General features: G+C 43.8%; 1 protein-coding gene and 1 non-coding gene across 3 annotated transcripts; one reads left to right on the top strand and one right to left on the bottom strand.

The window, feature by feature from the left end:
- Nucleotides 1-14738: 14738 nt before the first annotated feature.
- LOC136386867 (sex comb on midleg-like protein 1) lies at nt 14739-53115 on the bottom strand. 2 transcript variants are annotated; one of them, XM_066357986.1, is made up of 13 exons: nt 52915-53115; nt 52573-52695; nt 49971-50115; nt 46613-46678; nt 45826-46076; nt 34750-34791; nt 34431-34530; nt 32278-32418; nt 21945-22016; nt 19223-19327; nt 18283-18871; nt 16136-16287; nt 14739-14911 (listed from the first exon to the last, which is right to left on the bottom strand). In XM_066357986.1, the coding sequence occupies exons 8-13, from the start codon at nt 32305-32307 to the stop codon at nt 14777-14779; spliced, it is 1083 nt and encodes a 360-aa protein (XP_066214083.1). In that variant the 5' UTR covers nt 32308-32418; nt 34431-34530; nt 34750-34791; nt 45826-46076; nt 46613-46678; nt 49971-50115; nt 52573-52695; nt 52915-53115; the 3' UTR covers nt 14739-14776. The 2 variants fall into 2 exon arrangements, with proteins under 2 accessions (XP_066214083.1, XP_066214084.1); XM_066357987.1 differs by lacking the exons at nt 21945-22016; nt 32278-32418; nt 34431-34530; ... (2 more) ...; nt 46613-46678; nt 52915-53115 and having other exon boundaries at nt 52573-52781.
- On the top strand, nt 39682-39847 carry LOC136386891 (U1 spliceosomal RNA). Its single transcript, XR_010748046.1, has one exon. It is a non-coding gene; the product is annotated as a U1 spliceosomal RNA (small nuclear RNA).
- Nucleotides 53116-72089: the final 18974 nt, after the last annotated feature.

Here is a 72089-nt window from a genome sequence, read left to right as displayed (position 1 = left end):
GGATCGGTTTGTACTGTCGTAACCTGACACTGTCTGTTTTGAGTTATTGGGAGAAGGACCATCATTCTCCTGTGGGCTCAGTGAGGGATGGCCTGTGGCCAGGGTGCTGGCAGAGGCAGGGTCCAGCCACGTGCATTCAGGCTATGAGATGGGATGCTGTTCAGAGGGTGGTGTCCATGCATGCAGCTGAAAATCTCTCCATCAGAGGAGGCAGGTGCACCTGACAGAACTGTCCTGGGACAGCAGTGCCCCCCATTCTTGTCCAGCCACCCGTGGTCTATGTGCACTCCTCACGTCTCAGCTAGAGAAGGCCATGAGCTGCTGTGTTGCGTGTTGGGTATTGTATTTGGCTTTCATTAGCGGGCACTGGCTCATTAAGGGCAAAGTTCTATGTGGTCAGCAATCACATCTCTGAAGGCATCTGGTACCCTGGGTATGGTGATAATCTCCTGCCTCTAGAAACTGTTAGGTTCGTGACGTCTTTGTGAAGGTGCAGATGCACACCCTCCTGTCTTCACCCACATAGGGATGAACACGTCATGAGGGCCGACCCGTGGTCAGGACAGGTCAGGGGCGACTGGGACTTAGGGTTACAGCTTCTCTGGGCGATCATCATGTAAAGATTGGTTATCAGGGTCTCCTGGATGTGTGACCTCTTGATACAGCTGAACCTCTCAGCAGTTGGGAGGTCAGAGTGGAGGGCTGGGAGGCCTTGGACCCACGGACCTGATCCTCTGCATGGTGGCGACCACCGATGAAGGCATACCATCCATATTTCTGGCTTCCCTGACCAGCGTGTTGTTGGGGATGAGTTTGCTGTGGCCGCAAGGGGGACCAGTGTGAGCATGCATTTACACTGCTCAGATCAGTGTCCACCCTGGGGACATGACAGCCTCCATCACTCATGCCAAGATCATGTCCCTGGAAAGGCAGGAGGCCACCACTGTGGCCCACGTGGCCCAAGGTACTGACATCCACCCTGTCTGAACCTCTCAAACCTTGTGAGCAATGCTTACGTGTTAGTGACCAAATGCAACCGTGATTGTGAGTGCAGCCTCCCCGGGGTCTTCGGTGTGGTTAGAAGTGACCCAGGGCACCGGATGCCAGGAATGGGGCACTGACCTCACACGACCCCTAGGACTTGACTTTCCTCTGTTCTCTGAAGTGTCGGTCATGGAGCCCACTAGAGTGCACTTTGTCAAATGTAAGGTTCTGCTTTCTTCTGGTTACTTTTCTCTTTTTAAAACTTTTTTACATTTTTTAAAAAAATATGTGTTCCTTGTCAGATGCCGAAATGTTCCTTCCGCCAGTCCCCAGGAATTTGAATTCTGGCTTCCGTAGTTTTTGTTGTCTGTGTCAGACGTCCATGCCAGGGGCTCTTGTTAGCACCTCCCAGCTGGACCTGGCCCACTGCATCCACGTGGTCCCACCCTGCTGACTCCCATGCTCTCCGAATGAAAGAACTGCCATGTGTGTGTCATAGCTCATGTTCTGAAAGAGAATCAACAGATCATATTCCATGTTTTGAGTAAATTGCTCGATTTTGATACTAGAGAATGTGGCAGGAGTGGTTTCTTTGTGCCCCTCAGGCACCATGGGGCCTGGTGAGACCCCGAGGCGTGAGACAAGGGCATCTTCTCAAGGGAAAGGAGAGTTGTGTGTGTCTTCCCGGGACTGCTGTCCAAACAGGGTGCTGGAACTCACAGGCACGGTTGTGGGAGCAGTGGCCCCGGGTGTTATAAAAACTTGTTTACTAAGGGAGCTGTTTTCCTGTGTTTCTCTTTGTGGCATTGTTTTGGGCCAGCTGTGGGAAAGGGTCAACAGGAGTGAGTTTTCTCTTACCCACAGGCCGCTGTTATGGAGTGTTTTCAGGATGAACTGAGAGTAAGATGCAGACCTGAAGTCCCAGGCCACAGGGGACCGTGCCCGCTGATGGCGGCACCACCATGCAGACCCCCACTCAGCAAGCATTCCCTGCCACCCGCTCTGCCCCCCGACTGACTTCTCATTGATGCCACCTGAATCATTACTTCATTTTGTTAAAGGGCCCCCATGTTCCCATGACTCAGAGGGGGCAGCTGTACTGGGGAGATGGGTTGTGCTTTGCTTCACGAGTGAGTCACAAAGTGGGTCACGGTGTCATTTCCCAGGAGACCCAGCTTGATTCTGCACAGGAGCAGACAGGGCTGGACAGTCCCTGTCCCTGTGGTTCCAGAGTTGCGTGCCACCTGCTTACCTTTTCTCTTTATTTAACCCCTGCCCCATTGACCAAGCCCGTCCCCCCCAGGTGGACTGGGGGTGAAGTTCTGAGTGACATGGCCCTGCTACAAAAGCCACAGGAATGTCCTGGGGGAGTTGTTGGAAGACCCTGGGCAGGAGCAGCACACAGACTCTCCCGGATAGAGGCATGTGTGGCAGTGGTTCCTGTGGCTTCAGTGACAATACTGATAACACGTGGACAGATTTATGTGGGGTTTTTGCACAGGAGGGTATGGAGGCCCAGGACACATAGATGATCCCATGTCTCCCTCACTCTAATCCTAGCACAGCACAGAGTTATTCTAATATGTTTTCCATCATCTGCAGAGCTTGGCTCTATTTATCTGTGGATTCTGAGTGTTCATGCACTGTCCAAACTTCTGTTGTTCATTGCCTACATCTGGATGCTGTTTCTAATTGACATGTAGGATGTTCCTGTGTCCATGGGAAGTTCACATCTGCAGGGCTGGCTGTTGGTTACTGGTTATGGGACCCTGGTTGTCAGTGAGCTGCATGAGGTGGGTGAGGGCAGGAGGGCATGGGGAACAGATGGGTGCCTCCACAGAAGACCCAAAATGGGGCCAAATGGATTTCTCCATGTGGCTCCTTCCTGGAACTCTACCATCCATGTGCAAGGTAAGCAAGGTGAGAGGTCGGGGTTGAACCTGCAGGAGGACTGGGGGCTATGAGCCAGGGGCAGGCCAGGGTTGTGCTCTGAATCCTGATCTCACACTGGGACATGCAGGCTCTGAGAAGGAGCTGCTGTCCTCGCACATGAGGTACTCTGGGAGGAAACGGCCCCACCATAGCTGCACAGAATTGACCAGGAGGATATCTGTGGAGAAGGGGACACAAGAAGACTTATTCAAAAGACTTTGGTGGTGTTAGACAACTGGTCAACTGACAGGAAGGGACGTGAGCTGATAGGAGCATCCTTCTGTCCACACTGTACCTGGCTAGTCCTCTGTCCACACAGCCAGAACAGACTCCTGTGTGGGTCCCGGTGCCCAGAGCACTGAGAACTGCCCTCCATTGGGACTCCCATGTGCCACCATCGTCATCAGTTTTCCTGCCCTCGGCATCTCAGCCTGTTCCATTTTCCGCCATCTGAACAGTGACAGAACGCCCCCTGCAGAGACAGCCTTACGGGGAAATTGCTTAAAACCAGGCGTGCTGGTCTGTGCATCTGTCTGCTCAGTCCCTGTCCTTCTTGCTACCCAGATGGACTTGACACACCTCACCCGTCATGCTGTCTGTGTCCCCAGGGCACAGGACATAGCTCGGGGCCCAGTAAGTAGCCGTGATGAGGTAGTCACACCCTCTCACCCCAGTCACAACCACTGAGCCAGCTGGGAGCTGACACCTGATGTAGCAGGAGATCCTTTAGCTGATAAATAAGATGGGTGAGTGTTCTTACTTACAAGCTTTCACCCCTGACTCTAGCTGGTGTCAGCATGAACATGGGGACCAGGCAGCTATGTGGAATTTCCAAAGAACTGGGTGGGGAGGCCACGCAGACAGGAACGGCCAGAGTCAGGCTACAGGGTCGGTGCCCTGCAGATTACACAGGGCACAGTCTGCACTGGGCACTTCCCACACCTTGATAGGAGACACTGGACTGGCCCCTAAAGCACACCCATCTGCCTTCCATCAGGAGTGTCTGTGGCCAAGCTCTCTCCACAGGTGCTGTCTCTGCAGCCCATTCCCTTGGGCACCAGCTTCTAACCTAAAGGTTTGGGACAGTCCTGATTGGCTCTGAGTGTTCCTCTGCCATCCTCAGGCTGCAAAGGAGGCTGAGAAGGTGAGCATTTAGTGTCTGCCTTCACAATGGGGGTGGGGGCTAGTCCTCTTCCAGCAGGGAAAGCCTCACAAAGAAGGGGCTTTTAGTGGTGGGTTCATACAGACTGTCCACACAGACAGTCACAACACAGATGCCACCAGCAAAACTGACACTTCACACACTCCTATCACTTTGGGACCAGCTCCCTGCTTAGGAATGTGTAGGTCTGGGCACTGCAATTACAGTGCCCTGGATCTGTATGCAGCCATGCAATCCTGAAGTGCTAACAGAAAAGCCTTTTGCAGAGCTTGGCTAAAGTGTAAGTAAGTCCCAGACTTAGTTGGGATAGCTGAGCTGTTCACAGTGTCTGCAGAAAATAGTATCCCACTTTTCTGAAGACTCCTGGCTGGCCCGTGATTTCAATGCATATTTCGGAATTTCTGTGTGCGAATGTGTGTGTGTGTGTGTGTGTGTGTGTGTGTGTGTGTGTGTGTACGTATATATATTTCCAACTGATGGAAAAGAGACCTCTGAGACTGCCTCTGCCTAATACAAGCTGGGACTCCATTCCTCATAAAAGCTGTCCTTTGGCGCCCTCCTGTGATGCAATAGGAACAATGCAATGCTCCTTGAAGACCAAAGGCAGAATTTTATTAAAGTTGCAATTTTGAGCCATCTCGTGGTTCTATTTGAATATTGCAACTCCACCTGGACACCAAAGGCAAAATTCTCATTAAAGCTGTCCTTTGTCGTCCTCTTGTGGTTCAATAGGAACATTTCAAGGCCGCGTGGAGATTAAAGGCAGAATTATTGTAGTTGTCCTTTGGCACCATCTGGTGGTAGAATAGAAACATTGCAGCGCAGCGTGGAGACCAAAGGCTGAATTCCTGATCAAAGTGGCCCTTTGCACCATCTTCTGGCGGTGCACAAAGATGATTAACGTGTAGCCGCAGCATGTGCCCTGCTCACCGGCTGCTTCTTCAACTTTGCTGCCTTCTGGCATCATCAGTCACTTTACTGGGGAGCATTTCCTGTCAAAGCTGTCATACCTCACAACTGTCTGCAGTGTCCTCACAAGATAGTATTCTGCTTTGATGCAGGCACCTGGCTGGCCTGCAACTCCAGTGAACATTACTGTAGTAATTCTGCCTACACACTCGTGTGCATACACACACGCACACATGCACACATAATTTTTATTTTACCAACTGCAGGTAAGGTGGAGACCTAGACAGTGATGTGAACATAAATCAGTTGCAGGGATTCCTGAGATTGTCACAGCTCAAAACAGCGTGGGGACAAAGGCTGATTTTCAGTTAAAGCTGCCCTTGTGCGCCCTCCTCTGCTGCAATAGGAACATTGACACTCTTTGGCGCTCTCTTGTGGTGCAACAGGAACACTGCAGCACTGCCACACCATGTGCTCTGCTCACCTGCTGCTGCTCCATACTAATGCCTTCTGAAATCATTGAAAACTTGACAAAAGAACATTTGCTGTAAAAACTGTCACATGGTACAGCAGTCTGCAGTGTCTTCAGAAATTAACATCCTGCTGGCCTGGCTGGCTGGCTCAATTGGCTCCAAGGCACAGACGTTGCTGGTTCTATCCCTGCTCAGGGCCCGTACAGGAACAAATTGGTCTTCCAGTATCACTTTCTCTCTCCCTTCCTGTCTTTCTAAAATGAATATTTTTAAATCATTTAAAATAAAATACTATCCTGCTTTTCCACAGACACTGGACTGACCTACATCATCAGGAATTATTACAGTATTTCTGCCTACAAATAAACACATGTATAATTTTTATCTTGCCAACTGAGGGGAAGGTGGAGAGACCTAGGCAGTGATGTGAGCATGACTCAATTGCAACTTTCCTGAGACTGTGGCTGCTCAACACAGCGTGGGGACTAGAGGCTAAATTCCTAACAAAGCTCCTCTTTCACACACTCTTTTCACTATAGTCTGGTGGCTAAAAGCTGATATGTTGTTAGGATCAAAGCTGCTCTTCTACGCCCTCTTGTGTTGTAGTAAGAACATTGCAGTGCTGCATCAGGACCAAAGGCTGATTTCCTCCTAATGGGAGCTGCTTTTATCGCCACCTGGTGGTGATTGAACAACATTGCAAAACAGCAGCTACACGTGCCCTGCTAGCCTGCTGATTCTCCATTATGCAGCCTTCTGGCATCATTAGTATCTTAACTGGGGAGCATTTGCTGTAAAATCTGTCACATGGCAGAGCAGTCTGCAGTGTCCACAGTTAATAGTATCCTGATTGGCTACAAGACACCTGGCTAGCCTGCAACTCCAGTGCATATTACAGTATTTTCCCAAATGATGGGAGGGTGGAAAGCAAGGCAGCGATGTGAGCTTGAATCAATTCCACGAATTCCTGAGACTGTACTTGCTCAACACAGGATGGTGGCTAAACGCTGAATTACTATCAAAGCTGCTCTTTGGCGTCATCTTGTGGTGTAATGGGGACATTGCAGCGCTCCAGCAGGACCAAAGACTCAATTCCTACTAATGGTAGCTGCTAGCTGCGCCATCTCGTGGTGAATGAGCATCATTGCACCACAACTGCTCTCTGTGTCCTGCTCACCTGCTGCTTCTCCGCTTGGCTGCCTTCTGGAATCAATAAGTTTACCGGAGAGCAAAAATTTGTGAAAAGTGCTGTTCAGACAGAATCCAAGCATGACTGAAAGATCAGCTACAACCACGTTACTACCTTTAAAAAGGATTTGGATCTGACATTACATTGCAGCATCTAAAGAGTTGCTAACATTTGGTCTAGAACAGTGACTTTCAACCTTTTGACATTTATGGCACACAATCTATTAATATTCTGAAGGGCACTGATCTGACAAAAAAAACGTATAGGTATAATTTTGACTTGTTCTCACCAGATGGCTATTGTTGTGTTGGCTATTGTCATTCTTTTTTATTTGACTAAGGCAAATAGTTCAGTGCCCCTTACTAAATACATTGATATTGCATATTTCAAAAATTCCTGTGGCAAACTATTTGAAAATCACTAATATAGAAGGAATACTTACTTGCATTCCCAAGAGCATGCTCATGTGCCATTTCTCTAAGCACCGAAAGGACCCTCAAGGAGATGCTGTACCATGATGATGACAGTGAGCCTGTGGGATGTTCTCTCCTGACACTGAGGAAATGAGAAGGCAAGAATGCGATTCTAAAGCATGAGAAATGTAGTCAGAGAATATGGGTTCAGGGCCATGCCACACCCCTCTCACAGCTCTCCCTGTATTTTTGAAATAGATTCAATCTCATTCAAACTGCATGCCCCAGTTTCAATATGGATTTCGATTGTGCCAGCAACAGAACCGGGAGAGGAAGAGAGAGAGGGTTGTTATGGTATCAATTCCTGGCAGGTGTCTAAAATGATACAGAAAGGTTGCATTTAGGAATGATGTCACCATGAATTTTTGTGGTTTCATGGCCACCTGCCTTCAATTCCAGGAGTTCCCCAAAGACAGGAAACCACCCCTGTTTCAAAGAAAGACACCTCCAAGTTGTGTTTTCACAGAATATGACACATGGTTCCCAGAGGGTGGAGAGAGTGAGTTATCACTAGAATAAATGCAAACATTCTTCCTGCTAAGAGACATCCTGATGGGCTGCATAATCATTTCAAAAACACACTTTCCAAGAACCAGTGAGAGTCCTATGGAAAAGGTGTCAGAATAATTTTTTCATTTGCAAACACCCTGGTGGCTGACAGGTTCTAGGCTGCATGTGATGAATGCAGAGTTGGAAGTCACAAAGCACGGTGCTCTTTAAATACGCTTGTGGGCAAGTAAATACCCTCTGTGGAAATAGCCAGCACCCCTACAACCTCCACAAAGGGGCCTGGCTCATAAGTGCAGCCTCTGCCCAATCCCTCAGCTAGCCCAGCTTCTTTCTCTCTTACACCTCAAGTTCACCCCAACACAAGCCGTTGTACCTCTCTTTTCATCCTGATTATTCTCATGGTTTGGTGCTATACTTCCTCCAGGTCTGGATACAAGTGTTATCTCATCCCCAAAAGAGGCATCTGGGACACCTACCTAAACATCCTGCGCCCTCCTGACTGTTTTCCTTCATAGGCTTCATAGTACGTGGAATAGAATATAATCACTTGTGGATTTCTCAGTCTCTCAGCAGAATGGAGAGACTCACTGTGTGTAGTGCCTCACAGGACACCAGACACAGGGAAGCAACTGAAGAACAGGTGCTGAGTGGGTAAGTACAGCCCAGTGCGTGGCTTCACATCACTGGACACAGCCTGACCCATAACCGAGGGCCACAGAGACTGAGGAGTAGGAAGAAAGGCAGGAACGGCCCTGGCTGGTTAGCCCTGTTAGAGCATCATCAGGAAACACCAAGGTGGTGGGTTCAGTCCCAGGCCGGGACACAAAGGGTATAGGAAAAGGTAATTGTGGGGAAAACAAAGCATTGTGGGAAAGATAAAGATTACAGCTGCTCCGGGAAGTGGTGGATAGATAGTGTATTGTGGGAATGAGAGAAGTGTGGTGGAGACAGGTGGTCATGGGCGTGAATGGAGAACTCTGGCCAGTACAAGCATATGGGTTGTGGGAAATAGGAAACTGTGAGTCAGAACAGAGAATGGTGCAGTAACATGGAATTGGGAAAGAAGGGATACACTGGGGAGAGACAGAGGCAGGCTGCTCACTTCTGTCCACTATGATCTGAATATTATAGGATGCTTGGGAATTTTCCCATGACAGCTTCACTTTCCACACATGCCCACGCCCCCACCTACAACCCTTATGAGCTGTAACCCAGATTATTTATAGCCGAGCAACCAAATTCATTGTCAGCCCTTCTCTTGACAACTACAAGGAAGGGCTGCAATCCTCAATGGCTCTCCAACATTATTATCTCTGCCAGCCACTCAACCTGAACCTCCGCTGCCAGGCAGGCTGCACTGCACTAGACCGGGTCAGCCAAGGCTCTTCACATGAGCTCTACTCTGACTATGTTCATCCTGCTAGACGCCTGCCCCTGAATTCTACACTGGACATCCCCAAACAGACAAAACCTCGCCCTTAATTTTATTCTGGCCACACCCATCCTACCAGGGCCACGCCCACTGGTTCCTATCTGTTCCTCCCCTGAGTTCCAGTCTGGCAACACCCATTCTCAGGGAGACATCCAGGACACCTTACCTGAAACCTCCTGTACCTTTTTGACTGTTCTTATTCATAGATTCCTCATTATGTGGAATAGAACATAATCACTTGTGGTTTTTCTCTGTCTCCCGTGGAATAGAGAGGCTCAGTGTGTGTAGTTTCTCATGCGACACCTCGCACACGAAAGGTGCTCAAGAACACATGCTGAACGGCTATGTGCCACGCAGTGTGTGGCTTCAAATCAGTGTACACAGCCTGAAATATTAACCATGGGCCACTGAGACTGATGAGTAGAAAAAGGCCAGAAACAGCCCTGGTAGGTTAGCTCATTTGGAGGGTCATGTGAAAACACCAAGGTGTGGGTTCAAACCCCTTAATGACACATAGGTTATAGGAAAGAGAATTGTGGAAAAAACAAAGCAGTGTAGGGGAAGATTATTACAGCTGCTATGGGAAATTCTGGGTACATAATGTAATGTGGAAATGCGAGAAGTGTAGTGAAGACAGGTCGTCATGGGCGAGAATGGAGAACAGTGGAACACTAGGGGCATATGAGTCATGGGAAAGAGGATGTTTTAGAACAGAGGATAGTGAGTTCAACATCGAATTGGATTAGACAGGAGACATTGTGGGAAAGACAGAGGCAGGCCACTTACTTCTGCCCACTATGTTCTGAATAGGACATGACGTTCGGATTCTTCCCAAGGCAGCTTCAGTCCCTCACATGCCCGTACCTCCCCCCTACACCCCGTTATGTGCCATAACTCAGATTGTGTACAGCCGAGATTCCATCTCCATGGTCAGCCCCTCTTCTAGGCAACCATAGGGAAGGGCTGCTGTTTTCAATGCTTCTCCCACACTTTGTGGTTCTGCCCACCACTCCGGCTGTACCCGCCCTTCTTCCTCAAAGCACAGTGTTAAAGCTGCCCTTCACCGCTCTTCTATGGTGCAGTGGGAACAATGCCGTGCTGCTACTACCAAAGGCTGAACTCTTGATCACAGCTGCCCTTTGGCGCCCTCACGTGGTGCATGAGAAACATTGCAGCGCAGCCTCTCCCTGTGCCCAGCTCGCCTGCTGCTTCTCCACTCTGCTACTTTCTGATATTATCAGTAACTTACACCAAGAGCATTTGCTATAAAAGCTGTCACATGGTACAGCTGTCTTCACTGTGTGCAAATATATATATCCTGCTTTCTCTTCTTGGCTGGCTTACCATTCAAGTGCATATTACAGTATTTCTGCCTACAAATGTATATGTATATTTTACAAATACTGAAAAGGTTGAGATCTATTCACTGATGTGAACAGGAATCAATTCCAAGGATTTCTGAAACTGAGCAGGGGGCTAAAGGCTGAAATTCCTATAAAGCAGCTCTACTTCACCCTCTTGTGGTGCAATGGGAACCTTACAATGCTGCATCAGTACCAAAGGCTGAATGCTTCCTATGGGTAGCTGCATACGTTTGAAAAGTTTGCTTTACTTTAGACATCTCTAAAAAAAAATAAGGAGATTTGTCTTCAAATTCTGAATAGTACTTTTCTTACACATTTTGTTATGGGAATTTTCAAACATATGAAAGAATGCAAAGATCTGTACAAGGATCTCCGATGTATTCATCATCTGCTCATTACAGATAAAAACACAGAGCTCGTTTCAGTCCATCTCTACACCCTGTTCCCTATAAACAGTCCCAAATATCATCTCATCTGTAAAAATTCAGTATGCATTTCTAAGATATAAGGCCCCTCCTTCAAATCAAAATTATAATACCGTAAACACCACTGTCATAAAGGAGTAACTCTTTAATATTACCTAGTAACCACCGGGTAAATGATCTTTCCTGGATCTCTCATCCATGCCTTCCTACTGTTGGCTTCTTCTAATCAGCATCTAAACAAGTTCCAAGCATGGCACTTGGATAACATGTCTTTAAGACTGTTCATCTACCAATATAATCACTCCAGCTTGCTCTCTTTCCATTGCTGCACACAGGAAAATAATGTCTTGATGATTGTGATGCCTTCATCCTAGCTAGCATTAGCTGATAACAGAAGGTAAAATGTACATTCGTGGCAAGGCTGTTTGTTTACGGTGGGACATAGACTCACATTTGAAAATCTTGCTAATTTTGACTTTGAAGGCAGACCAATTAGATTGCTTTTGTTTTCATTGTACCATGGTTCTTACAAACCTCAGACCAGTTTGGTCTCTCTTGCTGTACACTTGGGCTTACCTCTTTAGCCTTTAGTTCTCATTTCCTTTGTGTTCACCTTTATACATAAGTGACCAGAGTTCAGTTTTTCAGAGTTAACCTTTTATGCATCTTAAGCCACCCAGTTTTCACATCATAACATCTATGAAGTTGGTAAAATGAGGGGAATTCTTCTTTCCCATTTGGTTCATACAGAAATGGCACATCACACAAATTATTGCATTTGGTTCAATGTAATATTTTATTGAAATGAGGAAAATTAAAGGCTCCTCCCACTTCTCTCAGAAAAGTGGGCAGGACAACATTGTGAGGGAGGACTCCAGTCAGGGTTTGAGGAGGGACACAAGGTCATTCTAGTCTTCAGAACAAACGTGGTGTAATACAGAACCAGAAGCTTACCTAGCTGCTGGAAGGCGGGGGAACAAGGCAGGAGAAGAATTTTCCAGAGATCCAGGTGGGGAAGGGTCGAAGGACAGCCCCCTCCCTGGATTTAGCTCTCTGCATGACTCAAGTGGGTGACTCTCAAGAAGGCAGCCAGCCAGGCAAACCCACATCTGTCTCTGATGCCCAGAAGTCTGTCCTGAGAAGCCCGTGGTGAAAAATTGATGCTCCTTCCCGCTTTGGGTAAATCAAGCCCAGCCCACTTGGAAGGGAGTGTGGAAAACATTGCTTCCAAGAATTGTGCCTCTAACCACAGGGGAGAACTTAGAAGGCCTGGCATGTTCACGTGTCCACCACCACCCAGAACTTCGAAACACTTGAGTCAGTCCATACACTAAGTGTCAGAGTTTAACTTCTCTCATCTTACAGAAATCTAACGTGCGGCATGTGCAGCCTGCTCCCATTGGATTGACTGCTCTGCCTCGTGGACTAGGAGCCCCCTCCCCAGACATCAGGGCACTTGAGCAGCCCAGGCATGTGGAGTGGGGAGGTCAACGGTGGAGCGGGGTCTGCCGAGGCCATAAGTCTTCCCTGCCCCCCCCCCCCCCCGCCTCTGAGCAGTTACTGCCCCAAACGAATCAGCTTCACTAAGTGCTCTCATTCTCCAGCTGAAGACAAGGCACAGAATACTGACAAGCATGCCTCACCACAAGCCCCACGGGCTCTCCTTTCTGTGAGTGTTGTTGAGTCCCCTCTGTGATTTCTAGACAGCTTGAGGGGTGGAGCACGGCCCTTCTGTAGCGGGGTGGGCAAGCTCGAGTGAGTCAGTGCGTGCTGGCCAGAGGTGAGTTCAAGGCTCAACTCCATCAAGCTGCCGGACAAGAGGGGGACGTCTGGAGGGAGCATTCCGACAGAGGGCCATGGTTGGCCTGCTTCTCACCCCCAGATCCCACTCATTCCTGGTCAGCCCCAGAGGACCTACAGACAAAGGCAAGCCTCACACTGTAGAAACCACCCCTGAAATGTCAAGGAAAGGCACAATTCCTCGGCTACCTGGGAGTACACTCTCTTCTGCAGCTTGAGAAAGCAGCACTTTCCCCCTATTCCATTGTTTCTGGTAGTGATGCTTTATTTTTTATTTCTATTAACACTACATAAGTGCACAGTACTTTCATGCTCACAGAGGGGGTTGATTTTAAACATTTGGGAAATTCTCTGAAACACATTCTCTAAGAAGACACTCCAACCATCAGATATCACACCAACAAAAGCAAAAGCCTGATGTGCCCATGGGACTTCAGTGCTCCAGTTGCAGATCTACTGGAGACAGTGATCGAGGTTGGACTGAGGCAAAACTAGGGGAAATATTGTCTTTAAATTCTGGCAAGTTCACAGGAGGATAAAATAACGAATAATTCAGAAACCAGACAGTGAAGAGCAAGTGGTTCTGAATCACCCACGTCTCAGATGGCAAATAGACACCCCATTACAGTCACCTGAGCATGACCCCTGACCTGTTACGGCCCTGTCCCCTTCAGTCACCTAAAACACAGGCTGCTCAGAAGCAAGAGCAGGACATTTTCCGGTTCCCAGGTACAGAGCACGTCCTCTAAGACACTCCAACAGCAGCAGCACCGAGCAGCAGTGCTTGGGGTGGGTGGGCCGAGGGTCAGACCCTTAAGCAACTCAACCACAACCCTGAGCCTCGAAGGCCTTCCCACCATGCAGGCTGGGACAGGTGGAGGCAGACAGGCAGTATGGCTTCCGAGCCCTGCTGGTAAAGCAGCAGCCAGAATTGCCAGCAGGTGCCTGGACTCAGGTGGGACGGCCTCTGGGGGCACTGGCATTGTCTAGCGCACTCATGTCATCGGTGACATTTCAGGTAACTGAGGATTCGAGCACAGATAGAGCTCCCTGATTTAACTCCCGACAGTTCCCTGGGTTCCTGTTCAGGCCCCTACAAGAGGCCAGCCTTTCTTCCCAAGAATCCATTGACCTGTAGAATAAAGTCAAGGTTATAACTCAAGTGTTGGGACATATAAAACTACAACCTTACTAGAGTGTCTTTTAACTTTATTATATTTTAAAATCTGAGAACTGTAGAATATAGCATTTGCTTAAACACCTCAGGGCTGTTCAACTAGATACAGAATGTTCTATCAAACAATCTGAGCTTGAGAGAGTAAAGTAGAAGCTTTTTTATTACACAAAAAAAGTGCAAACTCCTCTTCAGATCACATATGCCCAGTAAACTGTCACATTTGTTTATAAATATAAAGGTCACTTGGTTTTCTAAACAGAGAATGTTCATTCTGGCCCCTGGTGAACATTTACTGGCATTCACAACAAATAGCTAATACAATTACCACCAATTCTCATAGCTTATACACATTACAATAAATGTTACATGATACAACAAGGCAATAAATAATGAAATAATAACAATGAACATGTATGATTTGAAAGTTCTAATTCTTAAAATAAAGTCCAAAGTGACAAATCGAACTAATGTACCTTCCAATGATTAGTAGACTAAATGCCTTAGAATGCAAATTAGCTAGGAACATTGCTCAGGACAGAGAAATTCTCTGCACAAACACACTGAGGATTGAGCTGAGAGGTACCAGTGATGGCAAATGATGTGCACATTTACAGAATAGAAACATTTTGCTATATCTAGGTTAATCTTTATCTCTGAAGAAGTGCACAGTACCATTTTAAATTCTGAAGATTTACATGTGTGCATACATCAGATATAGAATAAAATGTAAATATAATGAAACAGTATCCATAAGAATGTGCTTCTTTAAAAAACTGGAACATAAGCATTTCCAGAGATGTAAACTGTAAATGGCTAGTCAAATACCCAAGCTTAGGCAAAATATTTAAAAAGCTTTAAAATAACAGGTATTTTCACAACACAAAAATTTCTCAGGGCAGTATTGGTCTCCCCAAAATTAAGTACAATCTAAATCTATAGAAACATTTTACAAATCAATGCATTTTTCTTCTTTAAGCTTTTCAATGCTGTCGCACAACTTCAAAGCTGGTCCCAGCTTGAGCCCCATATCCTCTATCATATTATCAAGCTGGTACATTATCGTAGCTTTCTCATCACTGTCCTTCAGAGAGAAAGAAATGACAATCAATAATGCTTTCATATTGTGTCAGAATGGTTAGTCCTTATATATAACAACAGGTACCATCAATTAGAAGGCAGGTCATTCCAGATATGTATTTTCTGAGCATGCATCTGCTTTATGAAAACTGTCAGACATAATTTGTACAGATGAAGCATCAATTGATCATTTGTAAATTTACTAATTTTAAGGAAAGGGATATTTAACCTAACATCCTAAAAAAGCCCACATGTCTAACTTCTGTATTTTAAATATTGTATGTTGAATAAAATACTGCATAGCTATGACAAAAAGAGTAAAAACTATGAATGGTAGGAATGAATTTCAGGTCATTAACTTTCATAGAAAGGCTGGGAACATGAATAGGTCAGCATCGATGCAAACTGTAATGAGCTATACAGTATTGTCTTTATGTTGAAAGCTAATCAGTTAACCACCTGAAGCTAAAATGATGCTAAAACCAATTAGTCATTTCCTTACCATATTAAAAAGGGTATATCGGATATGTGCCCACTAATTTTACCCATAAGAAAAAACTTTAAAAATATTACATGACACAGCATCCTCCTTAAATTTTTTATTGTATTAACCAACTAATCCTGCTGAAGCATATATTAGTTTTCATGAGATCTAGTTTAAAAAGAAAACTTGACTGAATCATATTATCAGTCTGAAAAGATCTGAAATCCTATACAGTACTGCATTTCTTAGGCACCTTTTATATTGTTACTATAAGTAAAACTAGACATTACAACTTATAAAAACTTAGTCCATGATGTTTCTTTATAAATGGCATGAGGCTATCAGCATCCCAAACTGTCAGGAACCACACAGGGTTAACAGATCTGATCCAATGGAATCAGTTGCTGGATTCTTCAGGCGTCATAACAGGACGACACCCTTGAGGGGAGTCGTGGCTGTCACTACAGAGGAGGAGAAAACACCTGCCAGTGAGTGACCATGCCGACTCATCTGCTCTTGACATCCTGAGGACTTGTAGTGTTTCAGGTACCCGGGTACCCACACAGAGCACAGATCCCGCCTTTACCACTTAAGGATCCAACTTTGAGCAAAGTAACCTTTCCACATAGGAAAAAATCAGGTCGTAGGGCTCCCCACCATCCACAATGACCAGTATCCAACTGAAGAGCCTGCACAGAGGTCAAAAACATCATGACAGGAAAATTAGATCAAAAGATGCATTACACATTGCCTGAAGACATCCTCGACAGGTGTGAGTGTCTGAGGATCTCTTTGTTTCAGAAACAGGATCACTTCCTCTATGGACCAAGTTGAAGGGTCAGCAGAGAGCACTTTTCCTGGCATATCTGAGTGCGTTTCAGATGCTGAACTTGCACCTTCAATGGGGGAAAAGACAAATCAAACTTGACCTGATCATCATCCCGAAGGAAGAGGTGTTAGGGAGTAATGGTCTCATTCCTGGAACCATCTGCTCAGTACCCCTGCAAGGACCCAGGACTCCAAGTGTAATATCCAGTGACAGCTTCAATAAAGATGACGTGATGATGGCTACCCATGAGTGTCCCATCTGACCTCCCCAGACAACAAAAGCAGCTTCAGAAGTTACCATAAAGCTTCGAAGATCATAACACAGACCGAGCAAACGGAGGTCTCTTTGGCCACAGGTATATACTGCAAAAGAGCTGTTACCTGGATTAATTACCTTAATCTGTACTAAGCTATTACTCTAAGTGGTTCAATGAATTTTTCTCAATCTCCCTCCACATGGGCTAGAGGTTTATTTTATTAGCTATATACAATGGGAATTCCCCAAATGTACTTTTATAATTGCTTAAATTTATTCACTTTAATCAATATATTTAAAAAACCCCATTATCTTTGAGAACCAAAGTAGTTCTTTACTGAATCTGTCCCATGTATTCACTATGGATATTTTTTTTTAATTTCTCTGAAGTTGGAAACCGGGAGGCGGTCAGACAGACCCCCACATGTGCCCGACCAGGATGCGCCCGACCGGGATCCACCGGCATGCCCACCAGGGGGCAATGCTCTGCCCAGCTTGGGGTGTTGCCTTGCTGCAATCAGAGCCATTGTAGCGCCTGAGGCAGAGGCCACAGAGTCATCCTCAGCACCCGGGAAAACTTTGCTCCAATGGAGCCTTCGTTGCGGGAGGGGAAGAGAGAGACAGAGAGGAAGGAGAGGGGGAGGGGTGGAGAAGCAGATGGGCGCTTCTCCTGTGTGCCCTGGCCGGGAATCGAACCCAGGACTCCTGCACGCCAGGCCGACGCTCCACCACTGAGCCAACCGGCCAGGGCCTCACTATGGATATTTTAAGCATCACTTTACTCTTTAAATTTTTGTGTCTTGAGACTTAAATGCTTATCTGAATTTTGAAAAAAACAAGAGTATGTTCTACTTACTAGGTCAGAAGTAACTATAACTTTATATTCAAGACTTCTTTCGAGTTCAGTTACACAGTAATAGTAATAGCTATTTTTGACTCAAGGTTTAATGTTGAAAAAATAAATAACTGAGACAGGAAACAACTCAAGTGCTCATAACTCCAAGTTTTGGCTGTGATGTTCACTAAGTGCTGAAATTTCTGTGTCTAGACAAGTATTCATTTCTCCACCAGAACATTCAACTTGATAGTGTGTGGTAACAAAAGTGGCTTTTAAAATATTCCTTAAAATTTTTATTTAGAATATTAAATTTACTGGGGTGACATTCATCAATAAGAGTGCACAGGTTTCAGGTAAATATGATTTATTTTTAATAGACTTTAGAGCAAGCGTCCCCAAACTGCAGCCCCCTGAGGCCATTTATCCGGCCCCCACTGCACTTCCGGAAGGGGCACCTCTTTCACTGGTGGTCAGGTGAGAGGAGCACTGTATGTGGTGGCCCTCCAATGGTCTGAGGGACAGTGAACTGGTCCCCTGTGTAAAAAGTCTGGGGACCCCTGCTTTAGAGCATTTTAAAAATTCTTTTTCTTTACTTTTTAATACTTAGAAGTGGCTTTTTTAATTTCCTAGGAAGATCAGTTTCTCTTACCAAAGACCATCAACATAATTTTGATCATTCTTGTGTGTGAATTAGACAAAGGTGATCCTTTCCGTTCCTAACATCTGGGCTCTGGTCATTTCACGGACATTTTGAGTATTAACCAAGGAAAAGGGTAAAGAAAAACAAAAGATGAAAAAACCTCATGTTTGGCACACAACACACACTTAATGAATGTAAGTCCTCACTAGGAGTACCCCTCAAAACAGCCCTCAAAGCAGGAAACAAACAGCTTCCACTAGCTTGCACCGAGGATACTGAGACATGTAGTGAAATAGCACTACTTGTCACACATATTGTCTGATACTCACCGCAGTCAGCTGTGTTGTCGAGAGTTGAGGCAGCATGGTCGAGACGCTCACTCTGCAGCAAAGGCGGGTAAGCTATCTCCTCAGGGTTGTGTGCTGGACGGAATGTTCCCTGGTCGAGCACAGCTGCAGGGGCTGATGTGGAAGCCTGGACAGCTGACAAGCCACTGGCGGTGCTGTGGTCCACTAGGCTGGCCCAGCAGTGCATGGAAGGGGTGCCCTGCACTGGACCTGCATCTGGACCACTGCATGTGTAACGTGGCAGGCATGAAGGATATGGTACTGTGCAGAATGGACGAAGTATCGGATTCTGGCTAAGGCGTGTGTCCTGCTCCTCGAGTGACTCGTGATCCCAGATCTGGGAATCCTGTGACTGATAGTATGTTCCTGCAGGGCTTTCCTGGGGGTCAGGGGTTGGCCTTCTTACTGGTGAAGTTGGGCTATAACTTTCACTGCCAGAGAGTGAAGTGGGAAGAGGTGGATCCTCCTTCTTCCTTTTCTGCCATTTGGTCTTTCTGGACAGCTGGTAACAATAATGTTTGTATGCATAGCCTAGTGGCCTCTGAAATGACACAAAGCCAGCATAATAAAACTGTGAATGAGCAAAAAAGGAAATAAAGTAGTAAATACATTAATACTTATTATCCATGCATTATTGCTTTCTATTATTAAAGACTAATATTCTATTTGATTATATGACTTTTATTCCTTTTAAAGCTACCTTTTAATTGCATTTTATATGTTATGGTTACAAACATAAAAATGCCCATTGTCAATACATTTCTCAATCCTAACTTCAGCATTTTTCTTAGCCTGTTGCTACTTCAAGTATGGATCAGCCCAGCAATCTCACAGACTTATTAGCTCTTGCTCACTTCTAATAAACAGGCTTCTTCCAGAAGCCAGAGTTTTATTAACTGTGAAAAACTTTTAGGACACTTACGCGCTTTTGCCATATTAATTTAGTACGAAAACGGTAAAGTTTTGAAACCTTTCTATTAATGCCAGTAAATTTGTTATCCAGGTTTTGGACAATATCCTGGATGACCTGTAAAAAGACAATCTATTAGCAAGTTGTAGATCAAAATAAAAGTAACATATAAGAACATACCATTAAGCCAAATTTTGACTGCTAGTAACAAAGAAAGTTCTCCAGCTGTCAGAAATGTCATTTTCTACTTGATGCCTTCTTGCTGGTGACATGGAGCCCAGTGGGCTGCCATAAGGAGCCCCAAACTTCCACGTCACTACTGCATGTCCTATAGGAGCTTTAAGAAGTATTAATTCTGAAACATAAACGTACCACAATTCCTTTAACACATCACATTTACAAATGTGACGCGAGTCGTTTTAAATCAGGGAAGGTACTATTTCAAGAATTAAATGTTCAAATCGGTTGAAAAGCCAAAGAAACTCTTTTCATGTGATGATGACATGAACTAACAGGCATTCCACTCCAGAAAGAACAGTGAGAGCTAGGTCAGATGTGACTCTTGGCTTCAAAGCATTTTAAATTCATGCAATCAACAATAACCCAGTACACATCCCCTTCGTGCCAATCAGGGAAGTGAATAGAGTCTGAGGATTCTTGAAAGTCAGAAATTTCAGTCAGGCAAAATTACACTTAAATCACAGGTCAGATCCATTTCCTCACAATCTCATTCCAAAACACATTTACTGAGGGCCTACCACCTATCAGAACTACTTTGCTAGAAGCGGGAAGCAGGGACTGAAGGAAAAACCAACCAACCAGCTCCTGTCCTAAGGAACTCCCACTTTAGCTGGAGACAGACAAGTAGAGAGATGATTTCAACGGAGAAAGTATTCAATAATTAACAGCCTGGAGCAGTGGTTTAATCTCCTTGCGGAGAGAGTCGGGATCAAGATCTCTGAGTTCTCTTGAGGGCAAAGCAAGGTGCTACAGCATGATGCTCATACTAACCTAATAACATTACCACACGATAAATGGTCCAATAGTGCTCAAACCGCCTACTAACATTACTACAATGCCTGCTGTGATACAGGGAAGAACAGGAGGCTAGCGTGCACAGAAGACAAGGTCTAACCCAGGCTGGCAGGTCTCTTCAGAAAAGCAAATGTCTATATTGAGAATTAAAACATGAAGTGGTGCCACTAGGAAAAGATGCATGGAAGGGCATAGGGCAGAAAGAACAGTGTATTCTAAACTACCCAGAGAGAAAACAGGAAGTCAGATGCTTCCATAGTGAGCATAACTGGTAGCCAAGAGCTGGGTTATCAAGGGAAGGAGGAGGGATGACAGCAAAAGGGGATGGGAGGCTAAAAATCGTATCTTGAAACTGGGACAGTATGCTGAGAGTGACAGCACGGAGGCTGAAGGGACAGGAGAGATGGCCCATGACAGGAGGTGTCCGAGCACAGGGAAAGAGGGTCCAATGCAGACACCAGCAGGTGTCAGCCTCACAGAGGAAGGGATCCCAGGCACGTCTGTTGGCTATGGGGAGAGGAATCAGGACTTGGGGGGATTCTGCTCCACACCCCCCATTCCATTAAACAAGAGGTAAGGATGGGGGTGCCTGGAGCACATGGGGGCTGGCAAAGGGAGCTGACCAGAGAGCTGCTGAAGGATTACCAGGCAGTGGACAGGTCCAGCGATGTCCTCCCCTCGGCTTCCCATTCTGGGCAGAGCGGGGGTTTTACCAAACAGCATGCTGGGCAAGGGTCAGAAAGAAAAGATGGAAGTGCTGCACCTTGTGGTCTAGACCAGAAAGGGAAGGAGTTGAAGAAAGGAGAGCGCTAACGCACTGGGAGAAACAGAGGGGTCCCTTATGGCCCATGCCAGGGCTGTGACTTTGGGACCTGAGCACTTCTGAGCCTAGAAGCTACATCCCACCACGTCCTGCACAATTGCTCAGAGGCCCTGGCAGAGCAGTGACCACCGAGGTCCTCATCGTGGATGCTTCTGTAAAACAGGCCAGCACAGCCCTGCTCAACCTCAGAGCCCACTCCCGCCCCCTGTGGCCCACCCACCCTCTATGCATCTTCCCCAGGAGACTTGATCAGCATTCCAGTTCTGTTCTCAGGAAGAACAATGATAGGCAGTCTTTACTTTTCAAAGTATGTCAGCTCATTTTATTCATGACACTTGATAGCTAAGAAACATTTATAAATGTTCGTTTACCTCTAGGAATGCACCTCACAAAATCCTTGAAAATTACATACTTCTATTAATCTCTACCAACAGGCTACTTTTGACAAAATCCACTCAAACTTCTGTCAGATATACTCTTTTAAACACTGGTGGGCTGTCACCTTGTTTCAATTGAGGTATCTTAAAACACATTTAGTCAAACACTAAATTTCACCCAAATCAGCCAATTTCCTTTGAAACTTTTGTAGGGAATATTAACTCGCTACTGAATGATCTACATGAAAGACACATAACATCTGATCAATTATGGGCTTTAAAAAAGGTATAAAATCTACATATTACTAGTTTGAAAATTTCATCTGGAGATGCTATATATTTAAACTAGAAACTGTTAAAAATGATCACAATAAGATGATAATCGTAAGTAACTGAAAACAACAAAATTTCAATTAATTGTATACTTTATATGATAGAGCATTTCAGCTTAATATAAATATTTTAGAACACTTTATTTGACAGATAAGAACTTTTGTACCTGGCAACGTCTCACAACATCCCGAACTGCTTTTTGTAGCTCTTCATACAATGTGTCAGAATGAATACTTTGCTGTTAAGATTTTAAATGTTAAGTATTAATGGTTTACTTCTGTAATAGCCAAAATGAACACAAGAATAAAACACTTTATATTTAAATATTTTTTCACCAAATTTCAGTTTTAGAAGTCTTAATCTAAAGTAGAGATGAAATGAAAAAACAAAAACAAAACCCTTTACGCCTGACCAGGTGGTGGCACAGTGGATGGAGAGTCAGACTGGGACACGGAGGACCAGGTTTGAAACCCTGAGGTCCCCGGCTTGAGTGTGGGCTCGTCTGGTTTGAGCAAGGCTCACCAGCTTGAGCCCAGGTTTGCTGGCTTGAGCAAGAGGTAACTCGGTCTGCTGTAGCCCCCCCACCCCCACCCCCAACCCCACCCCCACCCCCACCCCCTGGTCGGCACATGTGGGAAAGGAATCAATTAGCAGCTGGGGTGCCACAACGAAGAGTTGATGCTTCTCCTCTCTCTCCCTTCCTGTCTATGTGTCCTGTCTGTCCCTCTCTCTGTCCGTGTAAAAAAACACACACACACAAAAAACTTTTACATTAATATGGTAATAGCCACAATTAATGCTACTTAAGAGGAGTAAGAAAATAACTTATATCAGAAAGATCTACAGTTAAAGAGCTTTGCACTGAAAATGAGTATTGCTCTCCATTTCCTACCATATAAGGAAAAGAGGAAGTAAAATTGTTAAATGGCTCACTGTTTACTGAAAGGAGGTGAACAAATTCAGGAGAGCAATCTTTTCTTGAGTATGGTTTAGGGACACTCTACAGTATATAAAGAACTTAAAACTTTCTCTTTAAAATGGTTAAATGTTACTATATTTGGCAAATGTCAATTTACATTACTTACAAGGGTAAATGCTGTTTTTGCTTCATGTGCATAAAGAACGCCATTATCATCATCACAAATATATATTCGAGTTTTTATCTAAGGAAGATCGTATTAATAAATGAAAAGGAAATGTAAATGATGGAACCAAAAGAAAAACTGAGGACTTCAATTTCACTTTCAAGAAACTCCAAAAGCCTATCTGTGGTATTAAAGGATTTGTCCATTGTAGATAACTACTATAGTTACAAGAAAAGACCTACTTGCAAAACAGTTTTCTCATTAACCCAACTACAGTTAAGAAGTCATTTCCATCAAGCTTAACCTTTTGTGTGCCTCAGGGTAGAAAGACAAGTCTGGTAATCTGGCACCAGAACTGCTGTAACAGCAAATATTTCTCATCACAAAGAACCATGTTACAAGGCTTTTGATTTTTAAATCACCCAACAGTGCCACTCTGTGGACAAAATATGATACACTTAAGAACCTATTTCTTTTTTATTTTTATTAAACTTCTATTTTCCTGATTAACAAAGCTTTGTTTTAATTATTAGCACATAAGTAAATTATTGCTAGCAAAACAATAATCACAAAACTTCTTCAATTCTAGGTATTTCTACACAATTTTTTTTGAAGGAGACTCAGGCAGGCAGGGAGAGAGATAAAAAGTATCAGCTTGCAGTTATGGCAGTTTTTTAGTTGTTCAATAATTGCTTCTCATTTGTGCCTTGACCGCAGGCCTCCAGCTGAGCCAGTGACCTTGGGATTCAAGCCAGCGATCTTGGGGCTCAAATCAGCGACCATGGGGTCATGCCTATGATCTCACACTCAAGCGAAGAAGCCAAATGAGCCCACACTTAAGCCAGTGACCTCGGGGTTTCGAACCTGGGCTCCCAGGTCTACCCCACTGTGTTACTCCCTGGTCAGACAACATAATTTCTTTTTTTAGCCAAGGCTTTTCTTTTTCCACCCAGGAGCACTTTTTTTTAATTTAATTTTTTAATTCCAGTTTACATTCAATAATGTTTGATATTAGTTTCAGGTGCACACCACAGTGGTTAGACAAGGATATACTTTTACAAAGTGGCCCCTTGATACTTCCAGAACCCACCTGGCAGCAAACATACTTATTACAATACTCTTGACTAGATTCCCTATGCTGTATTTTGCATTCCCATGACAACTTTGTAACTACCAATCTGTATTTCTCAATCCCTTAATATTTTTCTTGATAAGTTAATCTCTAAATCACCTTAAGATGTTTTTGAAATGTTTTATATAAGTAGATAGTAAATAACTATTAATTTTATTTAATAATTCTTTATCTAAGAATAAATTATAAACTATAAGAGAAATTTTAAAATAAACATACCTTGAAGCTATGCATGTCTGTATCAAAAGATATATCAAAATAATATGTAACTGCTACTGATGATTATTTATAAAAATGTATGAAGTTACCCTTGTTTATACTACCTTATGCCTTTCCAAGTACTTTCAAAAATGTTAGAAAAATATCTCTTTGTAGGTGGTTAACATTAGCTCCAAGGATGAAAAACATTAAGACGGAAGAAGTTAAAGAAAATCGCCGGGATGACGTCAGAGTAATGGCGGGGTAGGAAGCGATACCGATAAATCTCCCCCAAACCTCAACAAGATCTTCAACCAGAAACAGAAAAACCTATCCTTGGAGCTTCCAGATGTTTCGCAATACACCCAAAGGTATGATCAAGCGAAAAATTGGCTAAATATATAACCAAACCCCGAAGGAAATAGGGAGTAAGAAATGCTCCGCCTTCCTCACTAACCTAAACAGGGCGATTTTCACTGGAAACTGAGAATATAGGAACTAAGGCAGGCAAGGGGGGTGAACAGATCCAGGCCGCAGCACAAACGGCCGAACCAGGCTGTGGCACGGAGATCCAAGCTAAGGAAAAACTGTTCCTGTGACAACCTGGGCAATAGAGCTAACACTCGCGCCAAACCCAGACAAAGAAAGACAAGCGGGGCAGCCATTTTACCTGATCCCCTGGTAGGCGCATAGTGGGCGAGAGATTCCTTCCAAAGCCTCCGGAGGGTGCGCCCATGTTACTCCACAGAGAGGCAGAGTCAGAGGCCTTTGTGTGGGCCAAAAGCCTCCGGGCTGCCCCAGCACCTGGGGAGAGCCGCACACGGGGAGGGAGCGAGAGCTAATTCCAACACTGGAACTTTTCAGTGCGGGCGGGAGGTTTCACTCAGAGGGCGAGACTCCGGCCGCACATCCTGGTCTGCGTGCACGGAGAGTGGAAGGAGACTCCTCCCAGCACCTCCAAAGTGGGAGCCCGTGTTGGCCCATGGAGGGACAGAGTCGGGGGCCTTTGTGTGGGCTGAGAGTGGAGTCATGGGCTGCCCCAGCGCCTTGAAAAAGTGGCACACGGGGATGGAGCGAAAACCAATTCCAACACTGGAACTTTTCAGTGTAGGCGGGGGGTTTCACTCAGAGGGTGAGACTTCCGGTCTAACATCCTGGTCTGCGCACAGACCCGCCCGTGTTACCGGACAGAGTGACAGAGCCAGAGGTCTTTGAGTAGGCGGAAGCCCCGGCTGATTATGCTAGTGGCTCTGACTGACTGAGCCTTACCCAGAGCCCTGTGCTGAGTGGGAATAGAGTGGGGAGTTGCCAGCTCTTTGAGCCTCTTACTATCCAGGCAGAGGCAGCAGCAACTCCATAGCTGGATTCTCAGGCTGCTGGTTGAGGAAGGAAAGACTAAGAGACAGGCTCCAGGAACACGGATTCTCTCACTGTCGGAGCCTATAAATGCTAATGAGCCTCGACTGCCAACGAGACTAAAGCACAATACATGACATTGCCATAGAGACTTATCAACTGCAAACCTCTACCTGAGCGTGCCAAAGGGACAGAACCGGGGTATAGAGTCACCGACCAGGAAGAGGGAGAGAAAAGAAAAAGCAAGAAGATAAGCTCTCAAAATCAGAATAATCCGCAGACTTTATAACCTATCCCATTTTATTATATTTGTTCATTTGTTTCTCTTAACTTCATCCTTGATTTTTTTTATTTTATTTTTTTTCCTCCTCCAATTTGGTTGTTTAACTACCTACCAGTCATACTCTCTCCTCTCCTTGAACTACACTACCCATAAGTGTTACATCTCCAATTATCTTTTCTTTCCTCTTCCTTTCTCTCTATGAGGGTTGCACTCCAAAACCCTTAACTCTCTCTCTCTCTCTCTCTCTCTCTCTCCTCTTTTTTCTTTTTTCTTCTTTTAGTGGTTCCCTCTTTTTTTTCTCTCTCTCTCTCTTTCTTTTCTCCCTCTATATTAGTTTCTTCCTTTTTCCTTTACGTTTCCTCTCATTCAAACCTCAATAACAAACAAATTATTTTATATGGGACTCAAACTTATGTTTGTGGCATTTTGGGGGTTTTTTACTTCACCTTTTTAACTCACTAGCAGTGCTCCCATCCCTGGCTCTCCATTTTATCAAGCTCTTGTTCCACTAAATACAATAGTAATTTTTTAATTTGTCCCCCCATTTTCCTGTTTCCCTCTTACTCCACTCATCATAACTCTTAGTCAACCAACACCTAAATGCAAATCATTTTATTCTTGATCCAAATTTTTTCATTATTTGCTTTTTGTGGGTCCATACCCCCCCTTTTTTATTATTAATTTTTTCTTGCCCCTTTTTTACTTTTCCCCAATTCAGGCCCTCCATTACAGGCATTGTTTGTTCTATTAAATACAATATAATTCACAGTTCACCACAAGATTTACTCAAGAAAGAGGGGAGAGGAGAGGAGAGAAAAAAAGGATGGGGGAATAATTTCCTTTTTTTAAATTTTTATTTTATTTTATTTTTCTTTATTTCATTATTAATTTTTTTTAAAAAAAACAACTTTTATCAATTTTTTATTTTTTTAACTTTTTATTTTTTATTAAATCTTATAAATATTATAAAAAAAACCACCCTCAGATACCATTAAGGAAGAGAAAATCGAATATCATGGATACAAAAGAAAGAGAGGTAACACAGATAGAAGAGGAAAAATCTATGGAGAAAAAATTTAATATATCGGAAACCTTGGAGTTAAATGACAGAGAATTCAAGATAGAAATCCTAAAAATACTCAGAGATATACAAGAAAACACAGAAAGGCAATTTAGGGAGCTCAGAAAACAACTCAATGAACACAGAGAATATATGTCCAAGGAAATTGAAACTATAAAAACAAATCAAACAGAGATAAAAAACTCAATTCAGGAGCTAAAAAACGAGGTAACAAGCTTGGCTAATAGAGCAGGCCAGATAGAAGAGAGGATTAGTGAAATAGAAGACAAGCAACATGAGGTACAACAGAGAGAAGAAGGAGACTCAAAAATTAAAAAAAAATGAGATAGCCCTACAAGAATTATCTGACTCCATCAGAAAGAATAACATAAGAATAATAACTATATCAGAGGGAGAAGAGAGAGAAAATGGAATGGAGAACATACTCAAACAAATAATAGATGAGAACTTCCCAAGCCTGTGGAAAGAACTAAAGCCTCAAATTCATGAAGCAAACAGAACTCCGAGTTTTCTTAACCCCAACAAACCTACTACAAGGCACATCATAATGAAATTGGCACAAACCAATGGCAAAGAAAAAATTCTCAAGGCAACCAGGGAAAAGAAGAATACAACATATAAAGGAAGGCCCATTAGATTATCATCAGATTTCTCAGCAGAAACTCTACAAGCTAGAAGAGAGTGGACCACAATATTTAAAGTCCTGAAAGAGAGGAACTTTCAGCCATGAATACTATACCCATCAAAGCTATCCTTCAAATATGAAGGAGAAATAAAAACATTCACAGATACAGAAAAGATGAGGGAATTTATCATCAGAAAACCCCCACTCCAGAAATTACTAAAGGGGGTTCTCCAATCAGATACAAAGAACAAAAAAAAATAAAGCCACAAGTAAAAGCTCCAAGAAGAACACAATAAAACAAAATTTAAACTGTGACAACAACAAAAATAAAGGGGGGAGAGTAGCATTACTCGTCATTAACAGTAGCAAATGACGATGGAGTGCAAAATTACTCATGAAATAGTGCGCTACAATGAACAGGGTAGGAACTCTTTTCATTACCTAAAGGTAACCACCATTGAAAAAACCACCAAAGAAGCACATGAGATAAAAAAGATAGCAACAGTGGAAAGATGTATGAAATAAAACCAAATAAAAACAAAAGATAAAAAAACGAAAGAGAGGGATCAAACAAGACACAAAACTAACAGAAAGCAATCTATAAAATGGCAATAGGGAACTCACAAGTGTCAATAATTACACTAAATGTAAATGGATTAAACTCACCAATAAAAAGGCACAGAGTAGCAGAATGGATTAAAAAAGAAAATCCAACTGTATGCTGCCTACAGGAAACTCAACTAAGTAACAAGGATAAAAACAAAATCAAAGTGAAAGGCTGGAAAACAATTATCCAAGCAAATAACATCCAAAAAAAAGCAGGCGTAGCAATACTCATATCTGATAATGCTGACTACAAGAAAACAAAAGTGCTCAGAGACAAAAATGGCCATTTCATAATGGCTAAGGGGACACTGAATCAAGAAGACATAACAATTCTTAATATATATGCACCAAACGAAGGAGCACCAAAATATATAAGACAGCTATTTTTTAACTTTAAAACAAAAACTGACAAAAATACAATCATACTTGGAGACCTCAATACACCGCTGACGGCTCTAGATCGGTCATCCAAACAGAGAATCAACAAAGATATAGTGGCCTTAAACAAAACACTAGAGCACCTGGATATGATAGACATCTACAGGACATTTCATCCCAAAGTGACTGAGTATACATTGTTCTTCAGTGTACATGGATCATACTCAAGAATTGACCATATGTTGGGCCACAAAAACAACATCAGCAAATTCAGAAAAATCAAAGTTGTACCAAGCATATTTTCTGATCATAAAGCCTTGAAACTAGAATTCAACTGCAAAAAGGAGGAAAAAAATCCCACAAAAATGTGGAAACTAAACAACATACTTTTAAAAAATAAATGGGTCAAAGAAGAAATAAGTTCAGAGATCAAAAGATATATACAGAGTTATGAAAATGACAATACGACATATCAGAATCTATGCGATGCAGCAAAAGCAGTGATAAGAGGAAAGTTCATATCACTTCAGGCATATATGAACAAACAAGAGACAGCCCAAGTGAACCACTTAACTTCACGCCTTAAGGAACTAGAAAAAGAAGAACAAAGAAAACCCAAAACCAGCCGAAGAAAGGATATAATAAAAATCAGAGCAGAAATAAATGAAATAGAGAACAGTAAAACTATAGAAAAAATTAATAGAACAAAGAGCTGGTTCTTTGAAAAGATCAACAAAATTGACAAACCCTTGGCAAGACTTACCAAGGAAAAAAGAGAAAGAACTCATATAAACAAAATCCAAAATGAAAGAGGAGAAGTCACCACGGACACCGTAGATATACAAAAAATTATTGTAGAATACTATGAAAAACTTTATGCCACTAAATTCAACAATCTAGAAGAAATGGATAAATTCCTAGAACAATACAACCTTCCTAGACTGAGTCAAGAAGAAGCAGAAAGCCTAAACAGACCTATTAGTAGAGAAGAAATAGAAAAAAACATTAAAAACCTCCCCCAAAATAAAAGTCCAGGTCCTGATGGCTATACCAGCGAATTTTATCAAACATTCAGAGAAGACTTGGTTCCTATTCTACTGAAAGTCTTCCAAAAAATTGAAGAAGAAGCAATACTTCCAAACACATTTTATGAGGCCAACATAACCCTCATACCAAAACCAGGCAAGGATGACACAAAAGAAGAAAACTACAGACCAATATTTCTAATGAATACAGATGCTAAAATACTAAACAAAATACTAGCAAATCGAATAAACAACATATTAAAAAAATAATACATCATGATCAAGTGGGATTCATCCCAGAATCTCAAGGATGGTTCAACATACGTAAAACGGTTAACGTAATACACCATATCAACAAAACAAAGAACAAAAACAACATGATCTTATCAATAGACGCAGAAAAGGCTTTAGATAAAATACAACACAATTTTATGTTTAAGACTCTCAAGAAAATGGGTAGAGAAGGAAAATATCTCAAACATAACAAAGAATGTAAAGGACTTATATAATAAAAACTATAAACCATTGTTAAGAGAAATTAAGAAAGATATAATGAGATGGAAGAATATTCCTTGTTCTTGGTTAGGAAGAATAAATATAATCAAGATGGCTATATTACCCAAAGCAATATACAAATTTAATGCAATTCCCATCAAAATTCCAATGACATTTTTTAAAGAAATAGAGCAAAAAATCATCAGGTTTATATGGAACTATAAAAAACCCCGAATAGCCAAAGCAATCCTAAAGAAAAAGAATGAAGCTGGGGGCATTACAATACCTGACTTCAAACTATATTATAGGGCCACGGCAATCAAAACAGCATGGTATTGGCAGAAAAATAGACACTCAGACCAATGGAACAGAATAGAAAGTCCAGAAATAAAACCACATATATATAGTCAAATAATTTTTGATAAAGGGGCCAAGAACATACAATGGAGAAAAGAAAGCCTCTTCAATAAGTGGTGCTGGGAAAACTGGAAAGCCACATGCAAAAGAATGAAACTGGACTACAGTTTGTCCCCCTGTACTAAAATTAACTCAAAATGGATCAAAGATCTAAACATAAGACCTGACACAATTAAGTACATAGAAGAAGACATAGGTACTAAACTCATGGACCTTGGTTTTAAAGAGCATTTTATGAATTTGACTCCAATGGTAAGAGAAGTGAAGGCAAAAATTAATGAATGGGACTACATCAGACTAAGAAGTTTTTGCTCAGCAAGAGAAACTGATAACAAAATAAACAGAAAGCCAACTAAATGGGAAATGATATTTTCAAACAACAGCTCAGATAAGGGCCTAATATCCAAAATATACAAAGAACTCATAAAACTCAACAACAAACAAACAAACAATCCAATAAAAAAATGGGAAGAGGACATGAACAGACACTTCTCCCAGGAGGAAGTACAAATGGCCAACAGATATATGAAAAGATGCTCATCTTCTTTAGTTATTAGAGAAATGCAAATCAAAACTGCAATGAGATACCACCTCACACCTGTTCGATCAGCTATTATTAACAAGACAGGTAATAGCAAATGTTGGAGAGGCTGTGGAGAAAAAGGAACCCTCATACACTGTTGGTGGGAATGTAAAGTAGTACAACCATTATGGAAGAAAGTATGGTGGTTCCTCAAAAAACTGAAAATAGAACTACCTTATGATCCAGCAATCCCTCTACTGGGTATATACCCGAAAAACTCAGAAACATTGATACGTAAAAACACATGCAGCCCCATGTTCATTGCAGCATTGTTCACAGTGGCCAGGACATGGAAACAACCAAAAAGCCCGTCAATAGATGACTGGATAAAGAAGATGTGGCACATATACACTATGGAATACTACTCAGCCATAAGAAATGATGACATTGGATCATTTACAGCAAAATGGTGGGATCTTGATAACATTATACGAAGTGAAATAAGTAAATCAGAAAAAAACAGGAACTGCATTATTCCATAGGTAGGTGGGACATAAAAGTGAAACTAAGAGACATTGATAAGAGTGTGGTGATTCCGGGGGAATGGGGGAAAGGGAGAGGGAAAGGGGGAGGGGAAGGGGCACAAAGAAATCTAGATAGAAGGTGACAGAGGACAATCTGACTTTGGGTGATGGGTATGCAACATAATTGAAAGACAAGATAACCTGGACTTTTTGATCTTTGAATATATGTAACCCGATTTATTGATGTCGCCCCATTAAAAAATAAAATTATAATTAAAAAATAAATAAATAAATAAAAATGAACAAAATCTAAAAATAACCTAAAATAAAAAATAAAAAATAAGAAAATCGCCTATACCACTTAGGTGGCAGGAATATCCACATCTTTACATAAGTAATGTGTTTTCTGTTAAGTCAAATTATATATAGCTTAAAAATGTGTGTTTTTATGCCACTTCAGAGGTCAAGAAAAACAGAATGGGACAGAATATATAAGACCACAACCGCTCTGAAAAACTGGAAGATTCTCATAAAGTTATAATCACATCAACCCTGTAACCTAGCAATTCAAGTCCTGAGCATTTATCGAAAAGGAGGGTCACAAAAGAACCTGTACGTGAATTTTCACACAGCTTTAGATATCACTGTCAAACTCATGAACTGTACGCTTACAATCTTTGCATTTCACTGTGAAGTGAAATTCAATTTAGAAAAGAAATATGACTCAAGAAAAGACAAGAACAGATTTTTATTTTAATCTGAAATACAAACCACGTTGTCTTCACTGGAGGAGCTAGACATCTTGGTGCAACAGGAGCAACTCCACTTCTCTGAGGTGGGCCTAAGTGTTTGAAACTCACTGGAGGGCTTACTTGTGACAGTGCCTGGTCACCTAGGACTGGTAACCTACGCCTGAAAAGAACGCATACAAGTTACTCTAACAGCTGCATTAATAAACTTAGGATGCATGTTCTCACAATGCCAACTCAAAGTGAACTGTAGTACAGGGTGAATTTTAGAAATTTTCCATTCATGATTTAGAATAAACCTTTAAAATCTGAAGGGCTGTATTCCCCACACAGAAGAATAAAAATCAGGATCAAACACACTCCCAAGAGTGAAGTGAACGCTTCACAATTTAAAGGCTACAGAGTAAATGCTGAAAAGGAGAGAACAGGATCCTCACTGCTTTTGTACAGGAACCCCTGCAGGGGATCAATTCACAGTGGAAGAAGGCTTCCAAAACCAGTATTTTTACATACACCGCTGTCATTTTAACTACTGCTTCGTTTCCTACCATGTAGTTACCTGTGATTTCTTTAACCAGTCCCTACTCATGGATGTTCAAGTCACTTCTAAAGTTCAGCTCTTACAAAATCAGCTGTACTTGAATCATGCACCTCTACTTGAACTCTCCCAGAATGAGAATAGCAAGTACAAGTTTCCCAACTCTAATAGTATTTCATATTCTTACTGTATTTTGAACACTTTTGCTTTATAGATTTATATATGTAATTTTCATTAAATATGGATTCACTATAGAAAATCTGGAATACACCACAAGGTACAGATAATAATACCTAAGAGATACTTTACTGCTTACTCTGCCAGGCAATGTTCTAAGCCCTACTACATATGTTATTCCTGACAACCCTACAGGGAAGGCTGTATTATTTTTCCTGTTTTCCTTAAGAGAAATCTGAGGCAAAAAAAGTTTAGCTAATTTTCCAAGTCTCATTGCTAGTAAGTGTGGTATAATCTGGCTCCGTGTGCCTTACATATTTTGTATTATTCAAATCACAAAGAATTTCTTTACAATGGTGATAATATAAAATCCAAACTCGTATTAAGATCCTTATAAAGCGTACTCAGAAGCCTCCACAACTCTCAGAGATCACATCTTAGCACTTCTCCCCCAAATCTAAGCATAAAATACTATCTGGCCTTTTATAGACAAAGTTTGCCAACCACTGTTATATACTTATATTCAGACAATTCTTACTGGATAATTATAATGCTGCAAATTGTGGCTGTAGCTAGATACAAAAGCAGCAAACATTTAGTCTACCAACTCAATTTCTACCTCTGTGGCCCATTCACACAAATCAACCGATCTTGCATTCTGAACCTCTCCCGCCTTTCAAAACCTCTGTCCCAAGATAGGCTGTCATTACTCCACGTCTGGGAGAACCTATTCAATTCCCCGACTTCATTCCTCTTCACAAAGCAAAGGTGCGGTGTCACCCTGCCTGGAAGTGCCACTGCTTTCCCGAGAACCAGAAGACTCACACCTGAATGGTTTGACGGTAACTTTCACACACTGGCTAGTTACACAAGGGACAATTTCAGAAACGTTTAAGACCTTATGCTTGGGGTCAGAATACCTGGGTTTGGGTCCAAGCTCCTCCACTTACTAGCTGTGTAATTTCAGACAACTTAGTTTATTTCTCTGTGTTTTTTTTTAAAAAAATCTATAAATCAGATATAACACTACCAACTTGATGTAGTTATAAGGATTAAATTAGTATATGTAAAGTGCTTAGAGCAATGACTGGCAGAGCAAGGGCACCCATTGTTAGCTAGTATTACTTTATTATTTGGATTTCACAATGTTCTCCCAACAGAACGATTCATCATGGAGCACAGGCACAAAATGTCCTCAAGATCATAGCATGTAAATCACACTCACTATGTACAGGGACCCGCAGATACAACAACCATCTCTTGTAAACAAATCTGAAGTACCAAGCCATTGTATAAATACTGGGCTTTAAGAAATACTGAAATCGAAGTCCAAATTGCAAATTTTGCTTTTTTACTTTAGGCAGGGATTTAATCTCTCTGTCCCTCAATCTGTGAACCTGTCAAGTTCAGATATCTACTTCACAGGGATGTGAAGACCAAATGACATAGTATGCACTCACCATCATGTCTGGTCCATAACAGGTACAGCAGAAAATTTATTTCCCTTTTGCTTCTTCCCAAAGATGAAGTTTGTGCAACATTTTCTTAGCCCAACCATGACTAGATTTTGAAAATTTGTTAATATAATTTCGTATATTCAAAATCCTGCAAAATGAATTTACTGAAAATGAACCCTACTTATATTTTATGACAGAAAATTCTTGATAACTTAAGAACAAAGAGCCACCTGGTGTTTATAGGACAATTTTTAGACATTTCCCAAGAGTCACTTACAGATTCTGCTCCCAAGGTAAATGTGTTCACTTGCCTTCCACTTACCACAATGGTGAAGGATGAACACGCCTCTCACCCAAAAACCAACTGCAAGAAATACACAGCAAAAGAGGGGAGGTTAAAATGAGGCAATTCCAAATTTTTTTTAAAACAAAACTGTGTGTCAGTACACTGAACAATCAGTTTGTAAAACCCCTATGGGGTCCTGGCCGGTGGCTCAGTGGTACAGCTTCTGCCTGATATGTTGAAGTCCTGGGTTCGATCCCCGGTCAGGGCACACAGGAGAAGCTTCCTTCTGCTTCTCCACTTCTCCCTCTCGCTTCTCTCTCTCTCTCTCTCCCTCCTGCAACCATGGCGCTACTGGATCCTGCTGGCCCTGGGCACTGAGGATGGCTCCCTGGCCTCTGCCTCAGGTGCTAAAATAGCTTGGTTGCTGAGCAGCAGAGCAACACCCCAACCTCCTTTTCCCCTCTACCCCCTCCACCGCTCCCCCCCATGGGCATCATCCCCAGTTGGCTTGCAGGACAGATCTCAGATCCCAGGCGCATGCGGGAGTCTGTCTGTGCCTTCCTCCCTCACTGAATAAACAGACAAACCAATACCCCCGTGAGGTCTCCAAAGCAGCACCTCCACCACCTGTGGGATATTTCAGAGACCTCAAAATCGGCCAGATGGGGGACAGCGCTGCCTAAACTGTATGCCGTCCCTCCGCCCTGAACTGAGCCGTCACCCTTGCTGTAGAAAACATGGTGCGAATGCTTGCAGAAGTCACGGTGTATAAACATGAGGCCAGTTTAACACCCGGAACAGTCGGAATTCCCGGAGAGCCCGGGAGGGAGGACAGGGAGCGACCCCAACAGAACAGACGGACTTAACCAAATGGGGTCAACATCGTCATTTTCTTTCCCACTTACGTATCTGCGACATCTCAACCTTGGAAGACGTTATAACGAAACAATTCGCTATTTTATCAATTCCTTTTCACAATTATTTCTCGTGTTTCTATAGAACGTTGTGTCACTGCTGTTCAGAGCCAGGAGAGGGAGGAGGAGGGGAACAAGCAGCAGCCGCTCAGGAGCCTGGGGCACGGGGCTCACAGTGCCCGCCTGCCCACCGCCCGAAGCGTGGGGCCCGCAGGGCCGGCACCAGAAGTCTGACTCTGAATCACACACCGCTTGGGCGTCCCGGCCGGCCCATCAGGCCCGCCCTGCGGAGCACTGCCCACAGGGAAGGGGATCGTGTTCCCCCAGGAAAGCACGTGCTTTCTCTCCCTCACCTCAGACCCCCCACCCTGCCCCACAGCCATTAAAAGCGCTCAGTGGCAGGAAAGTTCCATGGGTGGGAAAAACGCCGCCGGACAAACCTCTTCTGCTAACAAGCCCCACTACACCGGCCTCTGGAGGACGGGGAACCACTGGCGACGATGGCTCCCGCAGCGGCAATGGCGAGGACAGTCCTGACCGCCAGAGGTCTCACGAGATGGCCAGCGGGATCACGAGATGCACCAGCCGGCGGCCCCACACACGCACAGGTTCCCTACGCAAGCGGCAAGTTACTAAGCAATCCCTAGGGCGCATGTGCAGTCCTTGGGATGCGGGATGTTGCTAGGGGTATAGCCAGAGAAATGACTTTCCTTACTGTCGGGAGCCAATCAACAACTGCTGGCTGACAAGGTCACAGCAGAAGAAGATCAAAAACTGCTGATTGACAAAGTCACAGCAGAGAAGACCAATGGCTGTGGGTTGACAAAGTCACCACAAAGGAAAGGCACAACGATACTTCCCCCTTTGACTTTTTGAATTAATCTGGCCTTATATCCCCCCCCCTTTTCTGGGTGTGTGCTATTATTTGTGGCACAGGGATAATAGTACCGTGCTTTCCCTGTAGATTCGTAGTGATTTCTTTGGAAATGAGACAGAGGGTATGAGTTCCACAGAGAAGCCTGTAAGCCCCTTGAACTGGGCTCATAAACATAAGAGGCTAACTATGATATCCCTCGTAAAGGGTTAAGTTTGTAGGAGAATTTATTCTTAATCAAGTTAGAAAGAATAGATTGTGACTTGTGAATGGGTAGGAGGCAGTGGCTGTGCACAGAGCACCTTTTGGCCTTCACTTAATTCATCATTTTTCCTTCCTAGCCTTTTCATGTGATAGAGTAGAGAAACTTTCCTTTCTTCTTGCTTACCTGACCTGCAGATGGTAGAACACTCGGAGAAGAATATAGTTAAAACTTAACTAGTGTGTGAATATAGTAAATAAATAAAGTTTAACTAGACATTAGAATCTTAGGTAAAGTGTAGTGAAGTGGCCTGTTGCATGGCCTGGGATGGGAATGCAGTCAGCAAGAAAAGGATGTTTTGCTAAGAGACTTGTTTTATGACTGAAGGCAGTTGCTGGGCTTTCTCAGTGAGACACTCTCATGAGGTTTGTATACTCCCCAAGATTTTTTCAGATAATGAGAGGAATGTGGGGGAATCCACAGAAGCAATAGCAATTAATGTCTTCTGAAATTATGTTGCTACTAAGCTATTTTGTGAGTGCACTCTATATATCTTTAAGTAAAAGTTACTCTTAATGTTATGTCAATTTCTTAAGGGGCAAGCCTTTTGTTATCTTGTGAGAAAAGTCAGGACACTGCATAAACTCAAGGCCATTTGCCTGAGCAAGTGGTGGTCCTTTGCTAATCCTTAATGATATCGTCTGTTAATCTCTCTCTGCCCCTTGACTCACAACAACAGTAAAGTTGAGTTATTAGTTAGTACTAATCCTTTAAAAGCTTTTACCAATGTTATTATCATTTTCAAGTTATTTTTTAATTGTACTTTGAATTTTTTGCCACCTGATTTGTAGTTTATAGATATAAATTAACTGTTATCTGGAAACATGTAAACATAGTGAAACAGAAGCAATGATTAATACCATGTAATTGTAACTTGGTGTGTGTGTATAAAAAAGGAGCTGTACTAGCATTTGGCAGAGATGCCTGGCAGTAAATGCTAACGAGAGAATAAAGAGAAAGAAAAGAATTCAGCTCTCTCACTCGATTTTCGCTGACGCCGTCTCCTCCTATGGGACCCCTGGTTCCCCCCCAGGGCTGGACCCCGACCCCGGCACCTTCCCATTGCGCAACCACAATGCCAACCTCCCAGGGTTTGGTGCCAGGAGGCTGGTGTGTTTGGAACCCCGTGCTATACCGCCTGAGCGCTGGTGTGAGCCCACGCAATTTCCTGCGTCTGGGAGGGTTCATGGAGGCGGCTCGCGCGGATGGGGCACTTAGACCTCCCCGCTATCACTAGGTGGTTCTTTGAAGCTTTCTTTTTAATGTCATTCCCCTTGCCTCTAATGACGCGCTACAGACGTGCAGCACACATGGGTCCTGGACGGGCTCTTCGGTACTGGAATTTGAAAGGGGAGGGGCAGGTTCTTAGCGATGTCATTTAGCAATCTGAGTTGGGTGCAAACACCGACCCTGGACCATTGGAACCCCAGCACCAACGCTCTATGGCTTTGGGCAAGTGAAGTAATGCTCTGTCCCTTATTTTCCCCATCTGCAAAATGGGCACAACATCGGGAGTACATGAGTTAGAGTACACAAGGCGCATAGAACAGTATTGGGCACATGAATTTGCTATGTAATAAAGGGTACCTGACATTATTTAACGGCATATTTTGTGTGTGTGTGTGTGTGTGTGTGTGTGTGTGTGTGTGTGTGTGTGTGTTTGGAGGCTGCCAATCTTGGGAAGGAGGCACAGTCTGAGTACTTATCAGAAGCAAAGCTGAATATTTCAAAGTAAAGCCAGAAATCTTTTCCTGGCCCAGAGAGAAGCTACAGGAAAGCATATCCAACATTGGAAATGTGTTTTTTTCCTCTCAAATACAAAGCTGGATTAGGGCCCATTACAGAGACAGTATTATTATTGTTATCATTTTGCTCATACTTTTGCCATAGAAGTTCCTCTTTATGTCTGCTGCATCCACCGGGTACGAGAACAAACATCAGAGACTTTCAGGAGTTTAGATGTTACTTTATTGGCCAGTTTAACCTGCACAGGGGCGAACTCCCAAGATGTCTGGAGACACCATGCTCACAAGGAGTTGCAAACAGAAGCCACGCCTGGCGCTTACAGCCAGGTCTTTATATATCCTAAGTGAGCAAGCATACAGAAGCAGATGTGGCAATTTAGCTATTGGGCTAGGGAGGTGGCACGCAGCATAGCAACAGGGGTTGGCATAGCAACAGAGGCCGGTTTTAGCTTAGTGGCAAAATTTCAAACATAAACTTCTGATAAGGGTCTCTGACCTTCTTTGCTCTCAGCCTCTACAGGGGCCCTATCAGCACTCCCTGTTCCTTCAATAGTTACACTCTTGGCAGCCCCAGCATATCAGCACTCCCTGAATCTAACAATGTCTAGTTCAAAACGCTTGTGTCTGTGAAACCCCAACAATACAATTGTATAACAATGAAGAGAGAAACCAGTTAATTGCAGTCCCATTTATTTGCAGTTTCTATACACACTTTCTAGGTAATCAAACTTTTCTAGTACATTTTTGAGAGGGGTTCACAATGAAACTGTCACCATTTTTACTAAAAATAAATACAAGATTTAAAGTGTTGCACAGCTCTAAAATATACAAAGGCTTGAATTGAATGTAAATGTTGAAAACATCTTACAAAAGAAACCATTTTTGCACCAATTTAAAAAGTTCATATTTACAAATAGTACAAAAATACAAAATGGATGCAAGTCTATAAATCATTGTCTTTTGGGAAGGCATGAACTGGTTCTAGTACCAGAAGAGTTACACTGTAACATTCCTCATAGTCTTGAATTTTTGTCCTGATCTCATTATCTAAGTCAGCTACCAAATGTTATCACTCACTGACCTTTGGCAAAAGCAAACAGTGTGTTTTGTTTGCTATAACTAGTCCACGTCCTCTACTTAGCCAAAACAGTTTTTTTAAAAATCCAAAAGGAGATACTTACCTGACAGGGGAGATACCATGATCACGAAGGTGGTTTTCCCGGGGTGAGGCTCACCCATCACACACTTCGAGTGTGCTGACCCCTGCAATTTCCACAAATGTGGGAAACTTGACTGCAAAATTTGTGGTAGTGGGGGATTGCGTTCGCGCTCTCCCCTGGTAAAAATAAATAAATAAGAAAAGAAAAAAAATCCAAAGGGAAAAAAATTTTCCACACACAACATAGACATGTTGTATAAACACAAAAGAACAAAAAATTAGCATCAGTGCAAACAACAGAAGAAAAGTTTGATGTTTTTTGCAATACCTAATGTGTGTACCCTGCTTCAAGGTGGCAGTGATGTTGAAGACAGTCCTCTAAATCTTAGTCTTACATGCTGTGTAATAAAACCATGTAGAATATTCCAGAAAACCATGTAGAATATTCCAGATTACTAAAAAATTTCTTATTTTTTAAATTCAGTTTGTTACTCAATACTGTTTTCCACAGTGAATTAAAATTCATCTTTATTTGTTTTTTTTTAAATCTATAAAATAGATAAACTCTGCTATAGACTTTTAGAGTAAACAAAATAAGTAAAACTATATTATAATGGTTAGTTCTGTGGTCATTACATACAGAAGGTATCTTCTTGCCTCACAATTCAAGTTAATATGCATTTTAAAATATGCATGGTATCATTACTTAAATTAACGTCAATAATAAAAAGGTGGCATTTATTAAAGCCAATTCATGTTTTCTGTTCAAGATTTAGAATCAGCCTGACCGGGCAGTGGCGCAGTGGATAGAGCATTGGACTGGGATGCAGAAGACCCTGGTTAGAGAGCCTGAGGTCACCAGCTTGAGTGAGGCCTCATCTGGTTTGAGCAAAAGGTCACCAGCTTGAGCCCAAGGTCACTGGCTTGAGCAAGGGGTTACTCAGTCTGCTGAAGGCCCATGGTCATGACACATATAAGAAGGCAATTAATGAACAATTAAGGTGTTGCAGTGTTCAACAAAAAACTAATGATTGATGCTTCTCATCTCTCCATTCCTGTCTGTCTGTCCCTGTCTATCCCTCTCTGACTCTCTCTCTGTCTCTGTAAAAAATAAAAAAAAAAGATTTAGAATCACTTTTAAAGCCCACATACCTTTCTTTACAATTAAAAATCCCCTATAAAAAGTTATACTGCAAATGAACTGCTTTTATGAAAATTACAAAAGATCTGCTATTGTGGTTGGAAATGACTATTTCTTATGACATTTGTCTAAAACCTTTATTTTTAAATTTTGCCTACTGTACTTTTCAAAGCATGAGAAAAAGATTCATGTTTCCATGTGGTGTCAAACCATGCTGGTTTTCTTAGCCAATGGGTTCCAATGAGAAATAATGGTCCATTTTGTAAAACCCCAAATCTTTTTCTTTTAATAAAAGTATAACACTTTGTAAATGTTCATATGTACCCTTTACCCGGTAGTTTATCAATCCCAGCACAAGAGCGTGCATATGCACACACGTGAGTACACACACACACACACACACACACACATTCTCCCTACTCTACCCCACCACCCCCACCATCCATTTACATACAAGGATGAAAAGAAATTGAGAAACACGATTTGATAATGAAAACAAATAGTAGGAGCCAGACTTGTTTTTTCTTTCCACAAAAACAAACAAAAATCCCAACAGAAATCAGATTCTCTAATTCTCAATCTGTAACATCTTAGAAAGTGTTTCTTTTGAAAGACAGCATCTTCTCAGACCAGGCTTTCTCCTTCATCTTGCATGAATTAAATCAAAACCACATCCCCTTTCACACAACCTGCTTTCCCAAATACCACGTGCATAAGCTAAAGCCGGCTGCATAACAATTGCTTGGTGACTCTGGTATGTACTAGCTTTCTGATTGCAGTCTCTTCTCCTATAGGCCATATCCCTCCTTAGTTCTTGTCACTTCCTACCTTCTGCCATTCAAAACATAGTCTAAGTACATAACTGCTTATATTTCTGACATATTTCAGACATTAGCGTCAGTTCATGTTAAAATCAGAGGTGTAAAATTTACTTGCAGATTTCAACTTGTAACTACATTTTTTTCAGTTTAAGACAAGAAAATTCAAGTAATTCAGCTTGTTTCCCTGCCTTCATTTGATCAGAGCACTTGCCCTCACATTTCCTCCCCCCTCCGATTTTGCCATCAAGCAGATGTAGTAAAATCAGACAAAAACTCAATTGTATGTAGCCTTGTGAACCAGAGCTGTTCCCATTCCCAGCTTAACAGCGAATATAAATAATGCACATACACACACCTACTTCCCAAATACATTGTTGACAGTGTCATTTCTGTTCATCTTTAGGTAGCATGAGTCTCATCAGCACAGAGAGAATCTCACTGAAAAGTCACTGCAGGTATTTATGGATAAATCAACAGATCTGTGGCATGTTTGTGTTTTATTTTTTCAATTAAAGAACCTGGAGCTAACTGCCAGACTGTTTAAGGAGTTTAAAGATTATAGTAATTAGATTTTGACTGTTTATATCCCAGTAGCCTAATATAAAACATAACCTAAAATTAACTAGTTTTTCCTACTCATTCTCTTTAAAGCAATCCATTGAAAACTTAAAGTTTAAAGGACACTGTCAAATACTGTTGTTCAGGGCTTTGCATTGAGAATGATGATTTCTCTTACTGATTAAAAAAATCAAACGCATGCTTTTCATTCTGTCCACATTACCACATGTCAAATCATAGCCATGTGAGTATTACTATCAGCTTTTTTGGTGCTGCAATTTACTACAAAAATGGCTAAGTCTGAATTCATTATTTTAAATTAATCATATTTCAGTATATGACCTCAAGATTTCCTTTACTTCACCAGTTTACAATTCACATATGAGGTTTATCACTCAGAAATCATATTGGTGGACATTTAAATATGGTATTTGATATGAAAATGGTAATCACAGAATACAGTTATACACTTTTCCTGTTGTGTTCTATAAACAGTTGGTGTGTGGTAGATAATTGGCTTATGTCCACTCATCATTGATAAATCTACTTACACATTTTTATAAAAAATATGGTATTTATATTTACATGTGTGTAGTTCTTCTAAATTCTGCTTTAGTTCACTTTAATGTAAAAAAATACCAAACCTCCAGAGTAATTTTATCTTTCTGCCTATACTGCGCACATGGGCACACACATACACACACACACACAGACACACACACACCGATAATTTTATTTTACCAACTGCAGGTAAGGTGGAGACCTAGACAATGATGTGAATGTAACTCTGCTGTAGGGATACCTGAGTCTGTCACAGCTTAAAACAGCATGGTGATAAATACTGAATTTCATTTAAGCTGCTCTCTATGCTCTCCTGTGTTGCAGTAAGAACATTGCAGTGCCGCATCAGGACCAAAGGCTGATTTCTTAATAATGGGAGATGCTTTTTGTGACACCTATGCTGACTGAACAACATTGCAGAACAGCAGCTCCACCTGCCCTGCTAGCCTGCTGCTTGGCCATTATGCAGCCTTCTGGCATCATTAGTAACTTTCCTGGGGAGCATTTGCTGTAAAAGCTGTCACACGGCAGAGCTGTATGCAGAGTCCACAGTAAATAGTATCCTGATCACTACAAACACCTGACTGGCCTGCAACTCATTGTATATTACAGTATTTCTGCCAATATATATAATCCAAATAATGGAAAGTTGAAAAGCTAGGCAGTGATGTGAGCATAAATCAATTCCTCGGATTTGGAGACTGTCCCTGCTCAACACAACATGGGGGATAAACTCTGAATTACTATGAAAGCTGCTATTTGATGCCCTCTTGTGTTGTAATGAAAACATTGCAGCATCTCATCGGGACCAAAGACTCAATTCTTACTAATGGTAGCTGCTACCTGCATCATCTTGTGGTGAATGAGCAACATTGCACCATAGCTCCTCCCTGTGCCCTGCTCACCTACTGCTTCTCCACTTGGCTGCCTTCTGGCATCAATAAGTTTACTTGAGGGGAAAAATTTGCAGAAACTGCTGTTCAGACAGAATCCAAGCAAGACTGAGAGATTGGCTACAACAACATTATGTTCACTGGAGTTGCAGGCCAGCCAGGTGCCTGCATCAAAACAGAATACTATCTTGAGAGGACACTGCAGACAGTTGTGAGGTATGACAGCTTTTACAGGAAACGCTCCCCAGTAAAGTGACTGTTGGTGCAAGAAGGCAGCAGAGATGAAGAAGCAGCCGGTGAGCAGGGCACATGGAGGGGCTACACTTTATTCATCTTTCTGCACCGCCACAGGGATCCAAGGGCCAGTTTGATCAGGAATTCAGACTTTGGTCTCCACGCAGCATTGCAATGTTCCTATTGCATCACCTGAGAATGTCAAAAAAGAGCTTAAAAAGAATTCTGCCTTTGGCCCTCATGTGGCGTTACAATGTTCCTTATGCATCAAAGGACAACTTTTTGAGGAATTTAGTCCCCTGCTTGTATTGAGCAGTGGCAGTCTCAGAGGTCTCCTTTCCATCAGTTGGAAATTGTATATACAGGTTTATATTTATATTTGTTGGCAGAAATTCTGTAATATGTATTGGAATTGAAGGCCAGCCAGGTGTCTGCAGAAAAGTGGGATGCTATTTTCTGTGGACACTGTGAAAAGGTCAACATTCCCATCGAGGTTGGACCTTTTGCTCTAGCTGAGCTCTGCAAGAGGCTTCCATGTTTGCAATTTTGGGGTTGCATGGCTGCCGATGAATTCAGGGCACAGGCCTGCACATTACTAAACAGGAAGCTGGTCACAAAGGGACTTGGTGTGTGAAGTGCCAGTTTGCTGGGTGGCATCTGCATTGTAACTGCCTGTGTAGACAGTCTGTCTGATCCCAGCATTGAAAGCCCCTTTTATGAGAGGCTTTATTTTCTGGAGGGGGCACAGCCCACACCCCCAATTCTAAAGACACAGACACAAAATGCTCACCTTCCCAGCCTCCTTTGAAACTCGAGAAAAACACAGGGCCCCACAGAGCCAAGATGTGCTGTCCCAAATCTTTAGGTTACAAGCTAGTGCCCAAAGGAATGGGCTGCAGAGACAGCACCTGTGGAGAGAGCTCAGCCACAGACATGTCTGATGGAAGGCAGATGGGTGTGCTTTAGGGGGCACTCCAGAGTCTCCTATTAAGGTGTGAGCAGTATCCAGTGCAGACTGTGCTTGTCTAATCTGCAGGGCACCGACCCTGTAGCCTGACTCTCGTCATTTCTGTCTGCATGGCCTTTCTGTCCAGTTCTTTGTAGATTCTACATAGCTGCCTGGTCCCTGTGTCCATGCTGATGCCAGCTAGAGTCAGGGGTGGAAGCTTGTAAGTAAGAACACTCACCCATCTGACTTATCAGCTAAAGGAACCCCTGCTACATGATGCATCACCTCCCAGCTGGCTCGGTGGTTGTGACGGGGGTGAGCCCAGAGTGAGAAGGTGCAAATACCTCATCACAGCTACTCACTGGGTCCCGAGCTATGTCCTGTGTCCAGGGGACACAGATGAGGATCATTGGCTAGGTGTGTCAAGTCCATCTGTGGAGCAAGAGGGACAGGGACTGAGCAGACAGATGCACAGTCCAGCATGCCAGGTTTTAAGCAATTTCCCCATAAGGCTGTCTCTGCAGGGGGCGTTCTGTCACTGTTCAGATGGCAGAAACTGGGGTGCTGAGGGTGGAGAAACTGATGATAATGGTGTCACATGGGAGTTTCTATGGAGGGCATTCTCAGAGCTGTGGGCACTGGGACCCTCACAGGTGTCAGGGCTGGCTGAGTTGACAGAGGACTAGCCAGGTGCAGTTTGGACATAAGGATGCTTCTATCAGATCATGTTTCTTCCTGTTAACTGACTGGTTGTCTCGCACCACAAAAGGCTTTTGAATAAGTCTGTCATGTCCCCTCCTCCACAGATATACTCCTGGTCAATTCTGTGCAGCTACGGTAGGGCCATTTCCTCCCACAGTACCTCAGGTGTGAGGACAACGGCTCCTGTTCAGAGCTTCCAGGTCCCAGAGCAAGATCAGGATTCAGAGCACAACCCTGGTCAGCCCCCTGTGTATGGCCACCAGTCCTGCAGGTGCACCCCGACCTCTCACCTTGCTTACCTTGCAGATAGATGATACACTTCCAATAATAAACCATAATGAGAAAAAGCTCATTTGGCCACATTCTGGGCCTTCCGTAGAGGCACCCATCTGTTCTACAGGGGCATCTGTGACCTCAGTACACGAAGGGATGTGGTTAGCTGTTATGCATCTGTGCACTGATCCGGCTCTCTCGGGCTGCATCTGGGAATTTGCATTGCTAGAAGGTTCCCACCATTCCTTAACTGGTAAGGATGGCTTCCAAACCAAAGCTGTACAAACAACAGAGTTTAGTCTCCGTTCCAGCTAGGAGTCTGAAATTGGGGTACAAGCCAGGCAGAGAGGGCCAACAGGACCACCCCCATCACAGTCTGGACACCAGCTGTCCAATGAGATTCCCTGTCAGCCAACCCTCCACATTGGCCTGTCCTGGGCAGTGTTGCAGTGGAGACCCCTGGACATGCTAGATTTAGTTTTGTGTGACTTTTCTCGCCCTGGCTGGCTTCAGTGACCAGCTGAACCTGGGCAGGGTCTCAGGGACCACCAACACAGCTGCCATGGAATGGCAGGACAAAAGAGAAGGCCACAGCAGCCCTGTGACTCCTTCCCTGCTGTGTTTTCAACATTCAGGTGTTGGGGACCCTGGACCTTGTAAACCTTGGAGCACCGCTCACAGTGAATGGGTTTCCACCCGCTGAATGAGAGTCCACGGACATGGTCCTCTGAGGATTCACAATGACTCGACAGGACACTTCATAACAGACTCTGAATTACTGTTTCCAAATTACTAAACTAGAACCAGACTCACAAGAATGAAACGGGAACTGCTGCTTGACCTCCCCTGTGTGGGCATCCCAAATTATGGTTGTCTGCGCTCCGCAAATCAAAAAGAAATCGTCAGTAACTACTCTCCTCGCCAAGCTTTCTGTTGACACATTTATCATGCAAGAAAAGATAGTCAGGTCCTGGCCGAGTAGCTCAGTAGGTTAGAGTGTTGTTCCCATACACCAAGGTCATGGGTTCAATCCCCAGTCAGGGCACATACAGAAATCAACAAGGAATTAATAAATAAGTGGAACAACAAATCAATGCTTCTCTCTCAAATCAATCAACAGTTAAATTTAAATAAGGAAAGGCATTGAACTCCTATTTCTTTCAAACTAGCACTGTGCAAGGAAAATACCATGTGAGCTACACAGGGAATTTTGTGTTCTAGTAAGCCCTCTAAAAACAGAAAAGAACAAAGAAACCGTTTCACTGCAGTGCGGCTGAAATATTATCATTTCAATGTGTAACCAATGTGTGTCTGTCAGTGAGATACCTAGTACTCTTTGTTGTCAGGTCTGTGGAACCCCTGCCCCCACCACCCCTTTACAAGCTGAAAAACCCATAATGGAGCTCATACAAGTGTCTTCCTGGCACTCTGCAAATGAAGAGTTGAGGGAGAAATGGCCATTTCTGCAAACTCCCCTGACAGTTGCTGCCCCAGCTGGGGACAGCAGACAGGCTGTAGTACACGTGTTACTCTGGGGTGAGGCCCTCACCAGACTATTCCACAAATAAGGAGAAAATGGCCTTTCCCCTTGCAAGACAAAGCAAATCTTGAGATCTTCTGAACCTACAATGTTGGGGAGACAGGGAAGTGCCCTGAGACAGCGCAGGGAACACCCCTGGACCTAATATCTCAATGAACCGGAACTTTACACATTCTGGGAACCTGTATACCCCCCAGTCAATGTCAGTAATGCTCTCGTTTAAAGAAGAACTGGTTATGAGCTGTGTTGACCATAGAAATTTTCTGAGGAAAGTGTGGGGGCCGTATCTCTGAAACCTGGTTCTCTGCGTTCTGGTTTAGCTCCATGCCAACCAAAATCTTTAATTCATTTATTTGGTGCATTAAACACTCTTTTTTTTGTATTTTTCTTAAGTGAGAAGCAGGGAGGCAGACAGACTCCCACATGCATCCACCAGGATCCATGTGGCATGCCCACCAGGGGGTGATGCTCTGCCCATCTGGGGCCATTGAAAAAGGTGCTGTTCCCAACTCAATTACTCCCATTGGTGGGTGAGGCAGACTGTGCCGTGCCAGGGGACTTTGGCAATGCCTGGAGACCATTCTGGTTATCATGACTAGGAGAGGAAATGCTACTGACATCTACCTGGTGGGTATAGACCAGGGACACTGCTGACACTGTACAGTGTACACAAGATACCACCCTTCACACAGAATGTTCTGGCCCCCAATGTCAAGAGCAACAAGGCTGAGAAAACTGGTCAGATGCCAGCACAAGTTTGGGAAGTACCTGAGTGGATCTACTACCCCTCCATGTGGAAGGACATATCTTCAGAAACATCCAGCCTGCACAAGAGAAGGGGAGAAAGAGAGAGAGAGAAAGAGAGAGACCTGCACCATGGAGAGCTAACTGCAAGGACACCTCTCTGTCTCACTGGATAAAATGCATCCTGGCTGCTTTACTTGAGAAATTAGGAATGAGGAAAAGATACAAGTCCTAGCTAAAGAGGAACTAAATGAACCATCACCCAGACTGGCAGGTGGTCACAATTATGTGGAATAAAGAGGCAGTCTTACAACACAAAACGTGTAAAAAAGGAGCAGGACATCTGTGAGCCACCCTCATTCCCAGTTCCAACCAACGCTGAGCAGCTGGTGAGCATGCCGGCCTTCACGTCACCTTCCTTCACCACATATTTACATCCCAAATGGGTGACTCCTTTGCAAAGAGCAGGGACTGTCCACAGTCATCAAAACACATCCTAGTTTAAACTCTAAAAGCACATCTCACTCGTAACAGCAGCAAACCTAGCCGACAGGCTCTCTCACTGTCCTCTGCACAGACAGGAAAGGTATGAAGGGTGTGCAAGATGCAAGGACAGAAACCAGGGGATGGGGAAACCGAGTTGCAACCTCACGTGCACTGAGAGCTGGCGGGAGTCTGGGAGGAGGTGGCTCTTGTCTTTGTATAGCTTGTTTGTTTTGTGGAAGAATCCTGGAATCCAAGGTAAGAAATGAGGAGGTGGCTGTGGTCAGGGAAGAAATCACCAGGATGTCAGGTGCCTTCCAAAGATGGGGGTTTCTGGAATATGTCACAGGAACCCACGTGACAGACACAGGACCCATTGCTCCTGTGACTCTAAAGCTGAAGAGAAAGTGGAGGGAAATGGGTGGCAGGAGACAGGATGAGAGGAAAGTCTGGGAGTTCTGAGGAGATGGGCTCCAGGCAGGTGAAACCTGTGGAAGGGGTCACTCAAGGGCAGGACACTCAGACATGTGGAGCCCTGAGCACACAGGGCATCAGCCATGTCGGAGAGTCATGATCAGATACAGGGAAAGCCCGGGGTACAGCCGTGTGCTGGGTCACAGTGAGAGAAAGCATGGAATACGTAACAGGGACCTGGTCGAAGATGTCAAGGGTGGCATGAAGGTCACTGGAGGTCCTGGGCACCTTTCTGGGAGGATCCAAAGAGCAAAGCTGAGGGCATGGGTGAAGGGGTGGACAGGGCATAGTGACAGAACCTGTTATAAATCCAAACCGGTGTAAAACTGGCCCAACAGTGCACTAACTCCAACCTAAAAAGAGAGAGAGGGGACACAGGCAAATTGACCCCATTTCTAATTTGTAACTCTGGTCCTATTGTCTTAGTTTTTCTACAATGAGCATGAAAATCAGCCTGTCACTAGGAATGCTCTCGAGCACAACAGTTATCCCCTCTCCTCCCCCGATGCACAAGACAGCTTCCCCTGGGACACGTCTCAGGGTTTCTCAGGGTTCCTGTGTCACTGGCCAGTGCAGAAAGCAGAGAGGAGCCATCTCCTGTCAGTGTGCACGTGCACAGTGACCACCCGCACTGAAGCTAACAAGCAGGGTAGGTTTTCAGAGTTGGGGACACGTGGGATGCTGTGATGATCGGTCTGCAGCTGGCCAGCTCTGTATGTGCAAAACACTTTGTGTGAAAAACACTCAGAGTTTGCCCCCTGTGAATCCAGAGGACCCCCACCTTTCATCCAGTAAATTACTGACCCCGTAGAAGACCCCAGAGCCTGGCGTGCAGGACTGAGCCCATTTGCCTGGCCCTGCAGGTCCCTGGGACATGGGGGGGAGTGAGAGGCTGAGTCTCTGCTCTGCCTGAGGGAGAGCTGCAGGTACCTCAATAATGCTGATCTCGGCCTCCACATACTGCAGCCCCTTCTGCAGCATGGAGTGAGCATTGTGGGTGGCACCAGCGTCTCGTTGATGTTCGACTGGCTGATGTGGCTCTCGATGCCAAACGTGAAGGCCGAGTGGGAAAAGCCTGTGGTGAGACAGGGAGGACAGGCGGGAGGCTGAAGGGGGAAGCCATGCCCACTGGGCCCGAGTGGTGGTGGCATCGCTCATCTCAGCCAACAAGGATACCCAGCTGCAGGCTGTGGGGGGATGTTGGTGGGAACAGGGGGTTGCAGACTCAGGAACACCCTATTTGCACAGGATGGAAAAGTGCCTTGGAGGGTAGAGCCGGCTCAGCACTGTTCATAGCTAAACAGCACAGAGTCTGCTCCCTTTCCTGCAACATCAAGCTGATGGCTGGCTTTTCCTGGGTCCCCCCCCCACTACATCCAGAAGCTAGTGCTTAAGTCTCTAGGCACCCCTGGTCTGGCTGCGGTGCACACAGGGCCTTAGCTGAGAACAGGGGCTGGCAGGTGCTGGCTGAGTGACTCACACAGCCAAGAATCCTAAGAAAAGTAGGCTATACAGTATTCTGGTTTGGTCAGTGTGACTAAGCCTCATGTTGCCAAAAAGCTGGGAGTTCTCCCTTAGCCAGGAGATGCTGGCTCTCCCTTTTCTGTACCTCACAGTCACCGATGGCCTCCACAGCTAGCTACTGGTAAGGGCAATGCCCAGCCAGTCACCGGGTGCGTGGTGGTACAGTGCGGGGGATACCCTGGCAGGAGAGAGGGGATGGCTATGGCAAGTGCACACAATGCCTGTGTCTAGAAGGGAGCAACTGGCCAGGCAGGGAAGCAGGAGCTGCTGGGGGCCCATCAGGGACCACGGGTAATTCGGAACCTGTAACGACCTTCCTCATGGAGAGAGCTAGAGGCCTCCTATGTCTGGAGGTCTAGGCCATGGCAGGAGCCCTCTGCAAACAGGCAACCCATCCTGGTGCAGCTTAGAACCCACATTGGTCGTGGGGCAGCCACAGGTACATTTGAGCTTGCAATCCCTGTAACCCATTGGGGGGGGCAGGGGTCTGGGGACCCTAGGAGTATTATGGACCCCCTATCACAGACCCCCTGTGCCCAGCTCCCTGGTCTCACTTAGGCTGGGGCACACAGAGCCACACTATCCCTCAGAACTCTCTCACATCCCATTTTCCATGGATCGAGCAGGGAAGGAAGAACCAGGATTCTGCAGGACACAATGGGTTCCCATCTCCATCTTAAGACCCGATGTGCAGGTGCAGAATATGCTTATCCCACAAGGTCAGACCCTCTCAGCCTTTGTCAGCATTACCAGCTAGGCATATTTATATTACTCTTTGCCAGCCCCTCTCCTGTGGTGTTCTGGAAACCCCTCTCGTAAGATGTCTTTCCTGTGGGCATGTTCCCATTGCCCCTGGTTCACCTGACTTTCCAGTGTGCTGCATAGGGCTCTCTGGGGTGTCTGCACCCTGCCTCACGCCTGCACAAGCCCAAACACTACCATTACTAGCCAAACAGGGGACGCTTCCACCACCCAACCCTGCAGGCACCCTGCCTCTCTGATCCAAACACAGGCAGACTGCAGTTCCCAGAACGCACACCAGGTGGGGATGTTCCCCGACGATGGGAGGGAGCCGACCTCTCCCCGCCGGCCTAACCTTTTCCCCACCTCCTCCCCAGTCCTCCCTTTTCCGTTCCCACTGCCAGATTACCAAGAATATATAAAACTTGTAGTTTTTTATTTCGCAGAGAAAGAGGCTGCTGCTCTTCCTGTGACGCTGGTTGCACAGGGACCCTGTCTGAGGCCACACCCCATGGCTCCTCTGCCCCTGCTTTCTGAGGACATAAGCAAAGGCGCTTTGTGACCAGCTGGCCATGCCTTCTCCTCTTTTCTCTCTCTCTGCTGGCCGGTGCTAAGCAGGGACTCCATCCCTTGGTCCCTGCACCTGGCTCCCACCTCCTGGAATATCTCATGTGGGTTCTGTGCCATGGTGATTCCTCTCTTGAGCACCAATCTTTATGGCTGATGACCCCAATCTGTGGATCCTACCTTGTCCTCCGTGCCTGTCTTTCCTGCTGACAGGGAAGAACACAGGAGGACAGGGCCATGTCTCACCTTTGCAGTATTTTTAAAAGGTCCAGAGCAGGGCTATATGCTGTTAGAGAATACAATGACCAGCCCTGTGCAGTGCCAACTCTGGGTCAGGAATTGCTTAGAATCTTCCCTTAATCTATTCAAGGCCCTGTTCACCTCTTCCTTCCCCATGCCTTGTGTCCCTCCCACAGGTCAAGTCCTGGGAGCTTCCTGGGTAACCAACAGGCCCCAGTCACCTAGCTTGAGGGGCTGGAGCTGGGCACCCCACTAGGGAGCAGACAGCATAACAGCAGGCACCACGCCAGCTGGGTACATCTACTAAGTTCCCCCATCAGGGCCAGGAACAAGGCTCAAAGGGCTCTGGACAAAGAAGTCTCAGTGACTCATGGGCGCCTCTGAAGGAAGTCAAGCTGCATAGCTTAGATGCCACACAGTTGTTGGTTACTGCTGCCTCTCCTAAAACAAAACACTGTACCTCAAGGGGCATGATCGGTGAACCTTTCTTTCTCACACATCCAGAGGCTGGAAGGCCAACATTAACATGAGGGCAGATGGGGTGTGTGTTGAGAGCTCGTTGCCTGATCCGTCCCAAGTCCTCCTGCGGTAGAAGGGGCAAAGGATATCCTTGAGGTCTCTGGTATAGACTGACCTCCCAAAAGCCCCATGTCCTGACCCCATCACACTGTATGTTAGGTTTCAGTGTATGAATGCTGGGGCCAAACATTCAGCCTGTAGTAATACATTTTATTGATTCACGCATTAACTTATCTCCACAAGATGAAGCTGATTCTGACTGCACAACCACCGTTAACCACACCTGGACACCCCGCATCCATGATCTCCCTCCAGCCGGCAACCCTTCAGAGTCCATGCAGTTCCTGGCTTTATACGTGAGCAGGGAGACAGCAGGGAAGTTAGATGATCTGTCCAAAGTTCACACTCTGATGACAGGCGGAACGGGACCTTCAACTCTAGACTGCATGCGACCATGTGACCCATGTTTTCACCCAAAAGTCTGAGACCCATGTGCAGGCGTGGAAATGATCAGTTCCCTGGGCGATGCTAACTCCATTCCCAGCTGCCCACCCCCAACCCTGACCTACAGAAGCCAAAAATGCAGCTCATAGAATTTGCAAAACAAACAAACAGCAGGGTGCAAACTCATTTCTAACTGAATGCTGCACCATGTCCTTAGTCTATCTTGATTTTAAAATGTTGCATCTATAGTTGGGTGGCATAACTTCCTCATCTCTATGTGGTAATGTCCTTCAAAGTCAGTTCTGCTTCTCCCAATGAGCAGGGGTGTGGAGAGAAGAAGTGGGCCGGGGCACACAGAGCCACACTGTCCCTCAGAACAGGGGTGTGGAGAGAACAAGTGAGCACTAAAACCACTCTGCTATAAGAATCCCCCCACTCATGGCCCCAAAGCAATGAGTAAGCAGGTTGAGCTATTCAGGACACCATGACCTTGAACATCTCAACCAAAAAGCTGTTCTGGAAACGAGAAATTTTCATTATCTGTTGCTCAACAATGCACATCCTTATGCATGGGAAGAAGTCCTATTTGCTTAAATGTGCATTAGTTGCATTTCTGTGGGTGGATCTACCCTTGGCCTCTAAAACAAAACAAAACAAGACAAATTAAAAAATTGTTTTTTCAATCCATTTGTTTTTAGACTTTCTCCTTGATTTCTGGCAAGACTGAGAAAATGGGAGGAGCCTTGGGGAGCCCTGGGTTCTGTCCCCTCTCTATGCAAAGGAACTCAGCTCCTGAGAGGTCTCCTCACCTCTTGGCTGGGCCTCCATTGCCTTTCCTTCAACTTGGGGGTCATGTCCCTCAAAGAGTTGATGGAAGGCTCAGGTGTGACTACAGGATAAGACACTTCTGATCCCAGGGAAGACCAGGAACCAATGGAGAAATCACTAGGGCATATTCCAGGATGAGACTCGCTCACAGGAGAACAGGGTGATGTCCACACACATCACCAGGAACAATGTGACACTTCCCCTGAGGCTATGCCCTGTGCCTAGGTGTTGTGTCTAATCATTCTTGGAAGACTGGCACCTGTACGAAGAATGCTTCTCTCTGAGGCAGCATAGCCTGCAGCACCACCAGGCTGAGGAGCACGTGCACCTGCCATCTGCCATGGGGGGGAGGGACTTCTGTGCCTCTGTCATCAACTTTCAACCAACCTCCTCCTGTGCCCAGCACGACAGTGGTTAGAACAGAGATCAGGAAGTCAATAACAGAGACGGAAGTCCTCAGGGATGGCCCCTGGGCAGGAATGTGGGGTATGAAACACCAAGTGATTACAGAATGTGGTGGCACCCTGACAAAAAGACCCATGCCAGGGCAAAGCATATGTGACTCTGTGTCCACTTCGTGGCTGTCCTTCAGCCATGTCTAAGCTGGTGGGCAGCTCCTGCTCAGTGAGTGGTATCCATGGTAAATCTCTTGACAGCAGGAATGCTCAACAGTGGCATCACACACATCTGTGGCATGAGGGAGGGGCACTGTTCCTTGCACTGCCCAATCTTTAGCATCCCTGGCCTCCAACTGCTACTTGCTAGAGGCTTGCATCCTCCAAGCTGTGACAACCAACACTGTCTTCAGGTGTTGCCTAGTGACCTGCCATGATGACCTGGAGGGACTACACCTCCAAAAGGACACTTTCCCCAGATCTACTATCCACTTACATTTCTGCCTGACTTGTCAATACAAGGGGTAAATTTTACCATTGATACACAAGCCACCCTTTGATGCAACATCACAGAATTCAGGTGGACACACACTAATGGGGAATCACCAGATGAGGTGAAACTATTTCAGAAGAGAAAACAAGAAAGGGTATTGTCACGACAGCCTGGGGAAGGTGTGAAGTAAGCACTATATTTAATTTATATACAGCACAGCAAGTTCTTCAGGTGCAGGGTCTTCCCTTTGAGTGAGAAAGCAGCATGCACACAACCTAGCCTCACCCAGCTGAGAGATAAAATAGACTCAACACCAAACCAAGGGCAGGCTCTGTGTGTCCTGAAATTATGACAAAGCTGCCCCATGCCTCTGCAGTAATGGGATTCATGCAGCATTTGAGTGGACACATGAACGACATCACCCAAAAACCAGAGGTCCAATGCATCAGCAAAACCTGCTAGATGATCAGCCACCAGCCCTCTGAAATACCACCTCAGGGAGAGAACACAGGTCTGTGCCATGGCAGGAGCCCTCTGCCCTCTGCGTGATGCTTGGGCTGCTGGGCTGTGGGCTGTGCCTCTTTGGCTGAAACAAACACCCAGTGCCCCCACTGGATGCATTACAAGAAGTATCTTTATTAAGTAATTTAGTGGACCTGCATACTTGGAAAACTGACCGCTATCCAAAACCAGTGGGCACACTATGTTTGTTTCTTAGTATCCCAGATCAGGAGCCAAAACCAGAGCCCCTCGGGTTTCATGGGGCACATGTCCTGTCTTTGGAAATAAAATTTGATTGACATATGCCTGAACTGACACATTGCCTATCACTGCTCTTCTTCTACAAACCGCAGTTGAGTGGCTGCAACAGGGACTGTATGGCCCACATGTCCGAAGATTTTTACTGTTGTATTTGCTCTTCTCTAGGAAAATGGTGCCAACTTGACTTTCTCTCTCTCTCTAGCTATAAAATATTTGCATACACATTCAAGGTCAATGTCATGGCCTCCCAGAACCCTTCATGTGGGAACCCACTCCTAGGGCGATGGTCTCAGGAGGTGGGCCCTTTGGGAGGAGATGGGGTCCTGCAGGCAGTCTTCAGGAACGGGATTAGCGTGATTGTATCAGAGGCCCCAGGGAGGTCCCCTGCTGTCCCCTTACACCACAGGAAGTTACATTAAAAGTTGGCCAGCAGCAAACCAGGTGGCAAGCCCACACCAGCCATGGACTAGCTGACACCTTGATCTCAAACTTCTCAGCCTCCGGAACTGTAAGAAATAAATGCCGGCTGCTTCTGACCATGTGGTGTGTGGTCCTTTGTTACAGCAGCAAAAGGCACTGAGAAAGCTCTTCTTGTACCAGGTCTGGTAACAATGTTATGGCCGCAGCAGCGGACTCTTATTAACTGTTTACTCCGCACCAGGCAGCAGATACAAACCTCCCAGTGCCAGTCTGTGTAGCACAAAGCTAGCTCAGTCCCAGTTTGCCCTCAGGAGCCTCCTGCACTCTTCTCAAAATTGGTGGAGAGCCTGGGCACCAGCCTTTGCCCAAGCACAGCCCTCAAACCCTCTCGTCCCGAGTCCCAAACCCAGCCGGCTTTGCTAGAGGTGGACACCCCCACTGCCATAGACATCTCTGTTTATCCTGCTCTCTGGTCTAGAACAGTGCTTTGTTGTTCTTGGGATTGGGAGATTTGGTGCCCGAGAGGAGGACATTCAACAATATCTGGAAACCTGTCTGGCTGTTACAGTGGCATGTGTGTGTGCGTGCATGTGTGTGCTTAGCCTGCACCACCAGCATCATATAGGGAGACATACTACACCTGTGCTAAACATCCCACAACACCCAGGACAACCTCGTATGATGAAAGGTGACCCTGTCTAAAGACCCAACAGTGCGAGGCTGACAACCCTGCTCCAGATTCCCCATGCCTCCCCTGATGCATCCCTGCTTCCTAATCAGAAACAGTCACTCCTCCCCACCCTCTGGGATGAAACAAGCTCGTAAAAAGCAGGAGGCCCACTTTGAATCATTTGTTATCACCCTCAGTACAGCACCTGAAGGGCAGCACAGCTGGTGGATGGAAAGATGGACAAACAGACCAGAAACATTGGCGAGGCTGACAGAAACCACAGGTAGTGAGATCCAGAATCAAACCAGGTCCCCACGGCTTTCCCAAAAAAGACTGAGGGCAAGGACAGAATTAAGGTTTAGGCACAACATCCTCACAGCAGGAAAGCTATTTCCAGGCAGAGATCACAGCTACACAGGCAACAATCTCAACCTAGGGAAGCTTTTGGCCCATAAATACTGAAAAAGAACAACTAAGTTTGCAGTCACGAGCATGTAAAACACAGAGTAATTCTCCTATTATCACTTATTAATAATTGCATAATTATCTAGATGAATTACTGTGCACCTGCTTTTGCCCCACCCTGTAGAAACCTAAATAAATCACCATATTAAACAGGAATAACAGTTACAACACAAAGGTGATATTTGGTACAAGTGACATGCACCAGCCCTTTCCATCACCTCACAGAGGTGGCAACCACCTATGAGTCCAACTCAATAAATCCATGTTTCACATGGGGAAACTGAGTCACAGGGTTCCGTGATTCCTCCCCTCCCCTAAGTCTATGCTCTTAAACCCACACACTGAAACTGGTTCAGGAATATCCAGGTGATGCAGATGCCTACCCTTAAACAGAAAGGTGAGAATCATTTCTCAGTAATACCCGTGACGTCCTTCAGCAGGAAATAAGATTCAAGCAAGGCTGAGAGTACAAACACGAGCTGGGACCCTTCCCACACTAAGCAGGCAGGCAGAGTGGAGCGTATGTACTGACGCCACTCACAGAGAGAGAGCCACATTAGGGATCAACGTCGTCAAAGGCCAGGATGGGGGAGGCGGGTTGGGTCCCTCCTGCAGACAGAGAGCACGCCTCACAGGGTGTCCGGAGGACCAGGATCGCCCCATATGGTTCCCAAGATCCCATTCAATTCGAACATTCCATGCAGAGCAGAGAAGGACCTCACTGTCTCCAGAAAACCCACTGGATTTTAATTTATGGAGGTGTCCGACCGATGACATGAGCTTCATGCTCCTGAAAGAAGAATTGATCACTTATAATTCTTGAGAGGAGGGGCCACGTCCCTCTTGCAGGGACAACACAAGGCGAATGCCACGCACCATGCAAGGACCAGGAACCTGAGGGAGGAAGAGGAACTTGGGGCTCCTCTTTCATGAACCCCAAGCAAGGGTGAGTTACTTGGTGTGGACGTCCCCCACTGGAGAATAATGAGATGTACACATTCATGTCTGTGGTCCGATGTTCAAAATATGGGTTTGAGGCCCTTGAAAGCCACACGGGGCAGGACCGATGAAGTATGTGGCCGTGGGGCTCTGTGATGGATTGATGCCAGACAGCCTCCAGCTACCCCCCCCAAGCCACCTCAGTGGCTGCAGAGGAGGCATGTGAGAACTGAGTCACTTGAAAAGTCCCACCGTGGGCATGCAGAACTTCCTTCTGTCTCTGCCAGTGCAGACATGCCAGGTACGTTCTTGTCCCTGTGGACTCATCTCTCTTCCCTGGGTCCTCACGCTTCCTCCACCAGGAATTCCACCAATTTTCCTTGTGGGGCTGTGGGGCTCAAGGTGCTAGACCTGGGGACCTGCTGATAGTAGGAACCATGGAAGGATCATGAAAGCTGAGAGGTTGTTACTGACAAATCAACCTGGAAAAGAATATCTATCTCTCTTTCCCTCTCTCACACACACACTCTCTCTCTTACATACACTCACACACATACACACACAAACACATATACTCTCTCTCAGACACACACACAAACACATGACAAGCCACCAACAGAAAAGTAGGAATAAGAAATCATGTTATGTTTCCAGGCCGATGTATCACTGATTCACTTCTTTCCTCCTTACAAAAGTTACTCACTGGTTTCCCTGGATGATCCCTCCAGCCTTCTTTATGAGAAGTAGTTCCTGAATGGTCATGCCTGCCACACCATTTGCTAAAACACACCCACCCAGGCTGGCAGTTCTTTCCAATTCTGCAGTCTGACTCCACACACGTGCACACAAGACCCTGACACTTTGCTGTGTTTATCTAAAAACAAAAGGACCCTGTAGGGCTCACTTCCTGTGCAGAACCTCGACCATTCTGTGCCATGGGTGTTCCAGTGACACCAACCAGTCCCAGCTGAGCAGCCATCACCTGGAATTCATTGAAAATGGAACACTCCTGGCTGGCACCCCAAAGGAACTCAGGAAGGACATCATTAAAAAAGAATTTCGAGAGGTTCCTATGATGACGGGGACTATGCAGATATTCCAACTTCACCTTCCAGGAATAAATTCAATTACACTTAATTTAAAAATATTACCTTCAAAAACCAACTTTGGGCCCTGGCCGATTGGCTCAGTGGTAGAGCGTCAGCCTGGCGTGCAGGAGTTCCGGGTTTGATTCCCGGCCAGGGCACACAGGAGAAACACCCATCTCTTTCTTCACCCCTTCCCTTCTCCTACCTCTCTGTCTCTCTCTTCCCCTCCTGCAGCCAAGGCTTCACTGGAGCAAAAAGTTGTTCCGGGCGCTGAGGATGGCCCCATGTCCTCTGCCTCAGGTGCTAGAATGCCTCTGGTTGCAACATAGTGGCACCCCAGATGGGCAGAGCATTGCCCCCTGGTGGGCATGCTGGGTGGATCCTGGTCGGGCACATGCGGGAGTCTGTCTGACCACCTCCCCGTTTCCAACTTCAGAAAAATACAAAAAAACAAAAAACAAACAAACCAACTTTGGACTAGAGGAAGAGGAGTCTATAACCAAGGATCAAAGAGGAAGCCACACCGGGACTGGTAGGAAGGGCAGAGACACAAAAAATACTGCCCGGTCCTAGGAGCAAGCAGTGGCTGAGGGTTCTGGGAGACTCTCACTGTAGGAAGGGTCACCCTAAGAGGTGTGGGTGCTCAATCCCAGGCCCAGGGCCCCATTCTGGAGCTGCAGAGTGAGGAGAAGCACCTACACAGCATTTGGAGGTGAAAAGAGCTGGGATTCTGTCTGTGAAAATGATGGAACTCTCAGAGACACAGGCTCAGTCTAAAAGGCCTGCACAGAAAATAGCATTCACAGCCACTTACCTGGGTCTCTGGTGTGGGAGAGCTGAGAGGACTAAAGTTGCATGAGGAGAATGTAAAACTAGAGGCCCAGAGAGAGACACTGTGAAGAATCAGCACCACATCACCTGTAGTGATTCATTCTTCAGGACTGCAGTTGCCATCTTTCTTTGGCACTGTGTCTCCTCTGTGACTCATCAGCCAGGAAAAATGCAACTGCTCCACATTCAGAGTCTCTACCACACCAGCTTTGGTGATGGGACATTCTGAGAGGTCAGGAATCAGAAGGTATGTCCGTGACTCAGTTTTCTGGTGTTGAAACAAGAGCACCTTCCCCAACCTCTCCTGACTCTGACTGGAGCTTTTGCCTCAGTGGAAACTGCCCAAATTGCAGGCAGACCAAACCTATGAGTCTCAGAGGCCTCATCCTACTGAGGTCTGTGAAAAAATTTTGGAAAACTGACACCTGGAGACAAGGTGCAGAAATAAACACCCCATGTTTTCTAATCCCTGACTTGATGCAGGTGCTACACTCTAGCAGAGCTTTGTTCAGCAGCTGAGCACAACAAGCAGGCAGCAGACAGAGGCTGCAGAAGGACGGATTCAGGGAACTTTGAAAGCAAAACTTCCCCAGGCCCAGAGTGGGTAAAACCCAGGTCAGGTGTGTAGCTTACTGTTTCCATGTGCACCTAGGCTCATCACTGGCAGCCAAAAATTCTGGATTGCCTGTAGCTCCAAGAAGGTTGCTGAGGGTGAGTCATAGGCAGTGTCTCCCACTCACTGGCATCAGGTTCCTGCCAGGAAGGCCCAGGATTGGCACATCCAGGAGTCAGCTGCAGAAAGCATTGGTTCAGGACCTAACAACCCTTCCTAGAGTGGTATTCTATGGGAAAGCTCCTCACACCTGGCCTAGCTGAGGGAATTTCCACTCTCTGTAATCAGTACTGACACAGGGGCTCATGCACATTGGACAGGGTGCAGCTTCACAGTCAGCTGGCCTGGGTGCTGATTATCCTGCTATGCTTGGCTAGATCCCACAGCTGTAAGAGAGAGGCTTGGAGCATAGATATTTATCGTGTATGTATTTGTGAGTGTGTTGTTGTATCTGGTTGAGGGACTTAGCCACCTTTGGATGGTACTCAGTCAGCCCCAGAATAGAACACTCTCAGTCTTCTTCCCTTAGAACAGAGTCTCACCAGCTGATAGATATTCTGCAGAGAGGACTGTCAGCCACACTCAGTCTGAACCTGCTGCTCACTTTGTTGGGGAGAAGTAAAATTTGAGTATCCAGCAATGGCTGAGGGATTAAGCTCTGGAGTAAGGGCCACATTCTCCATACTGTGCTCCTGACCAAGAGACACCTGAAGTAGGTAGGGTGTGCCAATTTTGTTTCATTCACACCTATCCCACAGCTGCCCTATCCCACTAAGCATGTAACCTGTAGAAGGGATCGTTAAGTGGTGGGAATCACAGCCAACACTACAGTCTTCCACAAAAGACTCTAGGAAGACCCGGCAGCTACAAGAGGAGGAGGAGCAGCTGAAAGTGGAGAGAAATCTTACAGAACTTGGGGATTTTATGGAACTGCTGTCATCTATAAGCAGGAGGAAGTTGACTCTTATAGAAAGGTTGGCCCCTTTCACACTAACTAGGCTCAGAATACAGAGACACAAACAATGAATAGTGCAGTAGCTGCAGAGAGGTAGCACACAGGGGCTATAAAGCACAGCTGATGCCAACCCATAAAGAGCCAACACCACTGGAAGTGGGTGGCAGAGAGCATCAACTCTAGACTCAGCTACCTACTCAGACAACACACCTGATCCTGGAGTCTAGCAGGCACCAGACAGTGTTGCGAATAAATATGATAAACACTACAGACATTGCACTATGTGCAATACACATTATCAATGTTCACCCTTACTGCCAGCTAGCCTGAAGGTATCCCACACAAAAGCACCAACTCATCTAATACTCACATACAACAAGAGGAAAATTAACACCTTCAAAAAGCATTCCTACAACACAGAACCATTGGCCTGTAGCTTAGTAGCAATAAGCCCATCTACTTCATAAAAACACGACAGAAATTTAAAGTCAGATAGCATTACCCAGTACAGAGACAAAATAGGCAGACAAAGAAATGTGACTCAAATAAATCAACACAAAAAATTCCTAGAGAAAGGACTGAAGGTTATGGAAGTAACCAAACAAAAATTCAGAGTTTAAAATAATTATTTTTTTGGATGCTCAAGGATATTAGAGCAACAATGGATGGATATGATGAACACCTAAATAAAGAGATACCAAGCTTCAAAAAGGATATTGAAATAATAAAAAAATAACAGTAAGAAATGGCAAGTACAATATCAGAAATGAAGACTGCACCAGAAGGAATAAACAGCAGACTGGAGAAAGGAAAGGATTAAATCAGTGATTTAGAGGACAAGATAAACAAAAGCATAGAAGCAGAGCAGCAAAAAGAACAGAGGCTCAAAAACTAAGAGAGCTCTGTGGAAACATGAAGAGAAACAACATCCACATTATAGGGGTGCTTGAAGGAGAAGAAAACAAATAAGAAATACAAAACCTGTTTGACGAGATCAGAGATGATAACTTCCCTAAACTGATGAAGAAAAAGGTCACACAGTACAAGAAGCACAGAAAGTCCCATTAAAGAGAAAGCCTGGAAGGCCTAAACCAAGATATATCATAATTAAAGTGCCCAAGTTAAGAGACATAGAAGAACACTTAAAGCTGCAAGTATTACTTTGAAAAGAAGTTAATTGCCTACAGTGGAGCCCCCATAAGGGAGCTGATGATATCTGAATTATCAACAGAAACACTTGAGGCCAGAAAGAATAGGCAGGAAATATTTAAATTGGTCCAAAACAAGAACCTACAACCAAAATTTATAGGGGTGCTTGAAGGAGAAGCACCAATTTAAAATTGAAAGAGAAATAAAAAGCTTCCAGACAAAAAAAAAATCTCAAAAATTCATGACAACAAAATTAGTACTGCCCAAAATATTAAAGGGCCTGCTGTAATAGAGCAAAAAAAAACAAAAACAAAAACAAACAAACAAACAAAAACTACAATAAAGGCATTGTAGATTTAAAGAATAAAAGGGCAATAAATAAATATATATCAATAATAACCTTAAATGTAAATGGATTAAGTGCTCTAATCAAAAGACATACTGTAGCTGCATGGATAAAGTGACAGGACCCACACATCTGTTCTCTAAAATAGACACACATCAGTACAAAAAACACACATAGACTAAAAATGAAGGGATGGAAAAAGTATTTCATGGAAGTGGAAATGAAAAAAGAGCTGGGGTAGCAATACTTATATCTGACAAAATAGACATTAAAAGAAATGCTGTTATAACAAATAAGTTTACTACATAGTGATACAGGGAGCAATCCAGAAGGAGGATATAACCACTGTAAATATTTATGCACCTATTACAGAAGCACCTAAATATATAAAGCAGATTTTGATGAGCATAAAGGGTGAGAGCGACTGCTATACTATTGATATAACACTAGGGGATTTTAATACCCCACTAACATCAATGGATAGATTCTCCAGATAGAAAATTAATAAAGAAATGGTGGCTTTTAATGACACACTAGATCAACTGCATTGATTAGATAGATATCTTTAGGACATTACATACCAAGCAGCCAAATATACATTCTTTTTAAGAACTCATGGTACATTCTCTAGAAAAGATTACATATGAAGAAACAAAACAAGTCATAATAAATTTAAGATAAAATCATATCAAGCATCTTTTCTGATCACAATGGCTTGAAACTGACAAATAAACTAAATGGAAAAATTGAAAAACATTCAAACACTTGGATATCAAACAGCATGTTATTAAATAATGAAGGGTTAACAATGAGAACAAAATAAATCAATATTTTCTTTAAACTAATAAAAATGAACATACAACATCTGAAAATTTATGGGGCACAGCGAAAGCAGCCTTGAGAGGGAAGTTCATGGCATTCCAGACATACTTTAAAAACCAAGTGAAAGCTCAAATAAACAACTTAACCCTGCATCTAAAAGAACTAGAAAAAAAACAATAAATATAGCCCAGAGGAAGTAGAAGGAAGAAAATAATAAAGATCAAAGGGTAAATAAATAAAATAGACTTAAAAAACAATACAAAAGTTCAATAAAAACAACAGCTTGTTCTTTAAAAAGGTAAAGAAGGCCCTGGCCGGTTGGCTCAGCGGTAGAGCGTCGGCCTGGCATGCGGAGGACCCAGGTTCGATTCCCGGCCAGGGCACATAGGAGAAGCTCCCATTTGCTTCTCCACCCCCCTTCCTCTCTGTCTCTCTCTCTTCCCCTCCCGCAGCCAAGGCTCCATTGGAGCAAAGATGGTCCGGGCACTGGGGATGGCTCCTTGGCCTCTGCCCCAGGCGCTAGAGTGGCTCTGGTCACAACAGAGCAATGCCCCGGAGGGGCAGGTCATCGCCCCCTGGTGGGCAGAGCGTTGCCCCTGATGGGCGTGCCGGGTGGATCCCGGTTGGGCACATGCAGGAGTCTGTCTGACTGTCTCTCCCCATTTCCAGCTTCAGAAAAATACAAAAAAGAAAAAAAAAAGGTAAAGAAGATGGACAATTGTTTAACTAGAATCAAAAAATAAATAAAAGGAATTCAACAAAATTAGAAATAAAACTGGAGAAGTAACAACTGACACTGCAGATATACAAAGAATTATATAAAAATAATATGAAGGTGTATATGCCAAAAAATTAGGACAACCTAGGTGAAATGGGTAAATTCCTAGAAATATACAATTTACCAAGACTCAATCTGGAATAATCTAAAAACCTAAACCGACCAATTACAACAAATAAAATTGAAAGAGTTCTCAAAAATCTCCCAAAATATAAAAGACCTGGGCTGGATAGCTTCACAGACAAATTTTACCAAATATTCAAAGAAAAAGTAACTCCTATCCTTCTCAAGTTATTCCAAAAATTCAAGAGGATAGAACACTTCCAAGCTCCTTTTATGAGGCAAGCATTATCCTCATTCCAAAATCAGGTAAAGAAACTATAGAGAAAGAAAACTATAAACCAATAACCGTAATGTACATAGATGCTAATATTTTCTACAATATATTAGCAAGCCAGATCCATCAATACATTAAAATAGTCATACATCATGATCAAGTGAGATTTTTTCCAGAAAGTCAAGACTGAATCAATATTTGCAAATCAACATATGTGATTCATTAAATAACCAAAGAAAGAACAAAAATCACATGATTATATCAATAAGTGCTGAAAAATCACTAATAAAATCCAGCACTCATTTATGATAAAAATTCTTAGCAAACTAGGAATACAGAAAATATTTTTCAACACAACAAAGGACATCAATGACAAATCAATAGCCAACCTTATATTGAACTGATAAAAATTAAAGCAGTACCCTTAAGTTCAAGAACAAGACAGGTGTGCCCCTTTTATCACTCTTATTTAACAATGTTTTGTAATTCCTAGCCACAACAATAAGACAAGAAGAAAAAATAAAACACATTCAAAAAAATTTCCAAGTCAGACAGCAATATCTAATACACCAACAAAATGAGCAGAAAGAGAAATAGACCCAAATGAATCAACAAGAGTAATCCTCAGAAAAAGAACTGAATGAGATGGAAGTAACCAAATTAACAGATGCAGTGTTTAACATAATGATTTTAATGGATGCTCCAGAATCTTAGAACAACAATGGATGGACATAATAAGCACCTAAATAAAGACACAGCAACCATAAAAAAGGACATTGATATTATAAAAAAGAACCAGTCAGAAATGACAAATACAATATCAGAAATGAAGGTTGCACTAGAAGGAATCAATTACAGGCTAAAAGATGTGGAGGGTAAAATCAGCAATTTAGAGGAGAAGATAACAAAAGCACAGAAGCAGAGCAGAAAAATGAACAGAGGTTCCAAAAGACTGAGGAAACACTAAGAGACCTCTTTGACATCATGAAGAGCAACAACATCTGCATCAAAGGGTTTCCTGAAAGAGAAGAGAACAACCAAAGTTGAGAGAACTTGTTTGAAGAAATCATACAGAAGACTTCCAAAATTAATGGAGAAATAGTCACACAAGTTCAAGAAGTACAGAGAGTCCAATTAAAGAGAAATCTAAGGAGTCCTATGCCAAGATAGATCATAATTAAAGTTTCAAAGTTAATAGACAAAGAAATACTACTAAAAGCTGTCAGAATAAAGTATTTAGTTACCGATAGAAGAGGCCCCATAAAGATGACATCTGACTTCTCAACAGAAACATTTGAGGCCAGAAGGGATTTGCAAGAAATAGTCAAAGAGATACAAAAGAAAAACCTACAACCAAGACTACTTTAAAGGAACTCCTTACAACCCAATCAGTATTGCAAGAAATGTAAGGGGGCTGGGTATAAAAGAGGAAAAAATAAAATAAATGAAAAAAGAATTGTAAATTTAAATAACAAATTCAATAAATAAGCCAATATCAATAATAACCTTAGATGTAAATGGATTAAATGCTCTTATCAAAAGATATAAGGTAGCTGTATGGATAAGAAAGCAGGACAGGTACATAAGCTCCTACAGGAGACTCATCTCAGAACAAAGGATACACAATAACTAAAATTGAAGGGATGGAAAAAAATTATTTCATGCAAATGCAAATGAAAAAAAATCTGAGGTATCAATACTTATTATATCTGACAAAATAGACTTTAAAACAAAGGTTATATATAGTAATGGATAAAGAAGGTAACTACACAATGCTGAAGGGAGCAATCCAAGCGGAGAGTATAACCATTTTAAATATTCCTGCACCTGATACAGGAACACCTAAATATATAAAGCAGATTTTGATAGACATAAAATGTGAGATGGCAGCAATACTAGAAGAGTAAGTGATTTGAATACCCCACTACCATCAATGGAGAGATCCTGCAGACAGAAAATTAACAAAGAAACAGCAGCCTTAAATGACACACTGGATCAACTGGATTTAATTGACATCTTCAGAAAGATTCAACCCAAAGCAGCTGAATATATATTATTTTCAATTGCCTGCAGTGCATTCTCTAGGATAGATCATAGTTTAGGACACAAAACAAGGCTCAATAAAGTTAAGAAGCTTGAAATCAAATCAAGCATCCCCTCTGATTAAAAAGATATGAAACTAGAAGTTAACTACAATAGAAAAACTAAAAAACATTCAAACACTAGGAGGCTAAATGGCATATTATTAAATAATGAATAGGTTAAAGTGAAATAAAAAAAAGAAATAAAAAATCTTTTTGAAACAAGTGAAAATGAACATAAAACAATTCAAAATATATGGGACACAGTGAAAGCATACATGAGAGGGAAGTTCATAGTATTATAGGTATACCTTATGAAGCAAGAAAAAGCTGAAATAAACAACTTAACTTTGCTTCTAAAGTAACTAGAAAAGAAAAATAAATGACGCCCAGAGGAAGTAGAAGGAAAGAAATAATAAAGATCAAAGAAGATTAGAGGGTAAGAAAATAATACAAAAAATTAATAAAACCAATGGCTACTTCTTTGAATAAATTATATTGAGAAAACTTTAAATAGACTTGTTAAAAAAAGAGAAATCAAATAAATGTAATTAGAAATAAAAGTGGAGAACGAACAAGTGACACCACAGAAATACAAAGAATATGAAGATTCCTATGCCAAAAAATTGAACAATTTAGGTGAAATGGATAAATTTCTAGAAACACACCACACAATCTTCCAAAACAAAATCAGGTATAATCAGAAAACCTAAACAGAATGATGACAACAAATGAAATTGAAACAGTTATCAAAAAGCTCCCAGCGAAAAAAATCCACAGATAAGATGGCTTCACAAGCAAATTTCACAAAATATTCAAAAAAGAATTGATGCCTATCCTTCCCAAGCTATTTCAAAAATTTCAGGAGGAGGCCCTGGCCGGTTGGCTCAGTGGTAGAGCGTAGGCCTGGCATGTGAAAGTCCTGGGTTCGATTCCCGGCCAGGGCACACAGGAGAGGCGCCCATCTGCTTCTCCACCCCTCCCCCTCTCCTTCCTCTCTGTCTCTTTCTTCCTCTCCTGCAGCCGAGGCTTCATTGGAGCAAAAGATGGCCCGGGCGCTGGGGATGGCTCCTTGGCCTTTGCCCCAGGCGCTAGAGTGGCTCTGGTCGCGACAGAGTGACGCCCTCTGGTGGGCGTGCCGGGTGGATCCCGGTCGGGCGCATATGGGAGTCTAACTGCCTCCCCGTTTCCAGCTTCAGAAAAATACAAAAAAAAAAAAAATTTCAGGAGGAGAGAGACTTCCAGCTCTTATTATGAGGCAAGCATTATCCTCGTTACATAACCAGGTAAAGACACTACAAAAGAAAAGTATAGGCAAATATCTCTGATAAACATAGATGCTAAAATTCTCAACAAAATATTAGCTAAACATTTCCAGAAATATATAAAAAATATTATACATTATGACCAAGTGAGATTTATTACACGGAAGCAAGGCTGGTAAATATTTGCAAATCAATAAATGTGACTCATCCCATAAAATAAGGAGAGGTAAAAATCACATGATTCTATAAATAGATGCAGAAAACATATTGAACAAAATTCAGCACCCATTTAAGATTCAAACTCTCAGGAAAGTGGGAATACAGGGAACATACCTAAACATGATAAAGGCCATCTATGACAAACCCACAGTCAATCTAATCCTCAATGGGCAAATATTAAAAGCAATCTCTTTGGACCAAGAAAAATGCAGAAGTGATCCTTTCACCACTCTTATTCAACATATTACTGAAAGTTTTAGCTAGAACAATCAGATAAGAAGTAAAAAAAAAAAAAAGGCATCCAAATAGGAAAAAAAGTAAAATAATCATTAATGCTGATGACATAATACTGTAGGTAGAAAACCCTAAAGTCTCAGTTAAAAAAAAAAGTACTAGACCTGATAAATAAATTCAGCAAGAGGCAGGATATAAAATTAATACTCAGAAATGAGTGGCATTTTTGTACATTAGTAATAAGTGGTCAAAAGGGAAAATAAGGAAACAATCTCCTTTACTATTACAACAAAAAATAAATGTAGTACCAAGAAGTAAATTGAACTAAGAAAGTAAAAGACTTGTACTGGAAAAATGATAAAACATTAGAAAAAGAAATCAAGAAGATACAAAGAAGTGAAAGCATATGCCATCTTCATGGCTAGGAAGAATAAACACTATTAAAATGTCTATACTACCCAAAATAATCTATAGATTCAATGCAATTCCTATTAAAATACAAATGGTATACTTCAAAGATATAGAAAAATTGTTCAAAACTTCATATGGAACCAAAAAACAACAGGAATAGCCTCAGCAATCTTAAAAATAAAGAATGAAGTGAGAGGTAATAGATATGTGAATTTACCAGGATTCCAAACTGCTGTCTTGATGTTCCACTTATCTGTCAGACCTTGCCCCGGAGGCAGAGGAATTCCAAGAAGCTGGCAAGCCGCCCCAAGGAGGAGCATTCCAGACATATCAGGACTTTGGATTCAACACCCACTTGCTCAAGATTCTCCCTTACCCTATAAAATTCATCCCCCTAGCATGTACTGGTGTCCTTCTTTTGGAGAATTGCCCCAGCAGGTCTTTCTCCTCTAATAAAGCCTGCACATCTGGTATTTGAATGCCGTCTCATTCTTACATCTGGTGCTGAAACCTGGGACAGGGTACCGACTGCCTGGATGATCCCCTTGCCGGCCAAACTTACAATCAGGGAAGCAGTGGACAGCGGCAGCTTGTCCGGGCTAACTCCCTGATTCTGTTTGGCTGTGTGAGCGTGGCTGAGCGACCAGCAGTCCAACCTTGTCCTGAACCCTGCTGGACCAAGAAGGTAAGGTGTTTCCCCCTCCCCTTCCCTGGTTGGTCTCCAAATTTTTTCCATAAAGACACCCCTTCCTGGTCAGACAGTTTTGACTTCAATCCCCGAATCTATGAGTGGTCTGCCTCTACTCCTCTACTGGATTCTATGAAAGTGTAGGTGTGCTTAGCCCGACCATTTTTCTATGTCCTATGTCCTGAGATCTCGGTCTTGGGGTGAAGAACTTCGGTCTGAGACTCTCTTTCTACGAAAATTTTCTCCTCCTAGGACTATGACTGAAGGCAGGGACGCCCCTTTCTCACACCAGTCTCCTCTTCTCAATCCAAACCGTCCAGCCAGACTCCCCACAGAACATGGGCTCCTCCCAATCCAAACTGTCCAGCCAGACTCCCTTCGGCTGTGTCCTCTAAAATCTCACCAAACTTGGCCTGTCTTTTCTCAAACCAAAAAAACTCATCTTCCTCTGTAATAGAGCCTGGCCTCAATATAAATTAGACAATGATTCCCACTGGCCAGAGAATGGAAACTTTGATTACAATATCCTAAGAGATCTTGACAATTTTTGCCATCGGATGGGGAAGGCAACAGAATTCCCTTCTGTGCACGCTGTCTTTTATCTCCGGTCTCGACCTTCTCTTTGCTCTTCATGCTCCACCTCTCAAGTTCTGTTGGCCAGAATTTCTACCTTACATTCTACTCATTCCCCTCTCTCTGAGACCTCCTTCAGATGTCTTTGACCCTCAGACCACTCTGCTATTCCTTCCGCTCCTATTCCTCCATCTCCTTCTCCTACTGCTCCACCTCCCTATCAAACACAATCATCTGAAAACACTCTATCTCCTCCTTCTTCTAACTCATCTCCTCCAATTTCTCCCCCTCCTTTATGCCTGCGTAAGCCACCCAGCCAGGTATGTACCCTCTCCAGGAAGTTATGGGAGCTGAGGGGATTGTTAGGGACACTATCCCTTTCTCCCTCTCTGACCTTGCCCAAATTGAGTGCTGCCTAGGGTCATTTTCTGCAGACCCGGACACCTATATAAAGGAATTCAAATAACTTACACACTCCTATGACCTAACCTGGCACGATATAAGTATTATTCTCATCTTCTCTCTATCAGCCTGTGATAAGGACCGAATATGGACCACTGCCCAACAAATTGCAGATGAGGCAAACTGTAGGAACAACAAACTACCCATGGGTCATCGAGCCGTTCCCTCGGATGATCCAAATTGGAATTACCAGCTTAATCATACCAATCAAAAACTCAGAGATCAAATGATTGATTACCCAAAACAGGCTCTCAGCAAACTTGCCAATAAGGACATAAATTATGACAAAATTAAAGAAATAATTCAGAGGCCCCAAGAGAACCCTGGAGAATTTCTAGAATGCCTTTCACAGGCCTTTCAAAGGTACACTCACCTAGACCCAACAACTCCAGCAGGGACCACCCTCTTACACTCACACTTTATCTCACAATCTGCTCCAGACATCAGGTGCAAGTTTAAGAAACTTGAGAATGGGCCTGCGATGTCCCAGAGAGACCTCTTAAATCTAGCCTTTAAGGTTTTCAATAATCGGTAAGACATGGAGAAGGAGGAACAACAAAAAAGGAATCAGGAGAATTACATAATGCTAGCAAAGGCCCTAAAAGGGAACCCTGCTGTGGGCTCAAAAACCTGCTGAGATCAATCCTCCAAATCCAAGCTGCTGGTTCCCTGCTTTAAGTGCCATCAACCTGGATATTGGGTTACTAATCCCCTAGGGACAATTGACCCTAATCCCCATCCACCACCAGGGCCTTGCCTGCATTGTCACCAGGAAGACCATTGGGGAATCAATTGCTCCAGTCATCAGAGAGGGATCAGGTCAAACCTCCCCACTAATACCCAGTTAGTGACTGATTTCCTAGGCCTGGCAATGGAGGACTGAGGAGGCCCTGGGACACCAGCCTTGGTACAGATCACCAAAAGTGAACCTAGGGTAAAACTTTGTGTAGCAGGTGAAAAATCTCCTTCCTCATTGACATTGGGGCCACCTACTCCACCCTCCCTGAATTCAGAGGACCCCTGAGTCCCTCTAATGCCTTTATAATTGGGGCCTCAGGTCCATACTATCCCTCTTATAACACCACCACTTACTTGCATACTAGGCCAGTCATCATTCACACATCAATTTCTAGTTATTCCACAATGACCCACTCCATTACTAGGATGGGACATCCTAACTAAATTCAATT

The sequence above is a fragment of the Saccopteryx leptura genome, unplaced genomic scaffold, assembly GCF_036850995.1.
Source record: "Saccopteryx leptura isolate mSacLep1 unplaced genomic scaffold, mSacLep1_pri_phased_curated manual_scaffold_18, whole genome shotgun sequence".
NCBI lineage: Eukaryota > Metazoa > Chordata > Mammalia > Chiroptera > Emballonuridae > Saccopteryx > Saccopteryx leptura.
The sequence above is the reverse complement of the archived record's forward strand: the minus strand, read 5'-3'. Positions and strand labels throughout refer to the sequence as shown.

Coding starts and splice junctions, on each gene's coding strand:
- LOC136386867 (XM_066357986.1), bottom strand. CDS start 32,307: ATGTCTAGCTCCTCCAGTGAAGACAACGTG. Junction 18,872..19,222: donor AATTAATATGGCAAAAGCGC/GTAAGTGTCCTA, acceptor GCTCATTCACAG/TTTTATTATGCTGGCTTTGT. Junction 16,288..18,282: donor CGACAACACAGCTGACTGCG/GTGAGTATCAGA, acceptor CCCCCATTGAAG/GTGCAAGTTCAGCATCTGAA.